This window comes from Neofelis nebulosa, chromosome 2 (assembly GCF_028018385.1).
Source record: "Neofelis nebulosa isolate mNeoNeb1 chromosome 2, mNeoNeb1.pri, whole genome shotgun sequence".
NCBI classification, from domain to species: Eukaryota; Metazoa; Chordata; class Mammalia; order Carnivora; family Felidae; genus Neofelis; species Neofelis nebulosa.
The window spans coordinates 192,446,419-192,516,976 of record NC_080783.1 but is presented as its reverse complement, the minus strand read 5'-3'; the positions used below and the strand labels follow the sequence as shown (position 1 = coordinate 192,516,976).

The following is a 70,558-nucleotide window of genomic DNA, read 5'->3' as shown; positions in this document are numbered from 1 at the left end:
GAGGGAAAAAAAATTTACAATTTTGCTGCATGCGGGGCAATTTCTACAGACAATTCCTGGGGTCCGGAAACGCCCACCACCTCTGGCACTTCCACCTGAAGCCCAAGGAGCATCATTTTCCATTCTCGTCTTTGAGATAATAAGTTGGAGAGAAGCTTCATATTTCAAATCAAAACTATTTTCCAACGAGAGGAAAGTGGAAACTTTTCAGGCAAATTTCATATGCAGTAACACAATTTCCTCCTGTTCCACTTCTTTTTTCACCTAATACATGATAAATATTCAAGATCTCCTTGAGGAAACACGAGCGGAGCTGGGGCGGGATCCGCACGGCTGCTGGGTGGAGGCAGTCAGTGGGGCTGACACGGGTCCTTCTCCTTCGAGTCCCCTCTGGATCGCAGCCTCCGCTGCCAGCTACCCCACCTGTCCCTGAGAGAGCCCTCACTCCTGTAAGAATCAGCAGAATTAGATCACTGAAAATTTTTTATTACCTTAATAGCGGTCTTCAAATTCTTCTCAGGCAAAAACCACGTTCCTCGGGAAAATGCCCTGAAGAGGTACTTGGTAGAGAAGGTGAGACCCACCACGGACATCATTAGGGTGTATAGTCACCTGGAGGCTTCCTCTTTCAAGGCTTAGAGGTCAGGGGACAGGGATAGGGGACACGAGAAAGACAACCATCATCGAGGGGGATCAGTGGGCTCCAGCAACGTGGTAGAAGGTTCATGACAAACAAGAGGTGGTTGTGTTTGGGGGCCACAGATGACATAACCTGCTCTTCTCTATTGAGCACTGGCCATGTGCCTGGTACTGGGCTAATGCTTTACCTCCACCATGCCGCTGAATCCTCACAGCATCACCGTGAGGTGGGAACGATTATTATTCCCATTTTACCGACAAGAAACCAGTTTAAGGGAACCCAAAAGTTGCCTCAGGCCATGCTACTAGCCAAGTAAACCCTGAGATACCACTGCACACCCACTGAATGGTGCGATTAAAAAGACTCACCACACCAGGTGTTGGCGAGGATGTGAAGCAGTTGCAGTCCCATACACTGCTGGCGAAAGTGTGAAATGGCACAACCACTTTGGAAGGCTGGCGGTTGCTAATACATTTAAACATACACTTACCCCATGACCCACGATGCTACTCTTTGGTTTACCCAAGAGAAATGAGTGTGCTGGGTGCACAACAAGTGCTGAAGAATGCTCAGAGCAGCTTTATTCATTAGAGCCCCAAACTGGAAAACTCCGGAAGTCATCAACAGGTGACTGGATAAATACAAAGGAAAACTACTCAGCAATAAAAAGGAGCAAAATACTGATACGCACAATGTGGTTGAATCTCAAAACTGATATGCTGAGCAAAAGGAGCCAGACACAAGAGTGCATACTGAGTGATGACAGTGACAGAAAGCAGAGTCATGGCTGCCCAGGGCTGAAGTGGGCAAGGATTGATGGCAAAGGGGAACAAGGGTGATGGAAATACTCTGTATCTTGATTTGAATGGTAGTTACATGGGTGCAGACATTTGTCAAAACCCATTGAATGAACACTTAAGATGGGTGAGTTTTAGGGGCACCTGGGTGGCTCAGTTTGTTGGGTGACCGACTTCGGCTCAGGTCATGATCTCACAGTTTGTGAGTTCGAGCCCCGCATCGGGCTCTGTGCTGACAGCTCAGAGCCTGGAGCTTGCTTCAGATTCTGTGTCTCCCCCTCTCTCTACCCCTCCCCTGCTCACACTCTGTGTCTCTCTGTCTCTCAATAATAAATAAACGTTAAAATTAAAAAAAAAAAAAAGATGGGTGAGTTTTATTGCATATAAATGATATCTCAGTAAGGTTGCTTTAAACACAATTCAAAGTACTTGCCATGTCTATATGATCCAACTGTTGCCCTTCCCCACCTCTCCTCCTAGCCACCCCCCTTGCCCCCTTCATTCTGGTCACACCAGCCTCCTTCCCATCATCCAAACACATTCCCATCTCTAGGGCTGTGCCCTTGCTGTCTCCACCGCCTGCAAAACCCTCCCTGCATATGTCCACCTCACTCACTCCCTCACCTCCTCCAGATCTCTGTTCAAAAGCTACCTAACAGTGTGGTCTTCTCCGGTCCCAGCCCCCCCTCCACATAAAATAACACCCACCCCATAATTCTTTAGCCCTTTACCCTCTTTATTTTCCATAGCACTCACCACATCCTAGTATATCATTATACTTACATTGGTTTACTGTCTGTCTCTCCAACTAGAGTGAGCCCCATGGGAACAGACACTTGGCCTGCACCGACAGTGCTCTGGGGTCTAGAATAGTGCCTTACATGAAGCAAGCAATCACCCCTTATTTAATGAATGAATTAGAACCTTCCTATCAAGCTTTCCCTACAGTTCTTCCCCTAAGAAAAAAGGAGAACTCCGTTATTATCAAAAAGACCTCTTTCAGAGATGTACACACCCTACCATGAAAGTCTTTCCCTGAAAATCAATAATAATAATAATACACTGTTTTACTTCTCAGTTTCATTACTCCCCCATGCTCAGTATTACCCCCAAGAACATTCAATGGATATTTATCCTACATTTATGTAACTAAAGAACCTCCAAAACAAAGAGTCATTTTTCCAAGGTGACTTCTGTCTCTAACACCAGAAACTGGTAGGAACTTTAATCTGCTAGCAACTTTTAAAACCTGCAGAATCTCCCTACAATATTTTTGTTCTGCCTCACTGATCACCCTTCTACATGTATATTTATTTATTTACATAATCAGGATTACACAGCATGACGACATACATAGTTCAGTATCCTGCTTTCTCATTTAACATTACAGAGTATTTTTCTATGTCTTTAATAATTCTTGGAAAATATAATTATTAATGGCTATGGAATGTAATATCATATAGATGCACCATAGTTTATTTAATCTCTGACTATGTAATATTTAAGTTGTTTCCTTTTTTTAAATTTCAATTATAAATAATGAATGTCATTGTGTATGAATGCGTGAATTTCTGAATATTTCCTAGAGGCAGTATCCTAGCCCCAAAGGATATGGTGTGTAGTTTTTTTTTTTAAGGTTTTTATACATAGTCCCTACTTGTTTTCCAGAAAAGAGATGCCAATTCAAATTATCAACAATAGAATATGAGAGCTCTGTGTCGCTTCGTCCTTGCAGGCACTGGGTTTTATATTTCTTAAATCTTTGCTCGTTTGGTAGATAAAAATGCTATTCTAATTTATATTTCTCTAATTACTGGTAAGATGGAACATCTTTTCACGTGTTCATTGACTATTTGTATTTCATCTCCCATAAATTGTTTATGTTATTTTCCCATTTTGTAATTGAAGTGTCAGAATTATCTTCAGGAATTGTCAAGCTCTTGGTATATAAGACAAATATTAACTCTTTTGGTAATTTTTTATACTTGTTGAAAAAAATATTTTTTGAGCCTGCCTGCCTTTTGTTATGTTTATGTTCCTTCTTGAAATATACAGATCTTTAACCCTCTTGCTGTGGTTGCTGTTGCTTTGTTTGGGAAGTCCTTCCCCATCCCAGAGTGGGGTCAGAGCCCTCCTGAGTCCCAGGCACATTGTGTAAATTATCTCCTGTCATCCTCACTTTGTTATTTTTTATTATGCAAAATTTCAAACATACACAAGAGGAGCGAAAAATAAATATATTGATTCTGGGATTTGCTTCAAGACAATGTGCAGAGAGGGTAGGGAAGGTCATAGATCCAATGAGAGCGGCCATAAGTTGGTGACCATTGTAGTTGGAGGTTCTCTCTATTTTTGTAGAAGTGATGTGACCTGGTTGACAGCTTAGGGGGCCAAAGGGCAGTCATTTCAGGACCCCTTTCCTGTGCCAGGCACTACCCTAGAAGACTTGCATCATCCCACTGAGCCCTACCAGCACCTTTGGAAGAAGGAAATACTAGTCCCACATTACAGATGATGGCATTGAGATCCAAATGGATTACCCAAGGCCACATAACTGGGAAGCACAGAGTAGGATCTGACCCTTCCACTGTGTCATCTATGCCCTTGGAGGCAGGAAGTTAAGTGAAAGGGAAGATGGGCTTCTCTTGTAGATCTTGGCTAACTCCCAGGCTCCTCCCAGGCACAGTCCCAGGGGAGGGGCTCAGATTAGAAATTAATCTGATTGTTTAAAATAAGAAATGTAGAGGCGCCTGGGTGGCTCAGTTCGTTAAGCATCTCACTCTTGGTTTTGGCTCAGGTCAAGATCTCATGGTTCATGAGATCAAACCCCGTGTCAGGCTCTATGCTGAGAGCACAAAGCCTGCTTGGGATTCTCCATCTCTCTCTGCCCCTCCCCACGTGCACTCTAAACAAACAAACAAACATTTTAAATTAATTAATTAATAATAATAAATGTACACAGCACGGTGACTACAGTTAATCATATTTTACTGTATATGTGAAAGTTGCTAACAGCGTAGATTTTAAAAGTTCTCGACACTAGGTAAAATGTGTAACTATGTGTGGTGATGGAAACTAACTTAACTAACTTAACTAGACTTAACTGCAATGATCACATTGTAATATATACAAATGCCGAGTCATTATGTGGTACACCTGAAACGAATATAGTGTTGTATGTCACTTACACCTCAATAAAAAAAATTAAAGAAAGAATGTAATTCTTCTTTTTTTTTTTTTTTTTTTTTTTAATTTTTTTTTTTCAACGTTTATTTATTTTTGGGACAGAGAGAGACAGAGCATGAACGGGGGAGGGACAGAGAGAGAGGGAGACACAGAATCGGAAACAGGCTCCAGGCTCCGAGCCATCAGCCCAGAGCCCGACGCGGGGCTCGAACTCACGGACCGCGAGATCGTGACCTGGCTGAAGTCGGACGCTTAACCGACTGCGCCACCCAGGCGCCCCAGGAATGTAATTCTTCTTGAACAGCTGAATTTGTGAACCAAGGTTCAGGCCTGCTACTCATCCATTTCCTTTGTCACTATTTCAGCAATCATTTCTAAGCTCCAACAGTGTGCCAAGCCTTGGACTAGGACAAAATTAATGAAAAATAAAAGGACAGATAAAGTAAGAGTCCAACACCCACCAATACCATCAGGATCACCCCACCCGACATGGTCCCCTGGCCCTCACAACACAGACATTTAGCCAAGAGCTTTCTTACTAACACGGCACTTTGATTCTCATGCTTTGACTATCAGCCAACTATTGCTATGATAATGCTGCATAACATACAGCCCCCAAATTTGAGTGGCTTACAACAGCAATCATTTCTTTCTCGCCCATGTCTGCAGATTGGTGTCTCTGGACATGAGCCTACGTCCTACACCAGGGGTCTTATCTTTTTATCTTCTCAAATATATTAAAAAGTTCACCTGTATACTAAAGTCTCACAAGCACGCCCAGATTCTGATGAGACCAAAGTGCTTTCAAGACATTGAAGCACTACATGAATTTGTAACCCTGCTAATGGTATTTCAGTGGCTGTTATTTCTTTTTTTTAATTTTTTTAATGTTTATTTATTTCTGAGAGAGAGAGAGCAGGGGAGGGGCAGAGAGAGAGGGAGACACAGAATCTGAAGCAGGCTCCAGGCTCCAAGATGTCAGCATAGAGCCCAACATGGTGCTCGAACCAACGAACTGTGAGATCATGACTTGAGCCGGAGCTGGATGCTCAACCGACCAAGCCACCCAGGTGCCCCTCAGTGGCTGTTATTTCTGAAAAGCTGAGGTAGAGATGGGGCTGGGGACACCGTTCCTATTTCCCTTGTTGTGACTCTTCCTCTGTCTCTTTCACTCAGAAACCGTGTTGAAATTTGATAAAGTAAGAGAGCTATCATGATGCCAAGGACCTTGAATCTCCTCTGATTTATCCTTTTCTTACAAAATAAATCACTCCCAGCCATGGTCCTTTATTATTCACCACAAATCACTCATGGTACATTCTACCACTGAGAACTGCCGAATTACACAGCAGTGGGTAGGAATGGCCGGCCATTTAGCTATTTGGACAGCATATGTTAATTGAACATCTACTCTGTGCCAGACACTGGGAAGATCTTGCTCTCATAGAGCTACATTCTAGTGTTGGGGGGGGGGCAGTGGGGGAGACAGGCAATAAATAAATATATTTTTAAAAGATCATTTCAATAGGTGACACGTGGAATACATGTAAGGGAAATAAAACATAGTAGTGGGATGAGTGGGAGGGACAACAGCAGGGCCAACCTCTTGGAGGAAGTTGATTGGAGTTGAGTTCTGAATGGCAAGGAGTCAGCTCTGCATGTCTGGAAGAACGTTCCAAGCAGAGGGACCTGCAGGGACAAAGTGTGAAACAGAAGCAGTCTTGGAACAGAAAGAATTCTGCCTGGCCAGAGCAGAATGAACGAGGGGAGATGGTCAACGAGGAGGAGAGGTGGAAAGGGACAGCCCCTGGGAGGCCGTGAAGGCCCAGAGTAGAGGTCGGGAGTTTCCTCTAAGGACACTGGAAGGCCCTGGAGTGCTCCTCAGGGGAGTGTTGTGATCTGATGTCTCTCTGACAGCCCCAGGGACCACCCCATAGAGCTGGCTCATCTGGCTGATTGGACATGTGCCTCTCCTTCCCATTTTCCACAGCCCTGCTCCCAAATCACACCTGGAAGAAAAAGAAGACCTCCTCAAAGAAGAGGAGGAGACCCTATGGTCCAGGACAACCAGTAGTCGGGCTTCCCTGCCTGAATTTCTGGGCCTCCATGTACAACAAAAGCCTCCATACTTTCCCTTCCAAGTGTCACTGGCCTTCCACATACACACGAACTAAATCTACATGGGAGGCTCAAATGGTGAGATCACCAGGCACTGGGGCACTAGCCCGCGTGTGTCGTCACCTTTAGACCATTACCAGGCCCAGCGGAGTCTCTCGGACACTGTGGTTCTCCGCCAGGTGAATCGCGTGGTGAATTGCCACCACCTTCCAGCTCCTGAAGAGCTGTACCTCACCTGAGATGCAGGAAGCAGTCAGGGCAAAGTTGCCAATGCCCATTCCCCAGGGAGGAAACTGAGGCACAGAGAAATGAAGTTTGAGGCTGGAGTCACAGAGGCCTAAATGACAATGCCAAGAATCAAAGCAGACTCTTCTCGCCACAAACTCTGTGCCCTCTGACCTTTTCCTTGGCTCCTGGGGCAGTCCAAAGCAACCCCAGGAGAGCTCACCACACTCCAGGCACTGTCCTGAGGCTTGACGCATATTAACTTAAAAACCCATGACCATTACTAGCCCCATTTCTATAGATGAAGCAACAGATACATAGGGACATGAAATAATCTGCTCGAGGTCACATGGAGCTAGAAAGCAGCAGGCCCAAGATTTGAAGCAAGCAGTCTTTGCCACTATGCATGACTGCATCTGGCGCTCATTTGTGGGAGGAAGGGGAGGACGGAGAGGTGTGTGAACACAGCACACTGTGTGTATATTTGCGTGTACAGCTGTGTGTCGATGGGTGCACGTGAGTACGGTGGTGTGCGTATGCACCCTTGGGTGTGTGTGCGGTCTGCTTTTGCATGTGGCTTTTGCTGAATGCTTGTGCACCTGCTTTTTGAGTACCTCTGCATTCATGAGCATCCAGCTGTGGCTGTAGGTGTCTCTTCTGCACACAGGCACTGGTGTGTGTACTTCCATGTGCCCATGTACAGGGATGGGCTTGTTAGTGTAGCTGCGCCTGCCCACGCGTGTATGCCAGGGGTGCAAGAATGCTTTCTCAGGGTGTGTGTGACTATGCAGGTGTGTGGAACCTTGAGCATGCGCCCTTGCAGATGGATGTGGTTTTGAAAGCTGGGACGCCAGCTTCTTTCTATGCTGGTGTCTGCGGCTGTGTTGGTGTGCCCAGGGGCGCACATCCCCCTGGGGGTCTGTTCTGCCCCGCCTAACACCGGTCAGGGCTCCACAATGGGAGACACAGGGAACCCCAGAGCTAGCAGAGCTCCTTTGCAGAGTCCAAGTTCGGCACCAGCATCACCAGAAACTCAGCTGAAAAGCAGTTTTGAAAGTGGAAAAATTGATACGTGTTTGTTCCCTAAACTCTGAATTATTTCCCCCTTTGCTTTAGAGCATTTGGAAATTGCCTGCAGCACCTTGGAGGGTGCCGTGTGCAACCCAGTGCAGCCTGCGTGTGAGCCAGTGCTGGAGGACAGGTGAAGGTCATTTCCAGGTGAGCTAGCTCTTCAGAGGATGCCACCGCCAGCAGGCTCAAGAAGTATCAGCTGCCTCCCTCCCTGCCTCTGCCCTGTCCCTGCACCCACCTCTGCCAGAAATTTACAGGGAAAGGAGAGGAGGGGGCTGCAGAGTGGGAGCCTGGGAAGACGTGAGGGAGGGCCTGGCTGTACTGTGAGGCCAGGGCAGGGGTGAGGGCACCGAACCCTCCCTCTCTGCTTCAATGAGACTCTGGTTTATAATTTCACCCTCGAATTGAGTGTCTCCAAACATGAAATTCGGGATTGTACTGTCTTCTGAACAGGCCCCTGGTTAAACCCTGTCCCAGTGGTCGTTCTGTCTCAGCTTGCATAAACCCAGGGATGGGCAACCCATTGCCTCCTGAAACCACTGGTTCCCATTGAACAGCTGTTAGGAAATGAGAGTATTTGGCATTTCCTGACCTACTGTGTGCCCAGCACATGCCAGGCCCTGGGGTACAGAGGAGAGTTGGGAAAGGCCTTCACCCTCCCTGAGCTCACATCACAGCAGGGAAGAGGCACAGCCACTTTTTCATGACCCTAGAGGCTGCTCAGGCTAATGGCTCCCTCTACCCCCCACTCCACAGAAGTCCCTGCAGAAGTGGGCACACCCCTTTTCCTCTAACCAAACATCCCCCTCCCTTTTACAGCTCCTCAAAAGTTGGAGAGCTCTGTCTCCATTTCCCTTATCACATCCCAGGCCTGCCCCGACCTGCCACCTCTTCTCTATCCCCTGCTTCCCCAGAGTGAGCCCTAAAGACGAGGCCTTCGCCCCCAGGCTTGGCAAGGCTATGGGGTCCAGGCAGTTCTTAGGCTCCAGAGGCTAGGTGCCAACACAAGAGGAAGAAGAGGAATCTCTCAATGCCTTCTCTGCATTAGGCAATACCCCATGTGCAGACTAGGCCTCTCCTACTCAGGAAATACCTGATTATTGGCTGAAGACCAGACATGAGGTTCTCTGAGAACACCAGCAAGATGGCCACATTTTATAACAATCCTAGTACTAAGTCTCTGGCTAAAATGGTGATGGCGGGAGATGGAGAGAAAAAGCCAAAGATTCACAGGGGGAGAGAGGGACCAACAGAAGTAAAACCAGAGAAAAATAGGCTCAGAACAGAGGGAGATGGAGAGAGAGAGACAGAAGCAGAGAAATAGTCAGAAACAGAGCCTCACAGAGACAAAGGTGAGAGGTGCAAAGATAGGAACATAAAAAGACAACACTAGAGACAAAGAGGTGCTCACGGATTGAGTGGCCAGTCGCAGAAGCAGTAAGAGGTGCCCAAGACCCAGAAAAACAGGCCAACAGACAGGCAGGACCATGAACACTTGTACTTACTGCTCTCCTGCTTAATTCGAAAGAAAGAAAGAAAGAAAGAAAGAAAGAAAGAAAGAAAGAAAGAAAGAAAGAAAGAAAGAAAGAGAAAGAGGGGGAAAAAGAAAAAGAAAGAAGGAAAGAAATAAAGAAAGAAGGGAGGAAGGAAGGGAGGAAGGAAAGAAAGAAAGAAAGAAAGAAAGAAAGAAAGAAAGAAAGAGAAAGAAAGAAAAGGAAGAAAGAAAGAAAGAAAGAGAAAGAAAGAAGGGAGGAAGGAAAGAAAGAAAGAAAGAGAAAGGAGGGAAAAAAAAAGAAAGAAAGAAAGAAGGAAAGAAAGAGAAAGAAAGAAAGAAAGAAAGAAAGAAAGAAAGAAAGAAAGAAAGAAAGAAAGAAAGAAAGAAAAAGACGTGATTTGATGGGGTGCTTGGGTGCTGACTTCAGCTCAAGTCATGATCTCATGGTCCGTGGGTTCAAGTCCTGCGTCAGGCTCTGTGCTGACAGGCTCAGAGCCTGGAGCCTGCTTCAGATTCTGTGTCTCCCTCTCTCTCTCTGCCCCTCCCCCACTCATGGTCTCTCACTCTCTCTCAAAAATAAATATCTAAAAAGCTTTTAAAGAAAAATATTTGATCTGAGGTCACTTGCAATAAAGATTCTTGTGTAATAAGGGGTAACCACAGAAGTAAAAATTCAAAGCCAAACTATTATGGAAGAAGGAGCAAATAATGATGCTGAAGGTCCAGGTGTGGTAAACTGTTACTTGTATGGTCTGCAGTGAACCACTTAGTTTTCATGCTTTTTGGTACCCACCTCCTCCTGATTCTGGGCTGGCCCTGGGACATATTTCAATCGGTAGAATGTTGTGGAAGTGATACTATTCCAGTTCCAAGAAGGCCTTAAGAAGTCATGGCGGCTCCCATTCTTTTGTGCTCTGGGGAGAAAGCCAACCACTATGTTGGCAGCGTAACTATACCGAGGCCATCTTGCTGCTGTGAAGATGCCTGAGTTAACCACCTGGAGAGACCACACGAAGAAAAGAGGAGCTCAGACAAAAATGAGAACCAGGACCTCAGACATCAGGACACAAATCGAGCTATGCCAGCCAGCCCTCAGCTGAAGCCACATGGAGCAGAGATGAGCCCTCCCCACCAAGCCCTGCCCAAATGCAAAACCACAAGCAAATAATGAAATGGTTGCGTTGTAAGTCAGGGTCTTTGGGGTAGTGTGTTATGCAGATAGCTGAAACATTGGGTTAATTTAGTAAATAAACCCAATGGATTCCATCATTTCCTTTGGCCAATGGATAAAGAACATCTCTTTATCTCTTTCCCCTAAAGAAACACAAATGATACTCAGCTCCTTAATGGGAAAGTCAGCAAAGGTCCGCCATTAGCAAACTCAGAAGAACATGGTCACGCGCACACTTGCCCAGCAAAGACAGCAACTACAATGCTACCGTTGAACACTGATTGAGTGATGGTGGTGAAACAGTCAGGGGTGGTTGTTTTAGCACTGACCACAGGCCAATCCATTCCCTTAGAGACATGAAAGACTGAGGCTCTTTCCGGGGAGTGAATGACTATCGGAGATCTCATAGCCAGGACTCATCAGAGCCACAATTGGAGCCCAGACCCCACATTAGGCTGTGAGCAAGCAACTAAAACAAGAAGAATGAATAAATGCCTGCCCAGGAACTCTGAATTCAGAGCCACGTCTGCATCCCAAAGACAGGAGCCTACATGATTCCCAGGCCCTCTTGTCCAGGGAAAGAGGGAACGGACAGGCTGAGCTCTCACCTCCTCAGGGTGGGCTGACTCTCCTTTATCTGGACCAGACCCCCTCCCCACCAGGGGATGAACATCCTGGCGAGGCTCCACAACAGGGTCCACCCCAGCCCAGCCCCAGCCCTGGCCCCAGTGCATTTGTCAGGCAGCCAGGGCCCCACGCCTGCAGGCTTCATCGCCGGGCCCGCAGGAATCGCTTGACTCTGAAATTGGTTCCAGGAACACTTTTGCTCCCATTATTATACTGCCTTCCCTGACACCCCCTCCCCCAGCACCTTATTTTTTTTTTTTTTACACTAAACTTTCTCTGAATTCACCTGATTTTTCCCATCTCCTTTACATTCTTTATGGCAATGGAGAAATAATCACCGCTTCTCCGGCAGGGTGATGGGAGTGTGCAATATTAACTGTAAATCAGGCAGAAATTGGTGGAAGGGGAAGGGTTTGATGAGGTGCAGAGACATTATATCATTTTAAAGCACTTTTCTGGTCTCCAGTAATCCCCATGTAAATGAAAAGGAGTTGACGACGTGCCTCTCTCTCTGAGGCTGCCTTTAGGAATGCCGAGAAAATGCTCCTGGAAGGAGGACGCAGGGCAGAGGAAGGTTGGCTGGGGCCTGACAGGGGGAGGCAGAAATGTCCAGGACTGTGCCCCCAGCCCCTCCAAACCAGGGCTGGGCACACACCCCAGGCTGAAATAATCCTGGCGGGGCTGTGGCTTCTTGGAAGATGAGGAACCCATGGCAGCGGGGAGGCGGGGGGAGCGCTGTGCACCAACAGGCGGCGGGGCTCGGTCAAACCTCCCACATCCTACAGCCTAGTGGACTCATCAGGAGTGGTGCTGCCCCCAAGGGGGCGTCTGAAACATATGGTGACTTTGGGGATTTTGTCTGGGGTCATAATGCCTGGGAGGCACTACAGAACACCATAGAAGCCAAGGATGTTAAACATCCTGCAACACGGGACTACTCCCACGAAACTATCCCTCCTAAAATGCCCTTGGCTCCCCCTCTGTATAGTCTCCATACAAAGAAATGATCATCCTGCAAAATGACCGTCTATCAAGACCCATTGCCACCCACCGGCAGGGGCCATCTCACCAAGGAAAGGTTCGTGACCTCCTGGGCTCCTTTAAATCTAAGTTCATTAGTCAGTTGAACTGAATTCAGCCACCTGTATTTCAGCCAGACTGGGAGGGATGTCACTGATTTTAGTAAAGGGAATCACTGCTTCAGTTACTGCTGAGAAAGGAAATGATGCTGTGACCCAGTGCTTACTCATCACTTCGATTTTTACTTGATACTTATTGACAATGTTCGTTAATACTTATTTAATCATTGTTATATGTCATGGAATGTTGTGAGCGCACATATTTTAAATGCAATGAATTGCTTACAGTATCTCGAGCCTTCCTACTCAGGGTCCACACCTGCCGGCTTCAGGGTCCAGCTTGCTCCGGATCATGTTTCGACTCAGAGCCATCCGTGTCCACGTCTCCCACGCAATGTCATCCTCTGAGACGCCAGGCGTAGAGGATGCTGCACTTTCTCACAGAGCACTCCGCCTGCATCTCCGAGATTTTCTTCCGAGCTACTGATACTTATTTTGCATTTGCGACGCTGGCTCTTTCTTGATCTTCCCAGAAGGTGTCCACAGAAGGCTTTCAGATCACAAACAAGACTTATGCCTTCCTCAAACGTCCATAGGGTATTTTGTCGACTGACCCATCCAGGGGCTGGCTGTGGGTGTCTGGTCAGGCGTCCCTGCAGCTCCACAAAGATCACACGTGTTCGGTAAGTGCTGGCCACAGCACCATCGCTGCCAGAAGAACAACAATTTTAAGATCACAAGATGGGTCCTGGTTATAAAGATGCTAAAATAGGAAGAAGTGGATTTCGTAGCATCTATATGAGATATGATATTAGAAAATTAGTTGGTCCATGTGGACCCACAACCAGAGCTAGTGTGTACGGACACGCCCTGGGAAGCTGCCTCAGAGACCCTGTCTGCTGACATGTCCAGACTCCTGTCTCAGGACGGTGCATGTAGATGTGCCTATGCTGTTGAGTTGGGAGATTTAGCAAATAAAAATGCAGGACACCTAGTTAAATCTGAATTTCAGATAAAAAAAAAACTTTTAGTTTCAGTAAGTCCCAAATATTTCATGGAACATTCTTATATACTGAAAAAAAAGAAATTATCTGAGATCCTAATTTAACTGGGCATCCTATATTTTATCTGGCAATCTCACTGTGGTGCTTAACGTAAAGCTAATATGTACAGACATGGCCCAGACTTGGGTTCCTGTACAACTCTGGCTCTCCTGCCTGCTCTCTCCTCATGAGTATGAGCTCAGGGTGTGGTGGATGCAGGGGTGAGGTGACCTGGTCTAAGCCTCCTGGCGCATTTATAACAGCCTAGGATCGGCCTCAGTGGCTGGCTTACCACTCATCTTGCACTAGTCACTGATGAGGTTGGGATAATGAGGAGGAAGCTAGGCCCGGGGCCCTGGGGGTTCACAGCCAAATGCAAGGACAGACCTTCACAAGCTGGGGTCAGGCTCTAACAGAGAGACACATGAAAGGGAAGCAATGACTGTTTGAGGGGCTCAGGGAGCTTTCCCAGACCAGGGAGTGTTTTGGACAAGCAGAGAGGTGGAAAAAGGTTGCCAGGGAGAGGGAATGATTTGCCCAATGCAGCATGAGTATGAAGGTGCCAGAGAAGTCCTAGGAAAATGTGCCAGAAGGCCAGGGTGCCTGGACAATGAACGCATTGGGAACTGGGTTGGACTTCCAGCTGTGTAACTTCACAGTGACACAGTTAAGTACCCGAACTCAGTTCCTGAACATCACACGGACAGGTGCTCAGTATTGGAACACCTGGGCACCGAGCGAGGCAGTTTGAAAACCACTTCCGAGGGCTTGAGCATGCGCGAGGATTTCAGACACGAGACCCACACAATCAGACGTGTTAATAATCATCATCACAACCATTAGAGCCTACCAGTGATGGAGTACTTGCTATCTGCTTTGCTTTTATTAATAACAACAGAGGGGTGCCTGGGTGGCTCAGTCGGTTAAGCATCTGACTTTGGTTCAGGACATGATCTCACAGCTCATGAGTTCCAGCCCCGCGTCGGGCTCTGTGCTGACAGCTCAGAGCCTGGAGCCTGCTTCGGCTTCTGTGTCTCCCTCTCTCTCTCATGCTCTGTCTCTCTCTGTCTCAAAAATAAATAAACATTAAAAAAAAACCAAACATGACATTAGGTGCCAGACAGGGTGATAAGCATTTACTTGCATTATCTCATTTGGTCTTCCCAACACCCCTCAGAGGCTGGTTTTTATTCTCCCCATGTGGTAAAGAATGAAACCGACGCTCAGCATGATGACCAGACTTGCCCAAAGTGGCATAGAGGTTGTAGCAGAGCCGGGACCAGAACCCTGACTGCTGACATTGAGGCCGGCTTGTCATGTCTCCCTGTGTAACTGAAACTCCTGGAAAGCCACAGGGGTGCCTCGCATAGCACATTCTGCAGCCTTCCCTGGGAAAAGGCAGAAGCCTTGTCTCTCCAAGCACAAAGAAAGGCTAGATTCAGAATTCCATGAGCATCCTAATTTCTGTGCATATTTTAAACGACAAATCAGGCTGCAATTAGAAAGCCCCTAACCAAAATTCAAGCCACATGCTAACAGGCTGCGGTCAACATCCACAGTGGGGTGGGGGGGTGGGCGGGGCACGGGTGCGGGGATTGGCTCAGCTCAGGGAACCAAGCCTCAGCGGGAGGGTCTCGGAACCGGGGGTCCCCAGGGTATGCAGCCTAAGGGACTGGAGGCAGGCACCTGATTTCTCTGCCAAGTGCCTGCAATTATAGCAATTCTCTCAGTGCCACAGACTCCCGGGAAAGAGTCATCTGGCATTTGGTTAAACTGATTAGGAATCACTTGCTCTGTTTTAGCGTCATGCCTGAGTCTCAGCAATGAGTAGGGCTCCTGCCCAGGCTTTCAAATCTGCATGGATCCCAACCATCCCAGGGTCATCTCCAGATGCCCCTCGCAGTCCTGGGGATTTTGTTTCTGCCCCTTCCCCTTGCCGGGTTCGTTCATAACATGTTACTTGCTTAACAGCACTACCCACTCACTCCTTTCCACTCTCACCTTGGGGAATTTCCAGAAATACAGTTCAGGAGCTTCTCCCCAGTGCCATTCAGAGTGGAGCTTGGGTTGGCCTGGGCGTGCTAGAAGGAGGCCCCTGGGTGACCACGTTTGGCCTGTGGTGACGTGGGCTTCCAGCTCCCTGGCGTTAATGGTGTGAAAGCACCATTTTCTATCACACCCCGTTCCTAGATGCCTGTGAAGTGCTGTTCCTCAGCCCTTTTCTGGCAGTTTCTCTCACCTTTGTTGGTATATTAGTCCATCATTTGTCACACAACAACCTCCCAATCCCAGTGGTTTCCCACAACGCACGTTTATTTTCAAATTCATGGGTCTACAGGTCGACCTAGGTTTGGCTACTCTAGACTGAGTTCACGTGGCCCCAACTGGACCCAGGCTTTGGGGTGGATTCAAGTCTCCCAGGCATGTGACACTCCAGGGTCCAGGCTGGAGCGGCAGTGGCTGCCTGGAGCATGCTCTTTTCATACCAGATTACAGGCGCACAAGAAGTCTGAGGAACGGGGACGGAGCTCAGGGTCTATGCACCAAACTAGCGCACGGTCCCTACTAGTCATGTTGCAGTGGCCAAAGCAAGTCAATTGGCCCACGTCATCGCCATGCTACACACCCACCACTGTGGCTGCAAAAACTGCACGTAGGGGCACCTGGCTGGCTCAGTCGGTTGAGTGTCCGGCTCTTGGTTTCAGCTCAGGTCGTGATCTCACAGTTTGTGAGTCTGAGCCCCACGTCGTGCTGTCAGCGCGGAGCCTGCTTGGGAGTCTCTCTCCCTCTCTCTCTGTCCCTCCCTGCCTCCCTCTCTCTTTCTCTCTCTCAGTAAATAAACTTTAAAAAAACACCCTGCAAAGTCACATGATAAAGGGTGTGGATGTGTAATTCTAACCCCGGGGATGGAGTGAAAAACCAGAGCCACAGAAACACGATCATCTGAGTCCTCACTGAGGCCCTCCACTCCCGCCCTCGGTGAGCACTGAGGCCAGACACTGAGGCTGTTCACGTGCACACACATCTGGAACTGCCACGGGAACAGGCGTGGGGCCGTGGTTCCTTCCAGAGAGCACGTGACCCCACTGTGGCCCCGCTGTGACACTGAATCATTGAAACAATAGAACAACTTGAGTATCTGGATTCCCAGGACGAGTGTCTGTCCCCCAAGTACCTGGACTTGTCCTAGAGAACCCAGTCTCCTGGGAGGCAGGCTCGGGCCCTCATCGTCCACAGCCAGGGCTTCCTTGGCTCAAAAAGGCCTCATGCGGCTCAAAGTCCCAAGAGGCTCAAGCCCACCTCCCCACAGGGGTCTGTGGGACACCCCCAGAGAGCTGGCAGAGACTCTCTACACCAGGACAGGAAGGGTATGTGCAGGGCGTCTCCCTGGACCCCCTTGTACGCAGATGGGGAAACTGAGGCCCAAGAAAGGAAAGGTACCAGAGACAGTCAGCGGCAAGGCTCCCTGTCTCCCACCTCAGGGCTTTTCTAATGCCCCAGAGAACCCGATGACCACAGGCCTCCCAGTCCCACGCCATCCCAGTATCCCCCGCTGACCTTGCCTCTGGCCTGTCGTGGGCTCTTCAGGAATCCCGGCAGAAGCTGCAGGCCAGCTCCTCTGTTTCTACTTGAAAGGAACGGCCTTTTCCCAGGGACGATGAGTTGGTGATAGGACCAGGGACAGGAGCTCGTTCCGGAAAGCCAGGTCCTGGACAAGGCCGGGCTGGGCTGATGGAGAGGTGTCGTCGGGGTTTCAGCATCCAATTAGCACCCTCTGTTCTCAGAGCTGCTGTTGAGAGGGCTTCTGAGCAGCTGGAAGGGAGCAGGCTGGCCGGTCAGCTGGGGGATGAGCACTAATTGGGTGTCAAGCACACCAGGGCCCACAGGCTCCCCTCACTTCCCCACTAAATGCCCCGAGACCACCGCGGAGAGCCGAGGGGCGGAAGGCAGCTAATTGGTCTGGCCTGCCCGGTGAGCCCTCTCTCCGCATTCTGATGCCCTGTCACTCAGCTTCCTTTGTCTTCCATTTCAAGGGCTGGGGGAAAATTGCCCGCATCTGCTGAGAAGTTTCCTGTAAACCTCGGGGTGGGAGGGGAGCTTATTTTAAAAGAGGCTCTAGGCAGGGACATTTTGGCACATTTCCCACAACTGGTCCCAGTTGTCCTAACTGTGGGGAACTGTGGGGACAGCCCTCCCACACACTCCTTCACACTCCTGCTTGTCCGTATTTTTAGACAAGAGTTTCCAAGTCACCCGAAAGCTAATGAAATGCTTTTTGTTGCCTTTTGCCTGGCAGTATCACTCTTCATTGTGGGGAGGGGGGGGTGACTATTAATACCACTGCATGTTTCCCACACTTGAGCTAGAAGAAACCATACTTTACCTTAGAGGAAGCAAGTGTGGCTTTGAACAAGTGCGTGGGCACAAACGCACAGAGGTCTGGCGACCCTGGGTTTAAGCCCACCGGACACACAGAATGTTGAACTTCGAGGAGTAGTGAAGTGAGGCTGGAATTTCTCCAACAGGTGTGGCTGCGAGGATATTTTGAGATCTGAAGCTCTCCAATCTGGGCTTTTGCTCCCCTGTGTTTTCCCCACTCACTCCCACCCCCAAGCCGGTCGTCAGCACTGTGCTTACTGCCTTGGGAGAGAGGCGGGCAACAGGGCAAAAACCAGAAATAGCCTGCAAATCTCTCCGGCTTTTGTGTTCCATGGGGGAAGGGGATTTCTCGGGCCTAAAGAAGTGTCCAGAAGCGGGGGGGGAGAGCTGGGGTTCGCTTTCCATCCCCTCGGGTAGAAATCCCACCCACCCCATCCCACCCCCCCCCCCATCCCACCCCCCCCCACCCCCCCACCCCGGGCACAGAAGAGAGATTGGAGAGAGGATGGGCGGGACCCCATTCTCATTGGCCTCTGGGAGGGTCACTTAGGCAGGTGGAACTGTGAGTGACCCTTAAATCATTCCCCCACTTCAAGCATGACCCAGAAGCACCAACATACCACTAGGCCCTATAGGCAGCCGTAGAAGAGGGTGCCGTGGGGACCAATGACCAGGGGCAAGAGGCCTATTCCCTCACTCTCTTTCCCAATGCTTTGGCTCTGCCTAAGAGCCCAGAATCGCAACTCTTCCCCTGTGAGTGGGGATCTCTAAGGAAAATGGAGAGTGATCTCTATCCCTCAAGCTCTATGAAACAAGGATTCAGAGGCCAAAAGTCAATTTAGTAGTAGAAACCCATTTAAGGTAATAGACTTCACACACATGAATGGGGAAACACACAAGGTGACCTTAAGTTGGTTTTGTATCACCTTCCTTCACTTTATCGGAAATAGCCCTCCCTCTCTGTGCAGCCTCCCTCCTCTTCACCTGCCCTTTCTCCATAGCATTCACCATTATCTCACAATAACTAAATAAGTGCTCAGATACCAAATGTTTAGTTATTGTCCTTACTCCTGAGGGCAGGGACGTTGTTTGTTCTGATGCTTAGAAGAGGGCATAGCCTCAACACACAGGAGCAGGAGAGCAGTGTGTGTGCTCAGTGGTGACACCTACTGGCAAAGGGGATATTGCAGCCCAACTCTACTAAACATTACCACTGCTGAGCCAAAAGGAGGGAGCCCCTTCCTAGGTACTGGGGGAAACTCCAGGCAAGGGAGAAATTTGTCTGGACCTAAGATACAGACTTAAGAGGGAGCCTGAGTATGGGGAGGGGGGAGGAAGGGGTGGGAGTGAAGCATGCATCTTACAAAGAAAAGGGATGAGGGGCGCCTGGGTGGCGCAGTCGGTTAAGCGTCCGACTTCAGCCAGGTCACGATCTCGCGGTCCGTGAGTTCGAGCCCCGCGTCAGGCTCTGGGCTGATGGCTCGGAGCCTGGAGCCTGTTTCTGATTCTGTGCCTCCCTCTCTCTCTGCCCCTCCCCCGTTCATGCTCTGTCTCTCTCTGTCCCAAAAATAAATTAAAAACGTTGAAAAAAAAAAAAAAAAAAAAAAGAAAAGGGATGATAATGTAAGATCTTTGACTCTCACCTTGTAGCTCCCAAGCCTCACATTCTGCACAGCTGTTGCCTTCCTTCACTCTTGTTCTCCTCCCCTACCTCTTTTATTTCAATTGACTTCTCTCAAATTTTTATTGAATTTAAGCATCAAGTGGGGAGAGAGAAGGTGAGGAGAGGAGACAGTTGCAAGGGAAGTAGAAGGCCCGCCCCAGAGAAGCTTAACACCAAGCTAAGGAGATAGCACAGGGGCATCTGGGTGGCTCAGTTGGCTGAGCATCCAACTCTTGATTTTGACTCAGGTCACGTCTCACAGTTCGTGAGACTGAGCCCCATGTTGGGCTCTGCGTTGACAGCGCTGAGCCTGCTTGAGATTCTCTCTCTCCTTCTCTCTCTTCCCTTACCTCACCATTTCTCTCTCTCTCTCAAGAAAAATAAATGAACTTAAAAAAACGGAGATAGCACAGACTGAGTTTGTCTTGACGTCTAGCATCTTCAGAGCTCTTTGAAGCTTGCAGAGCACTTTCCCACCTGTTTCTTTATTGGATCTTCCTATGACCTATCCTGGTGGGCAGGGCAGGGCAGTCATTCACAAGCTCTGTTTTATTGATAAGAAAACTTGAACCTGATGAAGAAAGTGACTTGTCCAAAGTCCCTTGACTGGCCAGGACTCACACCTAAGTCATCTCTGATTTTGTACCGTCAGATATTTTTGTTTTGGGGTCTCAGCCATTAGGGAGTAAACAGTCCCACTGGGGATATGAGGCATGCTGCTAAGAAGCAAATAGTAGACCACAGCAGAGCACTGGAATACACAGGACTCGGGGAGCCTGGGGGTGGAAGGGCGAACCCCACCCTCTGTAACAGTTTTTACTACAGTTATCTTTCCCAGGAATGCTATCACGTTAGGGCTGGAACTTTAATAAAGTGGGAACTGTGAGGTTCTCCAGCAGGGGTCAGAAAGCCAGGGCCTCCCCATCAGGACATCCACATTCTGGTCTTTGCAAGAGGAAACCTCTCACTGCACCCCTGGGAATCTTTGCCCTAATTCATTATCAAACTGCTTGCAATTATCAAACTGTGCTCCCTCAAGTTGACCTTTAGCTGGGGAACAGCTATATTTAGAGAAAACCAGCCCTTTGTAATTACCCCCACTCAGATTACTTAAAGGTCGGCAGCAGATGTGACAGTTTGATCCGTGGGAAGGGCTGTTTCCAGGATCCCAGGATAATTATTCAAACCAGACAATAATTAGCAAATGTTTTCTACAAATGAATCCATCCCTGTTGTTCAGCCCCAGAAGGGAGCCCAGAAGGCTCACCAGGCCAAAGTTGCCCCCCGTAGATATGGTACCAACAATCCCCTCACGCACATCCACCCCCTTACGATTTACAAAGAACTTCATACGACTGAAGTTCAGCGACGCAACTTCATACGACTGACTCCTCACACCAGCCTTGTATGAGACACACTTCTGTACTTTACAGGTGAGGAAACTGAACCTCAGAGAGGTTGAGTGGACTGACCCAGTCACATGGTTGAACCAAGACTTAACTACAGGTCTTCTGGCTCCAAATTTCTTGCTCTTTCCTAAGAAAATGTCTCGTTCAGCGAATGTTTATTGTCTACTTTGATCCTGGCCTTTCGGCGGGCTGCAGAAAGGATAGGAAGACCTCAGCACTAGCCCCTGTGTTTGGAAACTCAGATTGCCGGGTGGGGTAGAGAGATGTGAAATGTTGACAGGCTAGAAATAGCAGCATCTCTAATGAGTGTCCATAAACTCCCTGCAAGAACAACTTTGGATATCAGAAGTTAAGAGTCCCTCTATCTAAAGAGATTAAAGAAGGGTTTTGTGACAAATCAGCCAAAGACAATGGAGGAAGGCTCCAGATGGGGAGGAAGAAAAAGCATTAAAAATGGAGTCAACTGACATCTTCACTTAGGACATTTAAAGTAACTAAGTAGGGGCACCTGGGTGGCTCAGTCGGTTAAGCTCCCTACTTAGGCTCAGGTCATGATCTCACAGGTCATGATCTCACAGCTCATGAGTTTGAGCCCCACGTTGGGCTCTGTGCTGACATCTCAGAGCCTGGAGCCTGCTTTGGATTCTGTGTCTCCCTCTCTCTGCCCCTCCCCTGCTCATTCTCATTCTCTCTCTCCCTCTCTCACAAAATAAATAAACGTTAAAATAATAATAAGGCTAATATTGGTAATTAACATCTATTTAGAGCTTACTACATTAGTGGCTCTTCTTTTTTTTTTTTCTTTTTTTATTTATTTATTTTTTTTTATTTTTGGGACAGAGAGAGACAGAGCATGAACGGGGGAGGGGCAGAGAGAGAGGGAGACACAGAATCGGAAACAGGCTCCAGGCTCCGAGCCATCAGCCCAGAGCCTGATGCGGGGCTCGAACTCACGGACCGCGAGATGGTGACCTGGCTGAAGTCGGACGCTTAACCGACTGCGCCACCCAGGCGCCCCCATTAGTGGCTCTTCTAAGTACTTTCCATGCATTCATTTATGTGCTTGTCCCTACAACCCCATGATGCAGGTACCATGGGTCCTAACATCATCCGCATTTTATAGGTGCAGTAACTGAGGCACAGAGGGCTCATGGGAGGTGATGCACACGGGATCATGCACTTCTGGTGAACAACACCAGCAACACAGCTGCAGAGACACAGCGGTCCAGGTGAGAGAGGCGGAGGGCATCTGGAAGACTTCATGTTCTTTTTCAGTGGGCAGAGATGCTGGAGTCGGGAGGTCCTTAATCCAACATGACTGGGGTCCCTGTAGAAGGCTGCCAAATCAGTAGGAACCGGCGCACCTCCTACATGCGACTGTGACCTGGTGAGATGAGCTTGGAGTGGACGACTTCTAGGAATAGACGGAGTCGCTGCTGAGCACCCTTCTAATTCAGAGATTCTGTCGTTCCCATGATGTGCATGCAGAGGGAGCGTCTTGTCAACGACCCAGGCTTCGAGATAGCGAGCTCACAAGGACACACAAAGGTGGGTGTGGGGGTGACATTAGCTTCATTCCATCACCAACGGAGCGTCCCCTGGGGAGAAATTAATACCTCATGCAAATGTGGGTCTGAGGTTTGCTCATGCTAAGCTTGAGGGAGAGAGAGAGAAAGAGACAGAGAGAAATGACAAAGTCTTAATAAACCCTGAGGATAAGCTCCACCACGAAAATATCGTATACCTCTTTAGGGAAGAAGATATTTATCCGAGACTTCAGAAGCACTCATTTACCTACACATCATTTATTTTTCCATTTATTATACCAAATTTCCTCCATCCTCTTCATTCATGCAAATCCCCAAAGGTCTGCCCTGACTGCGGGTTCTTCAACCAGCTGGCATTTACTGGGCCCCCTCCCAGTGTCAGGCCTAGGCTAGGCTCTAGGGACACAGTGTGGAAAGAAAAGCCTGGAGCACAGGCCGTCGGTCTGCACTGTCCAATACTGCAGCCACTAGCCACGTGTGGCTATTTGTATTTAAATGTATATTAATTAAAAGGACTTAAAACTCGGGGCGCCTGGGTGGCTCAGTCACTTAAGCATCCGACTTCAGCTCAGGTCATGATCTCACAGTCCGTGAGTTCAAGCCCTGCATCGGGCTCTGTGCTGACAGCTCAGAGCCTGGAGCCTGCTTCAGATTCTGTGTCTCCCTCTCTCTCTGCCGCTCCCCCACTCTCTCTCTCTCTCTCTCTCTCTCTCTCTCTCCCTCAAAAATGAATAAACATTTAAAAAAATTGTAAAAGAAAAAGGACTTAAAATTAAAAACTCAGTTCCTCAGCCACAGCGGCCGCATTTCAAATGTCTAACATGTGGACGGCATTGTGTCCTGCAAAACACCATGCAGACCTGGAACAATTTCATCATCACAGAATTTTCTGTCAGAAGTGCTGGGAGATGAAACAATGCTCATACTGGGCAAAAGGTGAGCCTGTTGTAATTGCTAGCTGTTCTGTACAGTAAGTGTTTGACGATTCTGGTTTTTAATCAATTCATACGGCCCTCAGCTCAGCTTGGGCCGAATGAGTGAGGTAGGGCAGTTCTCAGATACATTTCGGCACCACGAGCACGGTAACAAGAGACTTTTCAGGGGGACATAATGTATGGACACAACCAGACAGCAATCGGCAATGCACCTGCTCATTGGAGCCCATATTGTGGTGCGTGTGCACGTGGGGACTCACATACACTCACACACATGCGCTCCTGCACGGATCTGCTCAGATACACACAACCGCACAAATAGGCACACACAGTCGTTAACCCACACGCTCTTCCACGCCTGTGATTGCATATGCAATCACACCCCACTCTTGCAGATGCACACACACGCACACACACACGCACACACACACAGAGTGTTCTACACAAAGGCGTCCTGCATTACTGCCAGGTTGTCACACATGATTGAGTTGGCTACAGTTAAGTTCTGTGGCTTTTTGCTATCCTGATATAATACAGAAACAGATGGCCCAATTTTTCTTGCATTTTCCAGATTCAAGATAAATGCCTGGGAGCCCCACGGTAACCCTGTCCTTGGGATCCGTCCATTCATTCACCGTTCAGCAAACATTGATTGAGGGCCTAGAAATCGACAGAATCACAGAGGAGGTTGGTAACTAAACCACAGAAATTCCACCACGGGTATCAGGCTCGGAGGAGGGAGGAGGTATCATCCTACAGCACACGGGGCCTCCAGGCCCCACCCTGGGACCAAAACTGCAAGGGAGACCCCACCACTGCCCCCCAGGTGCCCCTGCCAAGGATGACAGGCTGTAATTGAATGGGGGCAAGCTGAGGTGGGCGTTAAATCTCTAGGTGGGAGCAGATGGTGTAGATTAGAGGCATTCAGGGGTAGACAAACCTGCCAGCCTCAGCCAAACGTCCTCTAGTCTCTTACCTGCGCCTTCAAGCCCTCTCTCCTACCCTGCACTTGCCGTCAGCATGCAACCGTGCTCAAGTCTTCCCATTTCAAAAAAACCCTCACTTTATTTCACGGCCCCCTTCCTAACATCCAACTATTGTCTAAATTCCCTCAGTCACAGCAAACTCCCCAAACTACTGTCGAACCCTCATCCCAATTCTTGAGCCCATCGCAGCATGACTGGTGACTGTCCCCAGCTCCACAAAGCTGCTGTCCCCGACTCACCAGCAGCCACCACCCTGCCAAGTCTGCTGGTCGCCGTTCACTTCTGTCCTGCCAGACCACTGTGCTGCACTTTATGTGGCAGGCCAGTTCCTCCAGAGTCCCTTCCCGTTCTCAAACTCTGCCATGCACCAGGCACCACGGGGGACAGTAGTAAGTGTGAGTCTCCAATCCCGCTGTCTGGGGATTCAGGGTTTAGTTTGCCATTGTGATGAGACCCTGCTAGGATGCTTTATGATGCAATAAACACCCTTGGTTTAGGGAAAAATTACATCCTCCAGCAAGGAGAGGTCCCGCATGCCACCTTCCCTGCAGGTGAACCCCAACATTCAGCTTTATTTTCCTGGCACATTGAACCAATGGCAGTGGAAGAATTCATTGATGGGTTCAGGAGGGTAGATAGAATCTAGAGTCTTAGAAGTCTGTTCTGGGTTAAATTGTGTCCCCAAAAAGATGTATCAGAGTCCCAGAATACCAATACCTCAGAATGTAACCTTATTCGCCAAAAAAGGTGATTGCAGATGTAATTAGTTAAGATGAGGTCATACCAGAGTAGGGCAGGTCCTTCATCCAATATGACTGGTGTCCCTATAGGAAGGTGGCCATGTGACAGAGGATTAAAGTGCTGCATCTGTAAGCCTAGGGGCACCTGGGGCTACCTGAGCCAGGAGAGTTGTAGAGCCTATTCTGATTCAGAAGTCTAAGAAGGATCCAACCCTCCTGCACCTTGACTCTGGACCTCCAGCCTCCAGAACTGAGACAGTACATTTCTGTTCTTTCAAGACACCCAGTTTGTAGTGCTTTATTATGGCAGCCCCGGCAGACTCATGGGGTCCTGCCCTCCATTCTTTGAAATGGAGCTAATCACAATGAGGATCCACCAGGGGCAACTTTGCCCAAGGCCCCAGCTCCCCACACCAATGATGAGAGGCAGCAGACCACAGGGAAAGATATGAGATAGACCTGAGTTCAAGTCCTGGCTCCATGGTGAACTGAACACCCAAACTACCTCACCCTCAAGGAATTCTGTCTTCCCATCTCTTAAGTGGGGATATTGAGGGGTGGGGGGAGGATTAACCAAACACATAGGTGTAATCTCACCAGCCCTTGACCAGAAAATAAGGTCACATTGACTTCTCGTGACCAAATTATGGTGGCTCCAGGCCACTTGACTGATGAAAATTAGTCTCTCCAAAGCGTGCTGCAATTTCTCTAGGAGTTGTCCAAGGGAATCTCACACATCTTCACAAAACCAGACAGCCGGCCTCCCCATTTGTTCCTTTTCTCCCCCTCATTTCTGGCCCCCACATCACCCCCACCCTCCACCATGAAGCTACTTGGAGAATTCCAGCTACAGCGGGTGAGTCTGCAGCCACCACAGCCCCCAGCTCCTTCAGGGTCTGCCCCAGAAGCTCTACCCTCGGCTTCCTTCCTGGGCAGCCCGTGTCTGGTGACAGCGGGGTGGGCGTATGAGGGCTGTGCATTTCTGCCAACTTCTGCCAACTTCTGCTCTGATGGACAAACTCATTTCAAAGCTCCCCATCAAGTTGGCCAAGACCTTGTCGGGCTTGTGTGGTATTGGAGTGTCTTCCTCCACCCGGTCCTGCACATGCTCCCTCTCCTTCGTAGGTGCTGATCCTCAAAACATCTCGCTATCAGCATCTGCCTCTGGAGAACACAATCTGCAACGAGAAGCCTCACCCCTGCCCCGTCCATTGTAAGGTGGCCACCAACAGCTGGCTGCTTCCAAAGCCACCGACCTTTGGGGTCCAGGCAGAAGTGGGGAGAGGGGTCACCCTCTGAAGCAGTTTTGCTTTGCCTAGAGCCTCACAAAGTCTCCCTGGATTTCTGTGTCCATTTCTGTCCCAGATTTCTTGTCCAGAATCTTAGCAGGTGTCTCATGGGGAAAAAAAAAAAAAAAAAGCATTCTGCCCATTCCTGGCCTTCTGCTGACCAAACAGCTCAAACCCAGACCACATGAAAGGCCAGATGGGAAACAATACATATCATCCACTCCAACCTCGTCCTCAGAACACCCTCTCCTCCCCTGCTCTAAAATAAAAGCTGCCATGCAAATCATTGGTTATGAACCAGACCCAGGGTGGGGGGTGGAGGGTGGAGAGAATCGGAGGAGGAACAGGAGTAGGCTCTGTTCCGCATGTAAAACACCTAGCCCCGAGCCAGGTCCACAGCGAGTGTCCAATAAATGATAGCTATTATCATCATTATTATTATTACGAACCACGAAGCTATCACCAGTAGTTGGTCTGCTGGCAGCAGGAGGCAACGCGGGCTGGGCTGCTCCCTGCTCCAGATCACTAACCCAGGCTAAGTGGTGGTAATTACGACTTTGAGGAATACTAGTAACTGTGCCAAGTTCCAGAACAGCTACAGCAATGAGTCAAGAGGCCTCTGGCTCAGCTCCGGGCTGCAAGGCTGAGCAGAGATTTGCACAGTTGGCCGTGTGGGTACAGTCCAAGGACATTGTGGGAAGACTGTCTCTTGTGGCACCTGGGAGAGGAGAGCCCCTTGGGGACACGCAGTGGAAAGGAGGCTTGGCGGCAGCCTCAGGAGGACTGCAGGGTTCCCAGCCTGTTGCAAGGACCATGTCCCAGCAGCCTGGGCCCTGTGGAAGCCCTTCTGTGGCTCATTAAGGATCTCTGCATGGCCCTGGCTTCACAAGGAGCCACAGACCCCTATGCAGCCTGGCTGGGCCCATGCCAGGGCTGCACTGAGCAGCCAATGATTTCACCAGGAAAGCGCCAGTGCTACGCAAGGCCTCGCGGGAATTGTCCGGGGCTGAAAGAAGCCCCGGTGCACATGAAGCTTGTGACACAAGGAGTCGACGTCTTCCTTTTCAGAAAGGTGATCTCTTCCCCCTGCCCCCTTGGAAATTTGCCCCTGCCTTACCCTGAATAACCAATGGGCAAGCAGACAGGCCCGGTGAAGTCTCAGCTGAGAGGCAGGTAAAATGCTTTCTTCCCCGCAATTTCCTCTGCCTCCCTTACTCCCCATAGCTCACAGTCCCAAAGGCAGCAGGACAGGACAAGGTGGGCAGGGGCCCAGCAAGGAGCTCCCCCTGGCCCAGTACCTGGCCCCTATTTCCTGCATGTTCATAGCTCATCAGCTCCCTCCAGCTTGGAGGGGAAGGTGGAGCTCTCCCCCCAATTCCTTCTGGCCAGGAGACTGAACCTCTGCAGAATGCTTTTGCTCGGAGTGTGGAATGAGCTTCTATGATCAGTTACTTCCCACCAAGTCCACACCCCCCCGAGATCCAGGCTCATGGACCCACCATCCTCTCCCCGCCTCCAAGCTTCTGTCACATGCTGTTCCTTTTCCCTGGAAGGCCTGCGTCCCACTGTGAACTCCCAAGCATTGGTCAGTGCCCATCTCAAGCATCCATTCCTCTTTGTAACTCTCCCTGACCTCCTTCTCTCCCCTGCCTCCCCCTTTCCCAATACCCACTGATTTAATCCTTGATCCCTCCCCCGTGCTCCCACTTCACCTGAAGCTTCCTCCTAACTTTGCAAAGTATTTCTCTGTCTCCCCTGCAAGCTCCTCCACATTTAGGGGACCCTGACCCACATTAGGGGACCTCTGGCATCTGGCAACTGGGAGGCATTGCTATGTATTTATCGCAATGATGGGAAAGGAACATTTTCAGGTCAGAGGACAGGACAGATCAATGGGGAGAGATAAGAAACGACTCAGAAGAAACTGGGGGAAAAAAAGAGAAAGAAGGGAGTAGAGAAGGAGGGAAGAAGAAGGGACAGGCGTGAGATGGAGGGAGAGTGAGCTTAGAGATGGGGAAGTGGGGATAGGCTGGTGGCTCACGGACCGGGCCCCATTATACCTTCTGTGGGCGGCTCCTTGCTCCGGGTGCTGCTCTTGAAGGCTGGGGATGGCGGCCCTGGGAGACACCCAGATGGCAGTACAGGCGAAAGCAGCAGCTCCATAAAAGATGTGCCTGAAGAAGGCGCTGTTGGTACCAAGTGGCCCCTAAGCCAAACCCGAGATCAACCCTGGTCACACGCCAGGTTCTAGCAAAAACCCCGGGTCTGAATTCCACTTACTCTTCAGGCTTTGTGGTCCATCTGCCAGTCTGCCAAGTGGCCCTGACGCCAACCCTTGACCAAGCACTCCCCTGGCCTACAAGGGGCATCCTGCCTTTCCTTCATCCTCACAACTATGTTAAAACCAAGTCGATTGTTCTCTTGGTTCCGGTCTCTCCCCACCTCCCCACTTGTGTCTGGCTTCAGATATTGACACTGTGAGTTTGGTTAGAGTGTCAATGGTTTCAAACTGATTGCTACATAACGGTTCCCTATGCTGTCCACGCTCACTAACGCAAGGCCCATATCTTGCTTTCAGACAGCGGCGTAGGACCATGAGGTCTGGGCCTGGATCTTCATTGATAAAATGGGAGCTAACTGGAAAACTCACGTGCTGTTTTATTTACTCATAAGTCCTTGGGGCCATGTGCCTCCAGTGAATTGCCTATCTGGGCCTGGACAGCACATACAATTGCCCCTCAGCTCCCAGTTCCAGTCCTCTGATTGGATGCTGGGAGCAGTCCCCACTCTCACAGACCCCACACGCTCTGGGAATTTGCAGGCTTTTTCATAGTTAGTAACTTGAGTCTTAGCGTATACCTTGCAGAACCTCCCAGGGATGGATCCTCTTCCCCCGGCCTGTGTGTAGGCCAGCAGGGGCCTAGCAAATGCCTACTGAATCAATGAATGAATGAAACAAGTAAATGGAGGAGCGAATGAATAGATGTGTGTACTAAAAAAAAAATCCATGAATGATAGTATGAATGAATAAATGAGTGAATCAGGAAGTCGGGAGACCCACTGAGCACTAGAGGCTACTCCAGACATCCAGGAGGCAAGACTGCGAGATGAGCCCCTGAGAACCTGCATCACAGCCTTTATAAACACTTCCTTTTTCCATTACAAGCGTGACCTGCCTTTTGGAAAGACAATTTAAAGCACATTGTCCCATTCTCTTTAATGTTAACTAGTCAGGACTTCATGATCATTTTCTATCTCAAACCCTCAAGAAGAACCTCGGATTTGAAGTCTGGGACTGTTTGGGCTCCAGGTATCCAATGAAGGCGTAGGGTGCTGCAAGAGGTAGTGAGCTCCCCATTGATGGGGTTTATCAGCAGACAGTGGATATGGTGAAGACAATCTTCTCTGATAGGGTTCCTCCCAAGTCTGAGTTTCTCTGCGCTGCATGTAAGTGGAAAATCATCACCCAGATCCTTCCCCTAGTTTTTCCCTTTGGGTGACACTCAGTACCTGATAGAAAGAAAGCATTCAATAAACAGTCGCTACATGCCATTCATCTGGGAAATGACAGGCTGGATTCCCAAGCATAAAAATTCTATAGCACCCCCTACTGGCACTTATCATAGTTGCAGCTTAACATGTATCTATTAAAGTCTGGTTCACCTACTAGGAGATGAATATTTCTCAACACTTTTTAGGAAGCAATGTAGTATGGTGGTTAGGAGCATGAGCTGAGTTTATACTGCGTCTCTTCTGCCTCTCCTGTGTGACTTTGGGCAAGTTACTTACCCTCTCTGTACCTCAAATTCCTCATCTATAAAAAGGATGAGAGTGCCTACCTTCTGTGGTTGCTGAGGGTGTTAAGTGAAATTATTCAATCTATATGATTTGAACAGTGCCTGTCACATAGTAAGTAACCAGAGCTATTATTTTAATAGTTTTATTTCAGTAAGTAACTGAAGCAGTTACGATTTTAATAGTTTATTTATAGGAAAAACTATAGAGTCACAATTACTTATCCTCCAAACTTCATAAATATTTTCCATCATATGTCAGCATAGTTTGAAGGCAAAGCAGTCAACAATTTGATTCCCTAAAGTTTAAAAAAAATTTTTTTTTACATTTATTTATTTATTTTTGAGAGACAGAGCACAAGTTGGGGATGGGCAGAGAGAGAGGGAGACACAGAATCGGAAGCAGGCTCCAGGCTCCGAGCTGTCAGCACAGAGCCCAACGTGGGGCTCGAACTCATGGACCGTGAGATCGTGACCTGGGCCAAAGTCGGACGCTCAACCGACTGAGCCACCCAGGTGTCCCTCTCTAAAGTTTTGAACTTCCTTCAGTGTTCCTTCCCCAAGCCTACTTGAAGATGTATTTTGTTTTTCAACTCAAGGACACTCTCTTCTTCAATTATAGAGTCACCTCTGTAAAGCAGTCTGCTTCTGGGATTTCCACCAAATGGACAGTGAATTTCCTGGGGCTCTGGCCCTCCCTGTCTACTTTTACTTATATTCCACATTCATTCTGAAGTTCTTTTCCTTTTTGCTTATCATTTGTGTACTACCTCTTCAAAATCTTCATCTGAGTTTTGGGAGAATTTCTTAAGCTAGTTTTCTAATTAATCAGCTGCTCTTCAAAGTTTTCATTTGGCTAAGTACAGCCTTGATGGAGTAGAAGCGAATGAAAAGCATACCTTTTCTTCCTAAGACCTCTTTATTGTTTTCAGGTTATTTTATTTATTTTTATTTTACAGAGAGAGAGCACAAGCAGGGAAGAGGGGCAGAGGGAGAGAGAGAGAGAGAGAGAGAGAGAGAGAGAGAGAGAGAATCTTAAGCAGGCTCCACACTCAGCACAAAGCCTGATGTGGAGCTCGATCCCATGACCCTGGGATCATGACCTGAGCTGAAATCAAGAATCAGGCACTCAACCGACTGAGCCACCCAGGTGCCCCTTCAGATTGAGCTTTTAAAATCAACATAATGGCATCTCATACAATAAGGAGGGCTTTTTAAAGTTCTTCTATACTTTCTGCAATATTTTTCCCATCACATACAATGTTTGTGCTGAATGGGCAGCCCTTCTCTTTGAACTGCTAAGTCTTTTCACAAAACCAACATCTTTTCACCATTTCCTCATACTTGTTGATCTTCACCTTGGGTAATCCGCTAGTAATTAGTAAGTTACTATATCTTCCCCAAAAGTGACCAAGGGCAATGAGTAATTGGGGTTCATAAATTAAAATTAGCTTCAGCTACAATGACAAAATTTAAAAAAATATATAACAGTGGTTTAAAGAAGATATAAGTTCATTTCTCTCTCAAGAAACAGAAATTCAGAAGCTGTCAGTGTATCTTTTTTTTAATGTTTATTTTGAAAGAGAGAGATAGAGAGCAAGCAGGGGAGAGTGAGAGGGAGACAGAGAATCCCAAGCAGGCTGCACACTATCAGCACAGAGCCCGACGTGGGACTTGAACTCACGAATCGTGAGATCATGACCTGAGTTGAAACCAAGAGTCGAATGTTTAACCAACTGAGCCACCCAGGTGTCCCTGTCAGTGTAGCTTTGATTCAGTGTTCCACTGTGTCAAGGGTTCTGGCTCATTCAGTCTTGCTGCTGTAGCTCCCTCAGCATGGGGTCTGACCTCATAGCTCAAAGTGGATGCTTCAACTCCAGCCCTCAAGTCCATAATCCAGCCAGAAGTAGGAAGCTGGGGGGAAACTCATACACCTCCCTTTAAGAACACTTCCTGGGGATGGCCATCATCATTTCTACTTATCTTCCAGAGGCTAAACCTCAACCATATAAACATACCTAGCTGTAAGGGAGACTAAGAAATGTAATTTTTATTCTGAGTTGCCACTTGACCAACTAAAAATTCTGCTATGAAAAAAAGGGAGAATGGATATTAGGTATGTTTTGTTTAGGTTTATTTATTTATTTATTTTTGCAGTCTTGGAGATGGCCGTAAAAGGCCTGAATCTTACTCCTTCTTCTGCCACCAGAAATTTCTAACATAGAACTCTTCCCTTATTTCCATTTGTACCACTCTGATCCAAGAAGAACTAAGGAGCAGGGCAGAGTAAAATTGTTTCATTCCCTCCACCAACCAATGGATAGCAGAGCAAGCAGCCAGTACCTGCCTCTACCTGAGTTGCCCACTTCCATTTTTATCTTGTTTTGTTTTGCTAAAACTCTCGGAGGTCTCAGAGAAGTGGCTAAGATCTCTTTGTGGTTTTCAGAAATTATGTAGAATTTCCCTGTTACTTTGGTTGTAACAACTTCAGCAGGAACAATGAGAAGAAATCAAATTCAAGAACTTAGTTGGCATCTTGGTTCAAGAGCCTAAAACACAGACTGGACCCATGAGTCCACTGTTTAAAATCCTGCCCTCAGTAAATCCACAGGTAGATGCCAATATCCCCTGTCCTCAGGAAAACACAAATTACAACAGCATGAGAAGCCACTAGAAACCCATCAGAATGGCTCAGGTTTCAAAGATGTAGAGCCCCTGGAATTATCATACATTGCTGGTAGGAATGCAAAATGTTACTACCTTGGAAAACAGTATGGGAGAAGTTAAACATATGCTCCTCATTTGACCCAACAATTCCGCCCCTGGATATTTACCCAAAATATCTAGGTATTTATCTAGATGTTTACTCTAAAAATAATTGGCAAAGTTTTCCATGATCTGGCTCCTGTCTCCTTCTCCAGGCTTCAGATATCCATATAATGGATAGCCGTGACTGCTACTGCTCAAAACTCCAACCAACCAGCTATGTCTTCGATGCAGAAAGTACAGAGGGTGGGGCAGTCCATTATTGCTTAATACATGCAGGATTCCTGGCAAATACTGTCTTTCAGGTCCCAGGATGTAGGGAAATAATAAAAGAAGACCTAAGTGGCCAGGGGGCTGGGAACTGTTGAAAAGATGCTCTCTTAGTCATTCAGCACCTGGACATCAGTCCATCGATGCCCACCAGAGCTTGCCAGTTGCAGCAACAAACTCCTAAGTATTTTTGCTAAGACAGCCCTCTTATTTTCCTGCTGGAGAACACATTTCAAATTTTAAAGATAAAAAAAAACCTCAGATACTTTTAGTCACTCATTGCATACCACCCATAATTTGTCACTCTGTCTTGAAACCCTCCCCTGCATGGCTTGGCTTTAATGGGTTCAGCATTTAGTGAGCTAGGCAGTGGATTATGTGTGAAATGCATTAACCTCTCATATGATTGTAGAAATTGCCTTAATAAAATAGAGCTAAATCCTACTTAATAGCATAAAACAGAAGCCACTGTGTTCCAGGGATGCTAATGACCTGTGAGTCATCCTTTTTGATTTTTATAAGGTTGAACATTCGGAGTTTGTCCCTTTTTATGAAACTTTTCGGCTTGAATAACTGCTGGAAAACACACAAGTTAAGGTAAGTTTCCTGCTCACAGACAGCCAGAGAGCCAAGTAACTTCCATCAGCTTCTTAAAGCTCATCATCCTGAGACAGCTTGAGCCTCTGAGGGCACAAATGCAGAAGACAAAGAGGAAAGAACTGGTTATGGAATATTTGCCTAGTGTTTTCCTGCTCACAAAGCTCTTCTTCACCCATCACAATTGAGTCACCTCACATCACAGGCTTGGGAAGTATGTACTATTATCTCCATTTAATGGGTAAAGAAACTGAGATTCAGGGAGGTACCATAATTTGCCAAATTCTCACAGCCAATAAGATGAAGAACCAGTTCTTGGATCCAGGTCCTCTGAATTCAAGTCCCACGCTGCCCCTAAATGCTGTTTTCATATTTATCCTTGATGATAGTCACCTCCTTATGAGATGGAAGGAAAAGGTAATAGGTGCTCAGTAACCTGAAAAACGGCCATGATTTGACCTCCTCCCTGTCACCACCAACTGAGATACATCACGCCAGTATCTGTTACCTCTTAACAGGACCATGGTTTTCTGCCAGTCCTTGTAGTAACTGTAATCATAGGAATGATTATTATGTAATAACAGTAACAAAAACAGTAATAATAGTAATTGCTGGTCTTATTATTATCATGGGGTCAAGGCATGAGCTAGATTAACTATACAGTTGTCCTTAATTTTCCACCCCTCCCTGTATCAATGAGACTTCACTGATCCTTCCATAAAGAAGCAGAGACATTTCCATACCCTTTGAATCTAGTCTCTGATTTGCTTTGGTCAAGAGGAAACAGCAAAAATGATGATGCACCAGTTGTGAGCTGGTGCCCTTTCTCTCTCTCTCTCTCTCTCTCTCTCTCTCTCCGAACCTGCCACAGCCATGACTACATGCCTTGGCTTACCCACTGGAGGATAAGAGACTGCATGGAACAAAGCTGGTTTGTCCCAGCTCAGGACATCCTAGACCAGCCAGCCCCCAGCTGACCTAGTAGATGACCACAGACACAAGCAAACCTATCAAAGGTTAATTGAGTCAGGCCTAGATTAGCAGGACCCCCACCAACCCATAAACTAATGAGAAATTATAAATTATTGTTGTTTTAAGTCACTACATTATGGGATGATTTGTTACACAGCAATAGCTAGCTGCTATAAAGTGGAAGCAGAATTAGACCGAGGTCTTAGAGGCTCCATAGCCTGGATTCTTTCTTATGGAAGAAATCCATAGGAGGAGGATTCTTACTCTGTATGGTAAGAAGCCATACAGAGGCTCCATTCTGTATGGACAGGTAACGTCCTTCTAAACAACCCCAGGCAGCAGTGTTGGGAGGGATGTCAATGTCATCCTAATGGAGAAGGATAGGCTGTCTTGTACACTGAGACTTTGGACCATTGTCTATTTGAACAGGAAAGTGGAAAGACTCAGATGACCTGGGTTCTGAACCCAGCTAGATCGGTATAACCTTAAACAAGCCACACATCTGTCTAGGCTTCAGTGATCTTACCCATAAGGTGAAGAGTCAGGATGTACTTGTTAAAGAACTAGTATTTGCCAACAGCTGCTGTGTTAAGTAATGTGATACATGCCAAGGATATGAATTTTATACAATTCTCATCCTCGAGAAGCTCACAGTCTGACAGAGACATAGACATTGTGAACAAACCAAAAAAGGCAAAACATATAGGTCCCATGGTAGACAGAATAATGGCCCCCAAAGAAGTCCACATTTTAGTCCTATATCTGGGAATTTGGGACTAGGTTATCTTATGTGGCAGAGAGCAGTTTGCAGATGTGACTTAGTTAAGGATCTTGAGATGGAGAGACAATCCTGGATTATCCAGGTTGTTACAATTACAACTAATCACAAGGATCCTTATAAGAGAGAGGCAGGAAGGTCAGCATCAAAGAGAAAGCTGTGAAAATACTACTTGTACGTAGCCGACTTGGAAGAGGAGGGAAGGGGCACCAGCCAAAGAATACAGACAGCTTCTAGAAGCCAGGAATACAAGGAAATGGATGCTCCTGAAGAGCCTCCAGAAGGAACGCAGGCCTGCCAACACTTTGATTTTAAACAAATAAAACCCATTTTGGACTTTTGACTTCCGGAACAAGAAGAGAATAAATTTGTGTTGTTTTAAGCCACAAAATCTGTGGTCCTTCCTTAGCTCAGTACCTGGCTCTTAAGACATCCTCTGGCACACAAGAGATGCCTCCCAATGATTCCCTGGTGACACTGCCAGTGTCAGGCCCGAGGGAGCTTTCAAGAAGGTCTTTTGGGGTGCTCAGTCCTCAGGCCCATGGCTTCTCAGATAGATCTGGGGGAAGAGTGTCCTGAGATGTCTTTGGCTGGCAACCAAACTCCACCTCCTCTTGGCTTTTGCTGCTCCTATCTAGCCACATGTTTGTTGCAGACTGAGGCAGAGAGACAGAGAAAGAACCAACCTCAACCTTAGGACCCCTGCAACAGGGCTGCTAGGCACAGAAACTGGTACACGGTTTCCACAAAGGCATTTGGGCCACCTGAGCAGGGAGACAAGAGAAACCAGTGTCTCATTGTTGGCCAAGCGGGCACTCTCAAGGCTGCTTCCTTCCAGAAGGGGCTCCCTTTTGTAGTTCTTACTCAGATGCTGTATAGACTAGCCCTGCATAAGAACCACTGCCCGTTAATGCCTCCTATGACATCTGCTAATCTCATTTCCTCATTGCCCTGTGAAGAGAGGATGCATTCTGAGGTGTGTCCCCTCACAGACATCAGAGGTTGTCATGGATAGGTCAAACCAAGCAAGACTCACGGCTTCAAGCATGGGGATCAATCCCACCCCTCCCCTTTAGTTAATTTCATCCCCCTTGTGTTTAACATAGACTCAGCCTATTCCTCAAACTACTTCATTTGTCTCTGCAAGAGAAGATTCTCAGAGATACGCGTTTTAAACAAGTCTTCACTTTCATCAGGGTAACATATGTGATTATAGCTTTCCACCTGAGCTCTGTTGTAATACCAAGTGGTCCTTGTCACTTGAGGCCCTCAAAACCGGCCTCAGGAATTACAAATGGCCCCCCAGCCAAGTTCTAGGAAGCAGATTGACCCTATGTACTGTAAGACCATCTTACCCCTCCTGCCTTATGAGCAGGTCACTTACCTACTGCCCTAAGAGCAAGACGAGCTCCACTGACTCAAAGGCCAGAGCTCTTGCTTTTTAAAAGCGATCTCTTAGCTCTGCCCCAAGAATGTCATTCTTAGAAAAGATATACATATAGTATCACAACCATGGACAACCTCAGAGAAACTGTGGGTATTTCATGGGGATCCAAAAGTGGCACCAAAACAATTGTCTGTGTTGCTTCAGATCAATGACAGTCTTTAACCCTTGACCGCAGGAATCCCTAAAGTCAGCAAGTTATGCCCTCTGTGCCCCAGGCAATCACAGCATAGCACTTCCCCAGAGACAGAGAGTCCCACAGTCTAGCCTGGGAGCTCCAAGACCACTGACCCCACGCAGAGTTTCCGCTCACCCTGACACTGGTCCAGAGCCCTGACTGCCCTTCCTGCATTCATCTGGCTTTAGGGGGGCTGAGTGGTGGTGCCAGAAAGTCAGTCCAACCAGGAACGGATGGGCACCAAGGGAATGAAAATGTGTTTTAGAAATCATGAAGCACTACATAAACAGTCTATAAATGTGAGGTCCCATTTCGAGACTATCCTTGTCACACACATCCCCCACCCTGTTGCCCGCCCTGCCCCACCCCCTCCCACCCTCCTTACCTAGATCTTGCTCTGGGGTTGGGTGAAGCTTGGTTTTCCATCTCAACCTCTCTACTCACCAGCCGTGGGACTTTAGCCGCATTGTCTGACTTCCCTATGCCTCAGTTTCCTAATTTGTAAACTAGAGGTAAAAATATTTCTTACCTTGTGGGATTAGGAAGAGTTCATGAACGTGAAGTGCTCAACGCGGTGTCTGACACAGAGGGATAAATGCACAACCCAGCCTCATACTTCCTGGCTTTTGCACATGCTGTTCCCTCTGCCCGGAGAATTCCTACTCTCTTTTCAAGGTGCACCGTTGATGTTATTAGATCTTCTAGGAAATGTTCTCCATCCCCTCCAAGCTGAGTCCTCCACTGCCTCCTCTGTGCTCTGCACAATGGTGCCCCTCCTCCATGACAGCATTGGCCACACCAGAGTTACCATTTTCATTGCATGTTTCTCTCTCCCCAGTTATGAAGTCCTGAGGGCAGGAACTACGCCATCCATCTTTGGATCTCCAAATTATGGTTTCATGCCTGGTATAAAGCAGACACTCAATAAAGGTTGGCTGACTTAATGGAAGTAATGAACTCGTTACGCTCGTTAATGAGGGAGAGGCAAGGAAAACACACAGAAGAGTGTGACAGCCATGTAAGATATAGTGGGATCAAGCGTTCCTTCAAGCAGTGTAAGTAATAAACTCTACAGCTGTGACCCTCCACCCTACTGACTTAATTGATCTGGGGTGGGACCTGGGAATTCAAAAAAAAATTTTTAAGCTTCCCAGGTGATTCTAATGTGCAGCCAGATTTGAGAACTACTACTTTACCCTCCTGCCCTAAAGTCTTGTCCTATGAGTTCAGAGGGGCAATTCGTTGGGCTTCCCAGGTCCCACACAGCCCAGCCCCACCCCCCAAGAGGTGATGCCTTCCAAGGGGGGTTGGCCCTGGGGATCTAATCTGGCAGCCGAGCACCTGAAAGTTAGGGCAAATAAGAAAGGGGGGCTGGACAGACAGGTGAAGTGCACAAGACAGGTAAGAGGGGTGTGAGCTGAGCAATGGGTCCCAGATCAAGTCAGACCCATCACTCTTCAAGATCCAAGCAGAGGGTCCCTTCTGAGAAGGCTTTGCTCACGCACCTCCATGCCCAGAGCTCTCTGTAGCTCTCCATCAGCCCCTGCCCACCTCTCTCCAAGGCAACGCTCTCCTGTGAGCAACCCTACCTCAATCCTGGGGATCCTCAATGGTTAGTAAATAGCGAGGTGAAGAGAAGAGTCCAAATTACAGAGTATTTTTAAAGAAAAGCAGGATAACTAACTGTCTTCAAATGTAAAAAAATGCTCCCACCAAAAGCTAACAGAATAGACCCAAGGCAGCACAGAGAAAGAGAGGAGTCATCTGCAATTAGCACTCTGTTGATATGTAAACAGCAGCCTCAAAGTAGTTGAAAATAGTTTGTTTGCTTGTGTGAATTAACATTCCCTTGCAATATTATGATAACAATGGCCTACCTTAGTTTCCCTGCGCGCCTCCCCCCCAATCTTGTTTACACTCTTATTAACAGTGAAAAGGAAGCCCGGTTTTACTGGCTTCAAATCACCCTAGACTGCAGACCACCGAAGTCTGAATTAATGAGCTTGAACTGTATGCATCTGTATCCTGAAGCTGTCTCAGCTCCCCTGCACAGGTTTTCCTTCCAGGACCATGTCTCAGATGACAGAGCCTCTGTCCTCTTGGAAAATTCTATTACTGATCCTGTTTACAGATGAGGGAGTGGAGGCACAGAAAGCTGAGGCAAATGGCCTGAGTTGCACAGCATCTCAGCCCAGGGAATCTGCACTAGCACCTGTGTTCTTAATCATAAGCATCCCAGTCCTGGGGAGAAGATCCAATTTCCAGATCGGCCATCAACCGTGATCTCTTCTACCTGACCAGCCCTGGGGCTTCCTCCCCTGGCCCTGCGTGGCTCCCTCCTCTTGGTAACTGTGAGTACCAACCTGTCTTTCCAGTGGCAACCGTTTCCTGATCTATTGGCCTCACCATACCTGAACCTGTTTCCTCATCTGCGTCGATTGAGAATAGCACTGCCCTCTCAGGTTTGTTGTGGGGACGAAATGAGATGATGCATGTAGAGAGCACCTAATGTAGCACCTACTACACAGTAAGAACTTCATAAAAGCAGTATTATCACTGGCCTTGCTGCTGATGGTATATTCTCTTTGCTTCTAAGACCCACGCTTCACAGATAAGGAATCCAAGACCCAGGGATGTGTGACTTAGGGCATCCTGCCCAGTGCCACTTGGCAAGCTGACAATGGGGCAGGGATTGGAACTCAAGTCTCCTGCCCCCCAACAGCCCCTCTCGAGCAGCTAAATCCCCGTGCTGGTGCTGGGGTCCGTTCCCTCTGCAGATGCCATGAATCATCAGGACCAGTCTTAACATACACACATGCATACACACACACACACACACACACACACACCACTTCCGTTTTCTTCCCACTAAGGAGGTCTTGCTTTTGAATTGCACATGGAGGTGAAATCACTGAGCCTCTCCTTTTGCTTTGCGCCCCAGTGTACACAACAGGGTTGTCAACATGTGACACAGTGACAGAAGACGGTGTAAGTGCACGTAGCGGGCCCTTTACTTTCCACCATCAACACCACTCAGGAGAACAGAGAGTGGGCTCCAGCTAAGCCGGCTTTTCTTTAGCTTCTTTACTTCTTTTCTGATTCTTTGAGGGTGGTGAGCAGGGGTGGGGGTTGCCTCCACTTTTCCCACCTCCCCAAAATATCCTCGGCAGCAGCTGCCAGGGACCCTCCTCCAGCACAGAGCACAGATGGAGTGGAGGCCTCCATAACCAATAGCCCCATCCGTCCTCCTGCACCAAACTCTGTCTCCCCACCGACAGGCTCCTTCTGGGGGCAGGACCAGCCGGTGCCCAAGTCCTTCTGAAATCAAAACCCTCTGGATATGATTTAATCAACAAATAAATAAAATAGTATTGGACTACAACCAAAGTATAAAATAAATATATATGAGTCCATACAAAGATAAATGAGTGAACCAATAAATAAAGGGGGAGAAGAGACAAATGTCTGATGCAAAGAATTCCAAATAATTTATGTAGATCCTCTGTCCTCAACGAGGTGGACCATAACTCTCCACCTTCAGGTCCTAGGGCGTCCTTCCAAAGAGTACAGAGTATGGAAAGAGTATGGAAAGTAGGGATAAAGAGCAACTTTTCAGTGGGGAAACCAACCAACATGCCTCACCCAGCTGATCAAGCAGTGATGAGTCACGTGGATCGGATACATCCTTGATATGGTGTGATGTGAAGAGGATGGCATTCACCTCCGGGGTCTTTCTCCAAAAATCCATAACCCCAGGCTAATCATGAGAAAAATACCAGACTAATCCCAGCCAAGGGACATTCTACCCAAAACTGTCAAGATCATCAATAAGAGGGAAGTCTAAGAAACTATCCCAGCCATGAGGAGCCTGGGAAGCCATGATGAGTTGGCGTCCTCATCATCCACATGATGGAATGTGGTGTCCTGCATGGGGTCCAGGAACAGAGGAAAGACATTAGGGGAAAACTAAGGAAGTGTTCATGAAGTATGGACTTTAGTTAATAACAACACATCAGTATTGGTTGGGATTGTGATAGATGTACCAGACTGACATAAGTAGTTAATAATAGGGGGAATTATATGGCAGCTCTCTGTACTCTCTTCACACTTTTTCTCTCAATCTAAAACTAATTTAGGGCAACTGGGTGGCTCAGTCAGTTGAGCGTCTGACTTAGGCTCAGGTCATGATCTCTTGGTTAGTGGGTTCGAGCCCTGTGTTGGGCTCTCTCCTGTCAGCGCAGAGCCCGCCTCACCTCCAAAGCTCAGTCTCCCTCTTTCTGCTCATCCCCCACTTGCTCACATGGGTGCATATGCCTGTGCTCTCTCTCTCTCTCTCTCTCTCTGTCAAAAATAAACATTTAAATAATATAAAAACAGGGAGGGGGACAAAACAAAAAAGACTCATAAATATGGAGAACAGACTGAGGGTTACTGGAGGATTTGTGGGAAGGGGATGGGCTGAATGGGTAAGGGGCACTAAGGAATCTACTCCTGAAATCATTGTTTCACTATATGCTAACTAATTTGGATGTAAATTTTTAAAAAAACAAAAAATAAAAGTAAAAAAAATAAAAGTAAACATTTAAAAAAATAAGTAAAACTAATTTAAAATAAAAATCTATTTAGGGGTGCCTGGGTGGCTCAATCAGTTAAGCGTTTGACTTCGGCTCAGGTTATGATCTCGGGGTTGGTGAGCTCGAGGCCCTTCCGCCCTCCCCCTGCCACCTCTGTCCAGCTCTGGGATGACAGCTCAGAGCCTGGAGCCTGCTTCAGATTCTTTGTTTCTCTCTCTCTCTCTCTCTCTCTCTCTCTCTCTGCCTTTCTCCAGCTTGTGCTCTCTGTCTCTCTCTATCAATAATAAATAAATAAACTTTAAAACAATTATAAAAAATTAAATAAATAAATAATAAATAAAAATTGATTTAGAAAACAAAAAATAACAAAACCTCCTGGGCAGTCCAGGACACCCTGCTTACATTGCATTACCTCACGAAATCATGAATACTGCTGGAGGGCCCTTGTCCCCACCCTTGGTGTGCCTGAGGTGGGGGAGTAGGAGAAGGGCAGGCAGGGACCCAGCAAATGGACAGAGCCCACCTCTCCTTTCCACATCAGCTCCCTTTCATCTGTTTTTATCCTCACTTTCCACATAGGATTTTCACTAGAACAAAGAATTCCTCTGCTCACAGGAAAGGAACACTACTGACCCAGTCCAGTCCCACCATAAAAGTTCCAGAGAGAGGAAGGGGAATCTTCAGGGGATTCACCTAGAAAGGGACAGAGCTGGAGCTGAAGTCACAGATCATGGGGGGGTACCTCACAGCGTCCCCCAGGTGCTGCCCACAATCTCACCTGTGAGTCTGGAGCTCCTTGAGGCCCATCTGTGTCTGTCGGACCCAGAAGAGAACTTGAGACAGGGAGGAGATCAACAATCCCTGAGGAAAGAATGAAGGATATCATTCCCGTCGCATGACTGTTCTAAAATGCCAGTGCTGTCCAAAACTAGAGAATTCCGCCCACATTTCAGATAACTGCAAAGTAGAGAGGTTTCCCCGATCTATGCCCATGGAGTGTGTGATTTTATTAAAACAGACTCTTTTATATCTTTCAGTGAACCTGTGTACCGGAGGCTGGCTTTGGAGAGACGTTCATGTATCCATTCACTCATCTTAAAAGCTTTATAGAGTGCCTCCCACACATTATTAACAAGGGAACACTAATATTCATACAATTGGCATTCACCGAGCACCTGCTATGTGTCAGGCTCGGTTCCAGGAGCAACAGATGCAGCCCCGAACAAGCCTGGCACATGCGTGCCCTCGGAAAGCTTATACTCCGGCACCCTACCAGCGCCCCTTCTTGCCACTCGATGCTTCCTGAGTGCCCCTCTTTGCCACTCGGTGCTTCCTGGGTGCCCCTCCTTGCCACTCGGTGCTTTCTGGGTGCCAGGCATCATGATCAGAATCTCTCACCTGATCTTCACAACAGCCCTCACAGGTGAACACCATGGATGTCCCCATTCTTTAGATGAGGAAATGCAGGCCTGGCCCCTGGCCCAAAGTCATTCAGTCCACAAGTAGCCAAGCCAGGATTTGAACCCAGGCACTCTGAATTGGGGACGTGCATTTCAGTGACCACATGAGGGTGTCAGCGTGGGCCACGGAGGCCTGGCTGGTGAAGCACACACATCAGGCACCGTAGTCACATAGGAAACAAAGCAGCCTTTATTCCCGGCAACTGGTAATGGGTCCAGTGTCTATCCCTCACGCCCTTATATGCAGAGCTCTGTGGAAAAAGCTGAGACCAGGAGGAAAGCTTTGCCGGGGGGGGCCTGAACCTCCAAACCTAGGATGGTGAGACCCTCAGAGCAGGCCCCATGTGACACCTCTCTCATCAGAGAGGAAGGAGGCAGGGCTGCATGCCTGGCTGGTTTCGCAGGTGGAAGAGGGGCAGAGCCTCCATCCCTGCCTTTAAGATCCAGACATGCCACCCACGAGTGCAATTTGTTCCAGAGAATGTCCTTACTCTGACCCATCAGATTATCAACATCTCCCGTGGGAGGGCACAGTTAAGAAGGGGTTGGAGAGGGGACACTTCCAGGCACGAAGGGAGGCAGGAGCAGAGAGAAAGCATGGGGAGAGGAGAAACGATGTCCCCTTGTCACACTGTGGGCCTGGTCACAGGTGCCACAGGAGAATAAGATGGGCTTCCTGTCCTAAAGCAACTCAACTCGCAAGAGGGTTACACAGGCTCTAAGCTTCTACATGAGTAATACAACCCAGCAGGGCTGAACCAGCTGGTTGGGGGTGGAAGAGGCTTCTCAGAGGAGGGGAAGGCCTTGGTTCCTTCATCCAAGCTGGGTTTGAAGGGTATGTTGAAGTTCTCCACAGAGAAGGGAAAAGAAGAATACAGCAGTAAGGACCAAGACCAGAGCATGGCAGCCACGTGTGGGTCACAAGATTCTGAAGGGGCAGGTGTACCTGGAGGGTGCAGGGTCCGGCAGGCTTGTGAGGCAATGAGGCTGGGAAGATGGGCTGGGAGTCTGACTCCAGTGGCCCATGTGTGTGATGCTGGGGAACTTTGCCTTTTTTTTTTTTTTCAACGAGCCCTGGGATAAGTTTGAGTTACTTGGTTTTGTTGTGGGTTGGGGGCTTATGGGGTCAGATTTGTGATTTAGAGATTTATTCTGACAACCAGTCCAAAGAACTCATTTTCATTCAAGTAATGTCCCTGACACTCCACAGGGGGCTGGAGATATAATGGCGAACTGCGCCAACCTGATCCCAGCCATCACTGAGCTTAGGGATTGGCAGACAAGTTAGACACGAGATCGGTATTTAATTCCAACTGTGACAAGTCCATAGACAAAAAGTCCAGGGGATGCCTGAACATTTATCTAAGGACTCTATAACCTATCGGGCATATCAGAGAAGACTCCCCTGAATGAGAGACATCTAAAGTAAAACCTGAAAACTGACAAGTGTCCTCTTGGGGGCAAGACGAAAGAGCTCCATGTGAGGGGACAGCCTGTGCAAAGGCCATGAGGGATTTGGAGCATGACACACAAAGATGGCCAGTGTGCCTGGAATGCAGCGAGATGAGATTGAAAAGAGAGATAAGGAGCCAGAGAGGGCAGTGTTTCAAAAGCCATGGCAGGGATTTTGGACTTTTTCCTAACATCAGGGTCAAACCACTAAAGGGTTTTAAGAAAAATTATACCAAGATCCTGTTAGCATTTTAGAAAGACTTTTCTCCCTGGCACATGGAAAACAAGGCTCAGTGCGAGCAGGGGGAATGACTGGGGGTAGAATTAGAATCAGGAGATTTGGCGACTGTCTTTGTTGATGTGAAGAAGCAAGGGAGAATGTGAGTCTGAGGATTTGAGCTTAGAGGGAGGGCAGTTGGTGACCTAGGACCAAGAGGGAGCACAAGAAAGGAACATTGTTGGCAGGGACCAGGAATATCTGTGCAAGAATTCCTACAACCCTCACTATTCAAGAACAAGTTGCAAAGGTGGTCTTCCGAGGAGACAGGAGGAAGAGAGACCACGAGAGGCAGCAGGTGGAAGGCACCCTGGCCTCTCTAGAATCCACTGCTAGTATCTCCCAGAGAAGCTGGCAGGGAGAGGGGCCAGGAGTCTTCTGAGCCACCGTCCTGACCCCGTGGGGACACAAACTTACTTCCCACTGGCTCAGTGAAGCAGAACTAGAGGCACAAAAGTTCCCCACTGGCTGACATTTTGGGGAGCTCACAGAAGGGTGAGTTTCTCATATCCAATCCCAGCACCAATGAGGAGCTGAAACATATTGTACCCATTAAAACAGAAATGCAAATCAGAAAGTCAGGCATTTGTGTCCATGACAACAGGGGGAACGTATTTTGGCAAATCTGAGTTCATTTATATTCAAATAAATATTTCAGTCTATGACTCTGGCACTTTTTTGCATGAGATATTTCAGAACCATATTGAATGTTGCTCTCACGCTAAGAACTTGAGAATTAAAATGAGGGCCAATTTCAAAGTCTATCAGGCTCCAAGATTTAGGGTTGGTTTTACCTCAAAGAATGATAAAGTAGAGGGTGATTCAGCACATTTGTATACAGACTTTTTGAACCAGAAAGGCCAGCTCACTATTATCCCATGCGGCCCCTTCTTTGTACAAATAGGAAAACAGGCCCAAGCGAGGCTAAGGCTCACCCAGCAACTCAATCCGAAAGTCAGGGTTCCTGCCTCTCAGGCCCATGGTGTCCCCGGCTCATCAAGCCAAATGCTGCAGAGGGAAAGCAGCCAGGGGCGCCTGGGTGGCTCAGTTGGTTGAGTGTCTGCCTTCGGCTCAGGTCATGGTCTCACGGTTCTGTGAGTTTGAGCCCTGCATCAGGCTCTGTGCTGATGGCTCGGAGCCTGGAGCCTGCTTCGTATTCTGTGTCTCCCTCTCTCTCTGCCCCTCCCCCACTCGCGCTCTGTCTCTCTCTCTCTCTTTCTCTCAAAAATAAATAAACACTAAAAAATAAAAAAAAAAAGAAGGGCAGCAGGAATAAGAAGGCTTTAATAACATCATCAATTCTTTCTCTTTCAAGGGAGATTCTTTTCCCTAATTATAAAAGCCATCTACACCCTTTGTGGCAAATCTGTATATTAATGAAAACTCTACAACATTGTCTCTATACACCCTACAATTCCCTATAAAATCACCACAAACATATTAACAGATTCCTTTTCCAGTTTTTTTCTGTGCGCATGTCTTTCCTGAGCTGCAATCTTTATTTATGTATAATTTTGCACGATAAGCTTTTCTCAAGTCATGAAAAACTTTTCATATACAAAAAAGGTTAATGGGTGAGTAATATTCTATGCTATAAAATATCTGATACATTTACTAAGTCATTTATTTAATGCACTGTTGGATATTTATGTAGTCTCCACATTTTTTACTATTTAAATAACACTGCGTTGGATATCTTTGTGCTTAAATCTTGATACATCTTTTTTTTTTTTTTTTTTTTTTTAATTTTTTTTTCAACGTTTTTTATTTATTTTTGGGACAGAGAGAGACAGAGCATGAACGGGGGAGGGGCAGAGAGAGAGGGAGACACAGAATCGGAAACAGGCTCCAGGCTCCGAGCCATCAGCCCAGAGCCTGACGCGGGGCTCGAACTCACAGACCGTGAGATCGTGACCTGACTGAAGTCGGATGCTTAACCGACTGCGCCACCCAGGCGCCCCAAATCTTGATACATCTTAACACATCGGACTGTTTCCTTGGAACAGATTGCTACACGTAGAATTACTGGGCTAAAGACCACAGGCACTTGAAAGCCGCCTGGTTGGTGCCGTGTTCCAGGAAAGGTTATACTGTTTGCTCATGGAATGTGCAACGCCAATCTCACCAACACGTTCCGCACCACCCCAGCGTCGAATGGCACACAGCCCACCAAGAGGGGAGGTGGGAAAGGCCCAGATAAACACTCTGCCACCAGACTTTAGAGGAGCAAGTAGAGGTGTGTCCACCCTCAAGATGGGGAAATGTCCTAAACCAGGTGCTGGCTCTGTCCTCTGGGAGGATCGTCCACATTCATTTTTTTTTTTTAATTTTTTTTTTTAATGTTTATTTATTTCTGAGACAGGGAGAGACAGAGCATGAGTGAGGGAGGGGCAGAGAGAGAGGGAGACACAGAATCAGAAGCAGGCTCCAGGCTCTGAGCTGTCAGCACAGAGTCCGACGCGGGGCTCGAACTCACAAACCATGAGATCATGACCTGAGCCGAAGTCGGTCTCTCAACCAACTGAGCCACCCAGGCGCCCCTCACATTCATTATTTTTTTGTGGCTCCTGTCTCCGGGCTCTCAGAGACCCTTCCTGGCCCACCATCTTCCGTGGCCACATCTGAAGCAGGTGGCAGAGACCATTCCCTCCTTCAAGGCTGTGCACCTTCTAGAGCAGCCTTCTCATGCACGTTCAGGGACTCAGGAGTTGTTTCAAGGCTACTCAGCCAAATCTGTCTCAAGTCTATCTCTTTCTTGTAGCACGTTGCCAAAAGCAGAGAGTAAAATCCAGCATGTTATCGCTTTGACTCTTGCCAGCTGAGTCCCCTAGAGCCTCAGGCCCATTAGGCACATAGTCTGCCTTCCAATTTCTCACAAGGTAACGGTTGTACCAAAGGTTTTGCGCCTGCACATCCTGGGTCTCCATATTTCCAGCCTCCGAGATTCACTTCCTTGCTTCATGCCACCTGACCACCAAGGCAACATCTGATATTTTAGGTTTTTGTCACAGCACCATCCCACTCTGGTACTGGATTATATGTCAGTTGAGGCAATGCTAGCTGCTGGAGAATAACCCTCCCCCCCCCCTTCCCCAGTTCTTAGTGCATTAATACAATATAAGTTTTTTCTAATTCTCTTCAGGTCCGGAAAGGGGGTCTTGATCTGACCATTGGGCTGTTTTCCTAGTGACCAGTGACCCCACTTTCTGGGTTATTTTTATCTGGTGACTCTGTCACATTCAACCTTTGGCTTCTGAGGTCCCCATGTTCGTGGGTATTGAGCTGGAAGAGCATACGGAGAATCAAATGTGGGAGTTTTCCGTGGCCAGGTCTGGAGTGACTCACTCACATCAATTCCACTGACTTTCCACTAGAATTTGGTCACATGGCCACACCTAACTGCAAAGGAGAATGAAACATGTTGTCATCTATAAGCCAAGGAGGAAGACAAATGGCTCCTGGTGAACCCAAAGCAGAGTCTTCTGTCCTTGGACCTTCCCTCCAAGGTCTAACCCCACACTCACCTGGTCTGTCCCATCCACCACACCCTGGTCCTGGCCCCATCAACAGAGCCCATCTTTAACTAAAATCTCATTCATCACAGATTTCTTTTCATCGATTTTGACTTTTTAAAATACTGTATTGAAATATTGTGTACCTCAATGGCGAGTTTTTCAGCATCCCCTTACATTTTACATCTAGGTGAATGTCCAGTCCTCTCACCCAAGTCCCAGCCCTGCTTGTGTTGCAGAATCAAGAAGAGGAACCCCACTGGGGACTAATTTTTCCCCAATTTGAGGGAATCATTTTCCACTCTCTTCTTTTAGAAAGAACAGCTCACCCATGAGGCTCATCCATTGTCTATTATCCCACATGTTATGACAGAAAACAGAACTGAACATGGAGTCAAGTTCTAGCTCAGCCACTGACCAGCTAGGTGTGCGACGCAACACGAGTTTCTTGACCTCTCTGCATCTTCTTGCTTATTTGTAAAATGGGGATCCCAAGTCCTGGGTCATGGGATTTCTCGGCGAAATGAGAGAGCGTGTGAGAAAGCCCTCAGTCCCGGCTCATGGAGGCTTGTAACAAATATTAGCAGAACCTGAATTCCTAATGTTTACCAAAAAGGCCAGCCTGTTCTAGGTTGTGCATGAAATACGAAAATTTCTGCCCTCCTGGGTTTTTCACCTTAATCAGGAGTCAAATGGAATAATGTGTGCAAAGAGCCTTGAGAACAAATCCAACCCTCTGTGCATCTACAACCACAGACGGGCAGGTTGAGGCCTTGGTGCCCTCCTCGTGCCTGCATTTTTAAAACAGGCTGCCTGGTGGAACAGGGAAGGAAAGAGGAGCAGTGGAGCTGAGGGTGGGGCGGGTAGCGACATCGCTTCATCTCAGGCACAGTGATTCTCCTAGCAACCCCCATCAACTTAAAACTCCACCATGCCTCTTACAAAATACCTGCCAGGAGCTCTTCTCCAAAAGGGTCCACAGTCCCTGCCACCGAACATTTTTAGCACATATAAGCCAGAATTTTGAGCATAGATTTAAAGTGGTCCTGTGACATCATGCACAGAATATATAGAAACCTTCCATGAGCACAATATTTGATTTAGCTTTCTTGTCAACTGCACATCTGTCTGGAGCAGCTGCAGGGGCCAGGCACTATTCCGGGCACGGGGGGCAGAGGCAGAGTGAGGGGAATGGTCTCTGCTCCCTGAGAGGCCCACAGTCAAGGCGGGAAGGCAGGATAGACACATGGAACAAAATAACACTTTGATTACTCAGAACCCTAGTTCTGTGAGTGACAGATGCCCTACTCCAACTAGCTTATGCAAGGAAGGTACTGGTTAGGAGAATGTTGGAGTGTCTCTCAGAACCTGTAGAACAATCAGAACCAGGGACTTCAATGCTGCCAGACCTCTCTCCATCCCAATCTCTCCCCCTCGTGTGTGGCAGTGCCTTGTGGCCTGGCTTTCTCCTTCCATGCAATGGAGCACATGGCTGGGCTGCCAATATCTTCACAGCTTGAGATGTGATGGCCTTAGCTGCCCCCAGAGAGACAAATAGGACACTCCTGAGTCTAAAATTCCTAGGGAAGGCACTGATGGCTCATTTCAGAACCCAGGGAACAACAAACTGTAACCAGGGGATAGAATTACAAAGCACCAGCATGGCTCCCATAATAATTACATGGATGGAGGAAGAGTGGCTCCTAGAAAAGGGGAGTGAGAAAGACCCCCTGCAAACCACATAGGGCCCAGCACAATCAGAACCACAAGAGGAACACTAACAGGAGGTCAGAAGATGAGGCAAAAGATCTCAACCCTGGAGCTGTTGTAGTCAGGGCTTCTTGGAGAAGTAGGGCCTCCATGAAGCCCTATTAAAAGGTGGTGCATCAAGGAGCCATAAATGAAAGAGGACCAATGCACTCAGGGGCGAGGATGAAGGAGAAAGGGGATGAAGCCCTTAGCAGCCAGCCCAACTATGTGCCAGTTACCGTGGTAAGACTTTGCATGCGTTTCCTCAATTATTCCCACCCAATTAAAGCCTGTGAGGAAGAAATGAGTATCCCATTTCACAGACGAGGAAATGGAGAGTAGCAGAGATTAAGTAACTTGCCCCAGGTCCCACAGCCCTAAGTGGAAGAGCCGAGCTTTGAACCAGGATGTGTGTGAGGCCATGCCACATGGCCTGGTCTGGCGCCCCTCCCCTGCTGAGCCCACCATCACAGCACTGATGGTTTAAGAAACATCTATTCATTTCCTCAGGAACATTCTTGGGAAGGTGTGTTAGTGTGGGTCCTCTGAGATTAGAAGTGCAAAAACCCATTAGGAGGAGAAGAAAGTGAAAGAAAGTGGGAAGTTGGGGCACCTGGGTGGCTCAGTTAAGCGTCTGACTCTTGGTTTCAGCTCAGGTCATGATCTTGCAGTTCGTGAGATCAAGCCCTTCACTGGGCTCTGTGCTAACAGGGAGGAGCCTGATTCTCTGGATTCTCTGTCTGCCTCTCTCTGACCCTCCCCTCTCCTGCTCTCTCTCTCTCTCCCTTTCTCTTCCTCTCTCTCAAAAATGAAATAAATAAACTTAAAAAAAAAAAAAAAAGGAAGTGGGAAGTCACCCATCAGAAGGGCCCTAGATCTCCTCAGAACAAGCCTGCCTGAGTAGTCCTGCCATGCTCTGTCAGCAGCTGGGGACTGACACAGGAAGCATGACCTTCAGGCACATGCACCAAGGGTTTCAGAGCTCAGCAATGGAGACGCTGGTCAGTTACACTCCCAAGCTTTGGAAATGTGAGAGGCTCCTCATCACTGCCACCACAGAAGAACTGCATCACACTAACGCCCACTGTTAACCATTATCTGGAAGATGTGAGTGTTTTATTTCCATTGCAAGGAATCAGTAAAGGATCTCAAAAGCCAATGATAATTCTTCGGTGCCTTTTTCTTCCCGTGAAGGATGAGTGTCATCCTGTTTCCCCATCTATCCGCAGACACGTCAGATCTTTTCTTGCCTTTGCCCTCCTAATTCTGTTCCTACTCACTAATGCTATTTCCTTCTACTTCTCTTGGGGGCTGGGGCCCTTCAACATGTGTCTCCTTTCCACATCTGTGTATGCTTATAGATTTGATCCCCTAATGATGGAAACTCAAGCTGGTAAGGCTTTAGACACTGTCTCTGCCATGGGCATCCAAAGCACTTGGGCCTTTCTACATCATAACAATCCTCACACATCACTATAATTTCTTGCAAACATCCCATGTAATAAATTGCAAACTGCATGAGAGCAGGGGCTGTGACTACCATATTGTTGTATGCCCAGCTCCTTAGCATGGTGCTTGGCTCAGCAAACAATTCTTGAATGGATAAATCACCCAATCTAGTCTCTTACATTTTCTATGAAACACGCTTGATGACTGATTGGTTTATTTCACTCAATGACAATCTAATGATACGTCAACATTTCCAGTTGATCAATTTCACTTAACAGTGTGCTTGATTTTCCTTACTGCAAGTAAACTAAACTATATCTGTACTTTGTGGCCAGGGCCCCAGGAGTACCTGACACGAGTGTGCTCTCTGCCACCATGACCACCAGTAAGACCCTCACCATGACCACCACCATGATGCTTGTGGATTGAATGGAGGGTGCATCATCTTCTACCCCATGGAAAGGCTTGAGAGGTTTGCACATGACAGGTTTGTGAGAAAAGGTGTGACATGATCAGAGTTGAAATTCAGTAGGCTACATCCAAGTCAGTGGGCAGGAGGGATAGCAGAGCGAGCAGAAGGGAGTCTAGAGGCAGGAGACTAGTCATGAGACCATGACATCAGACAGATGAGAAGCATAAACAGTCTTATAGTCACCTAAGTCACAGAATAATTTAAGTAATTTGCATGTTCTGTCTCATATAACAATCAAACCCTTAAACCTGATTGAAAATTGAGGCTTTAGACTACTTACTCCAGACTACTTTCAGGTGGGAAGCCTGCAGTCAGACAAGAGAGACATGGTAGACCTTCCTTTTCCTCGCCTACGCTTCTCCTCCTCCTCTCCCATTTGCCATCCACCTTTCTGACATCTCCAGAGATGGGAGGCAAAGAGGAGGAAGAGGTTAGGGGAGGCTGAAAGTTCTGTTTTGACGGGTACATGGAAATCTAGCATTGCCATTCTCTGAACTCAGCAGACACTTACAGCCGAACTCTTTTTCTCTCATGGGTCCTTGGGAGACTCCATGCTCTCTCTCGGCTGCAGTCCTCATGACAGGGGCACATGTATCTCTGCCTCAGCCAGTCACTTGCCATGCCTCAGTCCCAGGGTGGCACCTGGAGCTTCTCTCTGCTGAGGTCTGATGACCAAAGTCCCGCATAGGACTTTACACTGGCTTTCTCTCCCTCACACATTCTCAGCTACACTCTTGTATTCTTTATCCCAACAGATGGGAGTGCAGTGCCTCCAAATGCAGCTACTTCTCCCAGGACTGCCTTGGGCTCCCTCGGTCAGTCTCTTGACCTTTAGTTTTCTTAGGTATGAATCGTATGCCAGTTAACGGTGTCCCTCTAACTGGAGGGGATGTACAATAAGCTCTCCAAGTAAAGCCCTTTCTCAAGATGTGAAGCAAGAGGCAGGCATCCCGCAGCCCTTCCATTGGCAAAGTACAGCTCCATCCCCTTTCGGAAGCTCCAATTCCCACATCCTCCTCTTCTTGGCTGTCCCTGTCACCTGGTTGAGGATTAAGAAGTAGCAGCTCCCATGGCTCCCCAGGGAAGGAGGCCAGAACTCACAGCACAGCTTTCCCTGAAGAAATCTTCCCCACCAACTGGCTCCAAATGTCGGATTCCTCTCCTTTTTGTACCCTTGGTGGGCATGGGGGGTTCAAGAGTTGTCAACCGTCAGCTTTGAAAACCTGTCACCTGGTCTGGCTCTATGCTCTCCAACGCAGTAGCCATTAACCCACGTGGCTATTGAGCACTTGAAATGTGGATGGGTTGAGATGGCTTCTAAGCATGAAATGCACAACGGATTTTGAAAACTAAGTACAAAAAATAAGTGAAATATATCTCCTTAATTTTTAAAATGATTAGAGCACCTGGGTGGCTCGCTCAGTCGGCTGAGCTTCTCACTTTGGCTCAGGGCATGATCTCCTGGTTTGTGGGTTCGAGCCTCAAGTCAGGCTTTGTACTGACACTGTAGAGCCTGCTTGGAAATCTCTCTCTCCTCTTTCTGCCCTTCCCCAACTTGTGTCTTCTCTCTCTCAAAATAAATAAATAAAACTTTTTAAAAAAATAATAGAATGATTATGTGTTGAAATTACAGTGTTTTGGAAATACTGGGTTAAATAAAATATATTATTAGAATTAATTGTACCTATTCCCTTTGACTTTTCTTTAAGCGGCTACTTAGAAAGTTTAACATACATAGAGCTCTTGGAAATGATACCAAAGCATGATACATAAAAGTAAAAACTGATAAGCTGGAACCTCATAAAAATTTTAAACTTTTGCTCTACCAAAGACACTAACAGGAGAATGAAGAGGCAAGCTACAGGCTAGGAAGAAATGTTTTCCAACCATGTATCTGACATGGGATTTGTATCCAGAATACATAAAGAATTCTCAAAATGCAATAATAAGAAACAGCCAAAGGACTTGAGCAGACACTTCACCAAAGAGGGTATGAGGAGGTCAAATAAGGACATGGAAAGACGTTCAGCATCACTAGTCATTGGGGAAATGCAAATTAAAACCACAAGAGATACTGCTTAACACGCATTAGAATAGCTGGAATTAAAGATATTGGCAATACCAAGATCTGGTAAAGATGAGGAATAACTGAAGCTCTCATTGCTGCTGGGAATGCAAAATGGTATGGACACTCTGGAAAAGGTTGGGCAGTGTCTTACCAAGTTAGCCATGCACTTACCATATATACTCCAGAAATCCCATCCTTAGGTGTTTGCCCTAGAGCACTGAAAATGTATGTTTACACAGAAACCTATACAAGTGTTAGAACAGCTGTTAGGGGCTGAATTTTTGTTCCCCCATCCCTAAACATTCCATACCGAAATCTAATCCCCAATGTGATGGTATTAGGAGGTGAGACTTTGGAGAGATGAGTGGCTTATGTGAGTGGAGACCTCAAGAATGGGATTGGTGCCTTTACAAAGGAACCCCAGAGAGCTCTCTCTCTCTTTCTGCCATGTGAGGACACAAAGAGAACTTAGCAGTCTGTAGCTCAAAAGAGGACCCTCAGCAAAACCTGATGGTAAGGGGGTGCCTGGGTGGCTCAGTCAGTTGAGCATCCAACTTCAGCTCATGGGGTTCATGCGTTCTAGCTCCATATCGGGCTCACTGCCCCATCCTCTGTCTCCCTCTTTCTGCCCCTCCCTGGCTTGCTCTCTCTCTCTCTCTCTCTCTTTCTCTCAAAAATAAACAAACAAAAACCTTGATGGTACCAACACCCTGATCTTGAACCTCCAGCCTCCAGAACCGTGAGAAGTCACTTTCAGTTGGTTATAAGCCCCTCAGTCTATGGTACTTTGTTACGGCAGCTGGAACAGATGAAGACAGCAGTTTGTCTTGCTAAGAAACAGCTCAAATCTCCTTCAACAGGGGAATGGATAAACAACCTGTGGTATATCCATGCCATGGAAAACTACTCACAGCAACAAGGAATGAAATCTTAACAAACAACTGGGCTGACTCTTAAAGACATTATGCTGAGTGAAAAAAGTCAATCGCAAAAGCTCACGTACTGTATGATTCCACTGATCTGGGTGTTCCTATAAAGACCAGACCATAGTGGTGGAAAACAGATGAGTGGTTGCAGGAGACTATGGGTGGGAAAGGGTGTTGTGACAAAGGGATGCCCAGGGAAGTTTCTTGTAGTGACCAGACTATTCTACATTCTGTGGTGGTGGGGACTTGAATCTATTCCCTGTGTTAAAATTCTTAGAACTGAACACTGCTAGAGAAAACAAAACTAATTTTACCATATAATTTTTAAAATTTTTTATTATTTATTTATTTGACAGAGAGAGAGAGAGAGAGAGAGAGAGAGAGAATGTGTGCACAAGTGAGGAAGGGGCAGAGGGAGAGAGAGAGAATCTCAAGCAGGCTCCATGCACAGCACATAGTCCCATGCAGGGCTCGATCCCATGAACCATGAGATCATGACCTGAGCCAAAGTCAAGAGTCGAGTGCTCAACGAACTGAGCCACTACCATATAATTTTTAAAATAAAAGTTTTTTAATTACATTGGTGGATCAAATTATATCCCTCTTGGACAGTGCTTGTCTAGCCCCTCCTTTACCACATTGTGTCTGTTCACCTGAGTCTGGGCAGAAACTTTCACCAGACACCTTCCTCCCCCAGTGCCTCTGAGCTTCCCACAATGGCGACATAATTTCTTGTACCATGGCCTATTTCCACCTCTGGACCAAAAGCATTGTGTGGGCAAGAATGTAATCTCTGTGCCCAGTTCCTGGAACAGAGTAGATGCGCAGTGATATCTGTCGAATGAATGAGTTGAATGAATCAACAGAATACATGCTTGAGCTTTTGGAGAACGAAGATGAAATATGAAATGTTTTTAAAACTCCTCCCTTCTTCTATCACAGGCTCCCAGCTCAGGGACAGGACCTCTAGGAGCTGAGATGGAGCGAGGGTGGTGGATAAGCTTGACCTGCCTCAGCTTTGGGGCACAGAAGGAAGGAGAATTAATGCCCATAAGACTAGGTCAGGGCAGCCAGAAAGCTCAGCAAGGAGGCAAAGGAAGTGAGAAGGGGATCTGGATCCATAGGTGAACCACAAAGAAGAGACAGGACAGTGGTGCAGGTCTGGAAGGCAGGAATGGGGTGTTGTCAGTCCACATCACCAGCTCCTGTTCCAGACTCCAAGGCTTCTTATTCTTCTGAGGGTTGATATTCCAAAATAAATGGGAGGAAATACGATGCATGCTGTCATAGATACAAAGTGGCCATGTTTTCAGCCTGGCGCATTTTCCAAGGCAAATGAAAATTGTTATGAAAACAATTTATACCCAGCAGACATGGATGATTGCCTGTGATGACCTTTTGCCAGAGAAAATGGGTCTGATAAAGAAAAAATGTGGGCTCATTAGGACAAATTAGAAAAAGCAAATGATTGTTCTTAAATTATGGAAACTCCAAGACGGGTGAATCTCTCTGTCCTTTTAGGACATAAAACCAATAAAACACAAAAAGAAATTGTTTATTCAGAGAAAAGCATTGCAATTTGTGTGAATAGACGTAGTTTTGTTTCTTGGGCAGTTTTAGAATGGAGATTTTTTTTTGTGTGTGAACCAAATGAAATTTAATTGACTTATTAACTCTGCTCTATGAATTCTCCTTCCATAAATCTAGCAACAACTAAAAGAAAAGGAAAGAAAAGCATTGAGAGTGAGCAAAATTAACCTTAACTTTCTATAAATGCTATCCAAAGAATATTTATAGCAGGTGTGATGTGAGAGAACTGGGGTTCAACGTTGGTGCCTCCAATGAAGGAATGTGGGTGCCCAGAATTGCAGAGGAAAGGAGAGGACAATAGTGGTGAAGCATTACTCAGCCAAGTGGCAGCGTCCTCCTACCTCCCTGATAATCTGCCACAGGCATATTGAGCTTTAGAGGTTTTTTAATTTTTAAAAAATATTCATTTATTTATTTTGAGAGAGAGTGCATACGCATGCATGCACGGGGTGGGGGAACAGGGGGGAGAGAGAGGGGAGAGAGAGAGAAAGAGAGAATCCCAAGCAGGCTCAGCATTGTCAGCACAGAGCTCGATGCGAGGTTTGATCTCACAAACCAAGAGACCATGACCTGAGCAGAAATCAAGAGTCAGATGCTTAACCAACTGAGCCAACCAGGTGCCCCGAGCTTCACAGTTTATAAAGGGCGTTCATATATATCATCTCATCAAACCCTCATAGCAATTCTCCTTCTTCATATGTGCCCATTTCACAAGTGCAGGAACTGAGATTAGAAAAAATTAAATGATTTATCAGCTAATATAAGGTATAGGCAAGATGAGAATCCAGGACTATTCATGCTGTCTCCCAAGCAATCCCTTGCTCTCTCTCTATTTTAGGCACCTTTTATGCATCAGAACCAGCAGTTACTGGATTCTTCTGTCTCTCTACAGGGAAAAGCAGAGGGAGTGCAGGCAAGGAAGAAGGTGGAGGGAAGAAGCTTTTGTCATGCAAATCCAAGCAGGTCTCCAAAACCAGTACTCAGAGAAGAAATAGGTATCAGAAAGGATAACCTAGGGGCGCCTGGGTGGCGCAGTCGGTTAAGCGTCCGACTTCAGCCAGGTCACGATCTCGCGGTCCGTGAGTTCGAGCCCCGCGTCGGGCTCTGGGCTGATGGCTCGGAGCCTGGAGCCTGTTTCCGATTCTGTGTCTCCCTCTCTCTCTGCCCCTCCCCCGTTCATGCTCTGTGTCTCTCTGTCCCAAAAATAAATAAAAAAAAAAACGTTGAAAAAAAAAAAAATTAAAAAAAAAAAAAAAAAAAAGAAAGGATAACCTAATTCCCACATCAGACAGCCCCCAAATCTTGGTGCTTAAACACAAGAAAGGTTTCGTTCCTGTTTGAGTCATAATTCAATACAGGCCAGTAGGCAGAACTCTGCTCCATATGGTCATTCAGGGACTCAACCTCCTTCCATTTATTTGCTCCGTCACTTCTTAGGGACTCAGAGTCCTCCATTGGATCACTACAAAAGCCAGAAAATAGGCAAGAAAGAGCAGCAGAAGGTCCTATGAAGGACCAAGTCTGGAAGGGGAATAACTACTTCTTCCCACATTCCACTGACCAAAATGATTCATGGCAGCCCCTCCTTCTCCATGTGTTGTGGAAGGAGGGGGAAACACAGGTGTTGGTGGAGCATCAGCAGCCTCTGCCACAATTTTTTTAAGCATTTCTTTTAGTATGAAGTATTTCCCTGGTGCTTATGGAAGACCTTTTCTATGAGCCCCCAGCCAGATCCCCCACACCTCTGGGTGATTCCCCAAGTGCAACCACGTGACTACACAGGGCCGGACATAAGACTTTTATTTTTTCAGGTTGGAGGAAGTGGACTTTTCAGGCTTATACAGCAAAATCTCTATATTTTCTTCCAACATAGCTGAGTGAAAGGGCAAACAGAAATTTGAAAGCGATGATTGCTTCCTTTGTGGGAAAGAAGGATACCCACTGAGTTGGGAACATATATGAATTCTGATTTGCAATCATTTCCACTATTTATGAGGTCACTGGACTTACTCCTGCTGAGTCCAATTTGCAAAGAGCTTTGGTTGGATCAGGGAAAGGAATATTAGAATCCCTTTGACTTGGTGATGGCCAGAGGACGGTGGGTACCAAATGCAAGGAATGTAGCCATGAACTGCAAGCAAGTGGAATCCTTCACATCAACTCCAACGTGCTGCATCCAAATGGGTGGGAAGATGCATCTCTCCAGGGAAACTGCAAGTGCTGGGTGCACTGACATTGTGATTTGACCACCTACCCCCAAAACAGACAGGGGAGTTTTTCCAAGTAAAAAACTTGTAAGAAATGGGATGCCTAAGATAAGCAAGAGTTTGCCTTACCCCGTCATCACATCTCACTCCAGAACAGCTATAGGATGCCGTCTGAGCATGGGTCTCTTGGGTTCTGCCCCTCTCTGGTGTTCTCCTGCCAATACCCCCCACGTGTCCCACAGGCACGTCTATTTTGGCATATGCAAATCCGGACGCATCTCTCCATCTCAGTCCGGCCCCCACACCTGCTCCACCACCTCCAACACCATCTCAGTAAATGATGCCACCAACATGGTCACTGAAACCAATGACCTAAGAATGAAAGATGCCTCCTCTCCTTCACTCACTGCTCCATTCTGTCAAGAAGCCCAGTCAGTTCCACCTCCCAAATGGCTCTCAAATCCAGACTGTCACTGTTCTGCTAGATTAGAGTATCTGCCTCCCAGCTGGATTTTCTGACAGTGAAAATCACCACTCCACCCCACCCACCCCACTGCCACCATCAGGAAGCAGCCCAGGGTCACCTGGGTGGCTCAGTCGGCTAAGCTTAGGTCATGATCTTGCAGTTTGTGGGTTCAAGCCCCGCATCAGGCTCTGTGCTGACAGCTCAGAGCCTGGAGCCTGCTTCGGATTCTGTGTCTCCCTCTCTCTCTTCCCTTCCCCTGCTCACCCTCTGTCTCCCACCCTCTCTCTCTCTCTCTCTCAAAAATAAATGAACATTTAAAAAAAATTTTTTTAAAGAAAGAAAAAGAAAGCAGCCCAGATGCAACACTCCCACACTTAAACCTTCCATGGAGGGGTGCCTGGGTGGCTCAGTTAAGTGTCTGACTTCGGCTCAGGTCACGATCTCATCATTTGTGAGTTTGAGCCCCACATCAGGCTCTGTGCTGACAGCTCAGAGCCTGACTCCTGCTTCAGATTTTGTGTCTCCCTCTCTCTGCCCCTCCCCTGCTCACGCTCTGTCTCTCTCTCTCTCTCTCTCAAGAATAAACATTACAAAATTTTTTAATAAAAAAAAATAAAACCTTCCATGGAATTCTTCCCCTTATTATTAAGCCTCCTCCTCTGTCTGTCCCCTGTAAACCTCTCCAGTGTGATCCCTGGTCATTGTGTCCATATCCCTGTCACCTGTGCCTTTCCCAATGCCAGGTGACTCACAGTTTTCCTAACTTTCCTCCTGACTTTGATCCTTGGTATTGTATCTGCTTCACATACACAGCTAACACCACCTGTCCTCCAACCCCACCGTCAACTGATTGGGAAGCCTTGATAAGACCCCAGGCTGAGGCACGCACTGCTCTTCTGAAGTCTTGTCATCTATGCTTAGCTCTGTGACAGCACCTGCAATGCTGTGGGGTTCTCAGTGACCTTCTCCCCTCCCCTCCTTCTCCATACCCCACCACGTGAGCTGCTTGGAGCAGGGGTGTGGCACTGGGGCTCTGACTGCAGCACAACATCTAGTAAAAAAAGCAGGCGCTCAGCAAATGCCCAGTTGCTGAATGAGCACCCAAGTTAGTAAATAAATCATATGGCAAGTGTAAAACCCTGTTCAAATGGATTCATCCATCAAGGGGGATACAGGAGGAGTAAGCTGCGTTTGGGGCATGGACTGCTCAGATGAATCAGACAATCCAGATAGTTGAGTCACCATGGCCCCAGAAGATGTGGGTTCTCAGAGAAATAAAACATATTCACTCACCCAGCCCCCAAAACCACATACTCAGTCATGCTTCAGGTGCATGCTTTGAAAAGGAGTCTGTAAAAACACAAAGCAGATGTTGTCACCGATACCAAAGTCAAACAAGATAAACCCTGAGGGGAAAACAAAATCCTTTGTGAAAACTTCCAGATACAATTGCCGGGTACCAAGGATCAGACATTTATGTGAACCAGTGTGAATAAAAGGGTGGTTTGGGTTGGTTTGTTTCTTTGTTTGTTTGGTGGTATTGTTTTTAGTGATTCCCAAAGTAAAGTGGGGTAGAGATGAGAAGTCCCGGTCCAGATCAGCCACTTTCCAGCTGTGAGACCGAGCCAGACAAGCCACCTTTCCGAGCCTGTGTTCTCACTCTAACATGGCGTGAGAAAACAGCTTGCCAAAGGGTTCTCGTGAAGGGAACGCGAGATCACGTATGTAAAACGTGAGGCACAGCACCTGGCAAATACATGTGATTTTTATTCAGGAGAATGTTTCAGAGCCCTCCCGGAGGAAGGAGAGTGAGACCATCACAAGGGCGGCTACCCCCATCTCACCGTCTCAGCTGGTCTGCCCCATCTATCTCCTTCCTCCAACTGCCCGCTTCTATGGACCCTGTCTGCTACCCTGGACTTCAGCTTGTCCCAGGCTCTGGCCTGTCCTGTCTCTGACCCTCTCAGGCTTCCTAGTCCAGCAGCTCCGGGCAGATTCAGTCTCCCTTTGTTCCTGGGAGAAAAAGACAAAGCTTGCAACAGCTGGAGACCAGACGGTCATACCTGTCCCAGCTGGCCACCGCTGGAAGTAGGTACAGGAAGAAGGAGAAGAAAAGGAACCAGGTCGATGCTCGCCACCACAAATTTTAGAAATCCCAACTCCACCACTTACTGTTTGAGGGTGGGCACATGACTCATCTCTTTGAGTCTCTAACACCTTATTGTTAAGTGAAGATTATCCTGTATTTTTTCCCCACGTTTTAACATTCTGAAATTGGGCTATGTCTTATAATTGATTCATGCATTTAATGTGATAGTGTCCCCCACCCCTGAAAAAGTTAATACACAGAGGATGTATGTGTCTTGGAATGGAAGAATTACGGGACCAGGACTTATCGCACAAGATAGTGGTACAGACTGTATGGGCCAATGCAAGTAAGTGCTCAACAAAGTGTCTGGCATATGTAGGGAAATTTCCGCAAAGGGCCACCAAGTTATTATCAGCAGGCACTTAAACCCTCTCCCTCTGAGCAGGAACCTGAGTAGAAGAGGCTACTTTGGGATGGCATGTAACTGGGAAAGTCATGACTGACACATCCAATAGTTTCAGCCAGATAGAAAGTTCAAGAATTGTGTGAGAAATAACCATGAGTTCAAGTGTAAAGTCTTATTTGAAGCAGGGCTTGCTAAGGAACAGAAGAGCAAGGCAGTGCAGCGCAAAGAACGTGGTCTACAGAGTAGGAAAACTGGGTTCTAGCCCCTTCTCTACCCCTGCTTCACTGTGTGACCTTGGATAAATGCTTTGGCTTGGTTCTCCCAGGAGCAAGTGATCTGATTGCAAGCCGTTTGTTCGGAAGGCGAAGGAGACACTGGCAGGGGCATGGGGGAAGTGAGACAGGGCAGGGAAGACAAACAATAAAGGGTACATTATTGTATCCATTTTGCAACGCAGCTTCACCCCACTACGGAAACTCCGGTGGTCAGAGTAGACCTGCAGCCAGCTGTCCCATCCCCAGGGAGCAAGGAGACAGGAGGAGTATTTATGTAACAAGTCCCATCGGTCATTGGTTGAGGGCTGCTCTGGAAGAGTCCGTCATTCCCCTTGGCCCCATTGCACAGGTGGGGAAAGTTGAGCATTGACAGAGAAATCCCTCAGGCACAGAATCACTAGTGCTGGCAGATGTCGGTGCACCAAAATGGTAAAGGCAAGGGGAAATAGGCAGGGTACCCCCGGCATCTGCTGCCAAAGGTGCATCCCCTTTAGTCTCAGTTCCCCATCTGTAAAATGGGAATAATCAAACTTAATTTGAAATTTTTGTACATTATGCTTTGATGTAACCATATCTCTCCAGCCTGGATGTATTCATTAGGGTCCAATCAGGAGAGAGAAAGCACACAGTAACTTGAACAGGGAAACTTTAATATAAGAATTAGAACTGTAACAGGAATCATAAGGTTTATAAGGATCTCAAAGAGATAGGAACACTGCCGAGTTCATGGCAACTCTGTTCACAATAGCAGAGAAGTGGAAACAAGGTAAATACGTCCACAGACAGAAAATGGATGAAGAAAATGTGGCATATACATACAACGGAATACTATTCAGTCTTTAAAAAGAAGAAAATGCTGCAACATGTGACAACATGGATGGACCTTGAGGACATTACACTAAGGGAAATAAGCCAGGCACAGAAACACAAATATTGCACGATTTTATTTCTAGAAGTTCTCTACAATAGTCAAACTCATCAAATCAAAGACTGGAATGGTAGTTACTAGGAGCTGTCAGGGAGGGAAATGGTGTCATTAATTAACAAGCATCTAATTTCAGTTATGTAGGATGAGGAAACTCGACCTGCTGAATAACCTTGAACACCATTGCATGTAGAGTCAACAGTAACATATTAGATGCTTAAAATTTAAGAGAACAGATCTCATGTTAACTTCCTACCACAATTAAGGTTTTTTTTAGTGCACACACACAAAAAGAGTTTATTCCAGGAGTAATAAAGGGTAAGTAAAGAGAACCCTGAAGAATAGAGGACTAGCCACTGTCAGGGGCAACCACTACGACCCCCCAGGGCAGGGTAGAGCCCCCAACCCCTCCCACCCTGTGCGGAGATCACTGAGGGGATGGGGGGGGTGGACGGAGGAGTCAGGGTGGGTTCCCTGCAGACACAGAAGGAATCCTCTTTCCAACTCTGTGCCACATCTTGAACCTAGATCTTAAAAATGTATAACAAGAATTTTCTTACAATTCAGTTCATGATGATCTTACCTTGAAAAATAAAGAGAGGGGCGCCTGGGTGGCTCAGTCGGTTGAGCGTCTGACTTGGACTTCGGCTCAGGTCATGATCTCACGGTTTGTGAGTTCCAGCCCCACGTCAGGCCCTGTGCTGACAGCTCAGAGCCTGGAGCCTGCTTCGGATTCTGTGTCTCCCTCACTCTCTGCCCCTCCCCTGCTCATGCTCTGTCTCTCTCTGTCTCAAAAATAAGTAAAAACATTTTTTAAAAATATAAAAAAGAAAAAGAGAAAAGCAAATACCGGGCATGCTCATGTTCTCCAAGAACTATAGTTAAGAAAGCAAAAGTAACTTTACATCCACTAGCAAATACGAATACAAAAAATGTATTTATTTCTGGCATTTCATTTTGATGACCTAAGAAAGACAGAAGCAGCTGGACCAATGAGCAGTCAGTCAGCCTTCACTTCCGCTATGACAAAACTGGGAGTGTGCCGGCCAATAGGAAGTCAGTCCCGCCTTTGACATCGCCACCTTGTGGGAGACGGACTAACGAGGAGCCAGTACCGACTCTGACATCAGAGCAGAACGCACTGTTAACGGAATGAGATCCGGCCATAGTCCAGGGCCACTGCATGAGTGTCCTGCTGGTTTCGGTGACATTTTGAGACCCTACCCAATTTGCCAGGGTTGACAGGAAGTCTTCTCTCTTTGCCTTGTATTTCCACTTCCCTCATAAAGGTGGCTACATCTAGCAACACGCTAGCTGTGCTCCACATCTTGGCGCTTGCTTCTCTTGTTGGAGAGAAATGAGGGATCTCATTGGCCAGACCTAGACATTCGTTGAGCCACATTTTATAGATGATCTTAGTTTCTGTGGTTTATGGCAAGAAGTAGGACACCCCCTTCTTCTTGCACATGGGCTTTCTTCTGCTTCCTGGGCAGGCTCACCTGTTCTCTATACTACCTGTGACCAAGGGAATGAGGCAGAGAAGCCATTCTCCTTGTCAGTTGTAGCTGTGGGGAGGGATTGGGCTCAATGCTCCACCACGTGGGCCCATTTGTTTCTGAGACCCAGCCTCATCACTCTCTTCAGAGTTCATGAAACACCCCAAAACATGAAACACCCTTATAATAGGCCCCCATTTTTTGTGCTAGCTCCAGCTGAGTTTATGACCGTTGCAAGCATTGGTCCTAATTCATATAAAGTTACAAAACAGCAACTTTGGAAGAGATGGCCCAATGAGCAGAAGACCCTGGTTCTGACTAAAGTCAAAGGATAAAAGGACAAAGACAGAGTCCCAGCCACATCTTACTTGGCTGGGTAACACTGAGACCTGACTGAATGTCTTGGCTTCCTGTATGAACAAGCTCCTAAAGCCAGGTGCAAAGAAGTAATTCAGCCATGGTCCCCAAAGCAGTCACCTCCATCACAGGGGAAGGAAACCAATACCCTGAGAGAAGCTCCCCTGAGCCCAGGAAGGGAAATTGGAAGGGGCAGGATATCAGTCCTGCCTTCCCATTTCATCCCAGATAAACAAGCCGCTGCCCAAGATGGTGTTAGAATGTTAAATCCCATCAGCCCATTTGGGTATGATGGAATAGGATGTTTCTCCAGCACCCTTATTTTTCTTGCTAAGTCTGGAGTGGTCTATGAACGTGAAGTCTCCTGTGAAAACAGTGTGTCACTGTCCCTATGACTTTGTCCCAGAGGCTTGTACCCTCCTCCTGCACTGCCCTGGTCTCCCTCTGCCCTATATCCACCTTCCTCAGTGTCAGTGTGAAAACGAAACCCCCAGGTTGGCTGATGCCCTCCCCACTTTCATTGTGAGTGTCATGTCCTAGTAAGGCTCTCCCTGATTTCCCAACCTACATGGGTCCCCGACCCATGTCATCATGCTCCCCATTTCTCTCCCATCTACAGCCCTACCACTATTTGTGATTTTATATTTGGAGGAATGTTTGCCTTCCCTACCAGATTGTTAGCCCCATAAAGGCAGAGACCACCCCCATGTTTATAGCAGCACTATCAACAATAGCCAAAGTACGGAAAGAGCCCAAATGTCCATCGATGGATGAATGGATAAAGAAAATGTGATATATATATATATATATATATATATATATATATATATAATGGAGTATTACTTGGCAATCAAAAAGAATGAAATCTTGCCATTTGCAACTACGTGGATGGAACTGGAGGGTATTATGCTAAGTGAAATTAGTCAGAGAAAGACAAAAATCATATGACTTCACTCATATGAGGTCTTTAAGAGACAAAACAGATGAACATAAGGGAAGGGAAACAAAAATAATATAAAAACAGGGAGGGGAGACAAAACAGAAGAGACTTATAAATATGGAGAACAAACTGAGGGTTGCTGGAGGGGCTGTGGGAGGGGGGATGGGCTAAATGGGTAAGGGGCATTAAGGAATCTACTCCTGAAATCATTGCTTCACTATATACTAATTTGGATGTAACTTTAAAAAATAAAAAATAAATTTAAATTATATATAAAAAAAGGCAGAGACCATGTCTGTTTTGCTCATTACTTATTTCACGCACTTGAATATAGCAGGCATGTAATAGTCGAATGTATGGAGTATGGCCAACGTTCTGAAGTCAGACTGGTTGGGTGTGAATCCCAGATCCAGGGGAATAATGTGGAATGATAATAGTATGCTCAGGGACTCTAGGAAGGACTAAGTAAAAGTGCTTACCATAAGGCCTGACACATATTAGGTGCTCAATAGATGTTTATTAATATTAGTGTTATTGCCATCAGTCTGATAGGAGGAATCTAAACTTGCGAACTGCCCTTGTGCTGATGACTGACATCTGATACTTGGGTTTCAATGTTGTCTCCTAATGACAGATTGAAGGAAAATACACAGTCCTGATTAGACATAAGGCCTCATAACTTAGCTACTTATCCCATGGGGAAGGCTACACATTGGATGAAGTCACCCCAGGACCCAGGGAGTCATGAGCACATAAGTGTAAGTGTAGAGAAAGAGCCACAGTCAAAAGAAGGTTAAGGGTTATCCATTAATGCTTCTAAAAAGGACACCACCCTGAGGACTATGGTCTATGTCCTTGTTTACTTCTTACTCTGGGCAAGTTGCTTCTCCCCTCTGGATTTGTTGCTTTGTTTTTGACTATGAAATATATCATACCAAAGGTTTAAAACACATAAGTAAATGTGAATAATGACAAGAAAATGAAAATCCATGTACACACAACCCTGGCCAAGAAATAGAATACTGCCAGTTTCTTAGAAGCCCCCTAAATACTCACCATCTCATACATTCTCCTATGGATTCCACCCCACCCTAAGCTAACCACTCTGTCAATGTTGTTTGAACCATTCCTTAGGTTTTCCCTATAGTTTTATCATCTATGTATGAATCCCTAAACAAAATATTATTTTACTTACATTTTTATGGATTTTCTGTAAATGGAATGATACTATAGATGTTCTTTATGACCTCATTTTTTCACCCAACATTGAATTGTAGGATCATCCTAGTTAATGCAAATAGTAGTAATATGTGCACTTTCATTTCAGAATAGCAGTCCATTGCATAAGTTTAACACAATTTCTTTATCCATTATACGATCCAATACATAGACATGTTGGTTAAGTCCATTATCGTTGCTACTATAGAAAATGATGTTATGAACATTTTGTACATGTCTTCTGGTGAACATGTATAAGAGTTTAGGATATACTCTAGGAATGGATCTGTTGGGTCATAGCATATGGACGTGTTCAACTTTGCTAGGTAATTCCAAAATTTTGCCAAAATGGTTGCATAAATTTACAACCCCCAGCAGTCGTAGATGAGAGTTGTTATCCCACATCCCCAGAAACTTGATGTTACCTGTATTCTTAATTTTTGGCACTCTGACGGACATGTAATGATTATTGTTTTAATTTGCAATTTCCTAGTTATCAGAGGTTGAACATCTGTTCATATGTTTATTGCCCGTTCATATCTCCTCTTGCGGAAAATATTTGCCTATGTCTTTTGCCCCTTAGTCTGATACAAATGTATTGTCCTTACACATTTGCAGTCATTCTTTATATATTCTGGATATCAATCCTTTGCTGGTCTTGTGTGTTATAAATATCTTCTCCTGGGGTATGGCTTGTCTTTTCACTCAATGTTGTCCTGTGATGAGTGAGTTCTTAACTCTAATATAGTCGAATTTATTAATCTTGTCTTTACAACATGTATGCTTCATGACTTCAAGGTTATGAAGTATTCCTCTATTCTAAACATTTTCTAGTTTTTCTCTTCATTTCTAATGATTTAATCCACATAGAATTTATCTTTAGATTGTAAGGTTAAGAACCAAAATCTTTTTTTTTTTTTATGGAAGGATTACCGATTTTCTCAGCACCATGAATTGAGTATTCCGTTCATACCCTTCTAATTTGCATTGTCCACACCATCAAGAGTCAAGTTTCCATGTATGCATAACTTGTTTCTGGGTTCTTTCTTCTATTCCATCATCTTATTTATCTATCACTATCCTGATTACTATAGCTTTATGATAAGTCTTGCTAATCTGGTACAGGAATATCCTCCTCGCTTATTCTTCCTTGGAAGGATTTTGGCCCTTTTCTATACTCTATTAATGTAAGAATTAATTTGTCAAGTTCCCACTTCACTATAAATCTAACTGGAATTGCACTGAATCAAAAGAGCAGTTTGGGAAATTTATATCTTTATAATGTTGGATATTTTATCCAAGAACCATGATACATCTACTTATTTAGCTTGTAATTTAACATATTTCAAAAAAATTATAATTTTCTACCTAAAAATTCATACTTTTGTTGTATTTACTCCTAGGTACTTTTATATTCTTGTTACTAATGTGAATGCCTTCTTTTAAATTTTAAATTCATACATGATTGCTATTCAGTACAAAAATTCAAGTGACTTTTGTATATTGATTTTGTATCCAGCAACCCTGCTAAAGTCTCATTTTGATTCTAATAACTTATCTATAGTTTATTTGGGGTTTTCTAAAGAGTCAGTAATAGATCTGCAAATAACTATTTTTTAAAAGATTTTATTTTTAAGCCATCTCTACACCCAATGTGGGGCTCGAACCCACAACTCCGAGATCAAGATTCCCATGCTCCACCAACTGAGCCAGCCAGGGGACCCTGTAAATAAAACTATTATTTCTTCTCTCCTCATCTTTATACCTTGTATTTAATTTTTTTACATATATATCTTGTCATGGAACTGGCAAATGGGATAAGCATTACCATTATTCCTACTTTTATAAACAAGGAAACTGAACCTCAGAAAAATTAAATAACGTGCCTACAGTCTCAAAGCTAGAGATAGACATAGTCAGGATTCAAACCTCAGTCTCGCCATTCCAAAATCCATATTTTTATCCCCTATGCTGTGGATTTCTTTTCTCTTCCCCATCACACATAAGCATTTGAGATTTATAAAATAACTGATCTGCCACTGAGAAGGATTTTTGTTTCTTTTAAAGAAAAAAGAAAGATTGTTTCAAACTGGTCAATACATCTGCACCATCTGCAAGCCAAAAAAGAAAAAAAAAAAAAAAAAGGAGAGAAGGGACCTAACATACTATTTTGCATATGTTTACTCATTCAGTCTTTTTTTTCTTCCAAGATCTTAATTAAATTCAAGTTAGTTAACATAGAGTGTAGTATTGGTTTCAGGGGTAGAATTTAGTGATTCATCACTTACATAAAACACACAGTGCTCATCCCAACAAATGCCCTCCTTAAAGCCTGTCACCCATTTAGCCCATCCCACCTCCCCTCCAGCAACCCTCAGTTTGTTCTCTGGATTTAAGAGTCTCTTCTGGTTTGCCTCCCTCTCTGCTTTTACCTTACTTTATTTTTCCTTCCCTTCCCCTACATTCATCTGTTTTGTTTATTAAATTCCACGTATGAATGAAATTATATGATATTCGTCTTTCTCTGATTGACCAATTTCACTTAGCATAATACACTCTAGTCCCAACCACGTCGTTGCAAATGGCAAGATTTCATTCCTTTTGATGACTAATATTCCATTGTGTGTGTGTGTGTGTGTGTACACCACATCTTGTTTATCCATTCACCAGTTGATGGACACGGGCACTTTCCATAATTTGGTTATTATTGATAGCACTGCTATAAACATTGGGGCACACATGCCCCTTCAAATCAGCATTTTCATATCCTTTGAATAAATATTCTTTGGATAAATATCCTTTGGATAAAAACCCCACACTGTTTTTCAGAGTGGCTGCACCAGTTTGCATTCCCACCAACAGTGTAGGAGAGTTCCCCTTGTTCCACATCCTCACCAACACCTGTTGTTGCCTGAGTTGTTCATTTTAACCATCCTGACTGGTATGAGGCAGTATCCCATCGTGGTTTTGGTTGGAATTTCCCTGATGGGGAGCAACGTTAAGCACTTTTTTATATGTCTGGTATTGCTCATTCTATCCTATCAGTAACCAGCAAGTTGAGTGTTAGTGTCCCAGTTCTGCAGCCGAGGAAACAGAATCTCAGAGAAATTAATATTAAAAAAGCAATGACCAAAAAAGGAAACAGAATAGCAAAATGTGTATATTGCATCAAAAAAAATTTTTTTGTAATAGTCTCCAATTATAATTTGCAACTTAGTTTTATAGCTCCAGGTAAATACAAAAGGATGAGACCTTGGAAAGATTCATTGTGAGTTCCCTGCAGGTCCATGGAGACAAAGAACCCTTCCATAGACTTCTTCTTCATGGGGGCCAGGAAGGAAAAGAACTGGGAAGTCTTTTGTTCTTTTTCATTCATTCATTCATTCATTCATTCATCAAATACATTATTTATTAAGGACAACCCGAGTCCTGGGGCTATGGTTGGGAATA

The 70,558-nt window shown here is 46.6% G+C and overlaps 2 long non-coding RNA genes across 2 annotated transcripts; both read right to left on the bottom strand.

The window, feature by feature from the left end:
- Nucleotides 1-21,998: 21,998 nt before the first annotated feature.
- On the bottom strand, nt 21,999-24,824 carry LOC131504980 (uncharacterized). The gene is made up of 2 exons (XR_009258222.1): nt 24,612-24,824; nt 21,999-22,502 (listed from the first exon to the last, which is right to left on the bottom strand). It is a non-coding gene; the product is annotated as an uncharacterized LOC131504980 (long non-coding RNA).
- A 9,216-nt stretch (nt 24,825-34,040) lies between these two features.
- Nucleotides 34,041-38,345, bottom strand: LOC131493555 (uncharacterized). The gene is made up of 3 exons (XR_009252741.1): nt 37,730-38,345; nt 34,337-34,377; nt 34,041-34,224 (listed from the first exon to the last, which is right to left on the bottom strand). It is a non-coding gene; the product is annotated as an uncharacterized LOC131493555 (long non-coding RNA).
- Between the last annotated feature and the right edge of the window lie 32,213 nt (nt 38,346-70,558).